The following is a 62,436-nucleotide window of genomic DNA, read 5'->3' on the forward strand; positions in this document are numbered from 1 at the left end:
ATTCATCACTGCAGCCTACGCAACCTATGGAAACCGGAAGGAATTTAGCGAAGAATTCAATAAACTCTTCGAACTCCTACAGCTCAACAAGCCAGAAAACTTCTATATAATAGCAGGCGACCTCAACGCAAAACACACCAGCTGGAAAAACGAAATAAACAACACGAGAGGCAACTTCATTAGAAACTGGCTAGACAACAGAAGCATTCACTTCAAAACAATCTTATACAGCTCCGAACTACCCTCTTACCCAAAAGGAGGCTCATACCTGGACATATGCTTAGCAGATGCGAGACTAAAGTTTCAAGACCTACGCCCAAACAACACCCTAAAAACCTTATCCTATGACAGTGACCATAGCGCCCTAGTATTCCACATAAAAAAGGATACATCGGACCTCCTAACACTCGAAATACAGACCGAGGCACCCAGGTACAATTACAAAAAGACCGATTGGAAAAAATTCCAAAACATACTCGAACAGAACTGCGACCTAAAGATCTACAACAACGCCAATCTAACTAACAGTCAAATCGACTCATTCCTAGAAGAAATAGAAAAACATACACAAATCGCTCTCCAAAAATCCGTGCCAATCGTAAAACAAGAAAATTCATGCAAGCCCTATATCAACAACAAAATAAAAGAACTACAACGAGACAAAAGCTACATACTCTCCAAAGTAAACAATATAAAATTCAACTATTCTTATGACAAAAGAGAAGAATTAGAATTTCTAAAGTACCTTCTATACGAAATAAAAACACAACTGAAACAAGAATTCGCAAGCTCCATAAACCATCACTGGACAAACAAAATAAAAAACATCTCCAAAAACGACACAGCCAACATGTTTCCACAAATAAATCAAATCTTCAGGCCAAAAGGACAAAACCCCATCCCACCTCTCAAATTGCCCCCAGAAAAAGCTTCCCTCATCCAAGAAGCAGGTTTATCGATACGCAACACCACCAGAGACACCGAGGGTAACTTCATAATAGCCAAATCAACAGAAAAACTAGACATTATCGGCACCCACTTTTCCAAAACACACACACAAAACGAACACATGGGCCGTGAACAACTAAACAGAATTATCACCGCCGAAACATACAAACTCAGAAACGAAATGGAACAAGACATAACGCTAAACAAAACAGTCAGCACATTCTCAAACGAAAACACCGCAGACAACCCCAAACAACCGGAACCAGAAATAAACTACTTCACAAACTACAATCAACTAAACAAAATATTCTCCAAACTAAACAACAAAAAATCCTCCGGCTTCGACGGCATCCCAAACATCCTACTCAAGCACCTACCGAACAAAATAAAATGGTACTACACAGTACTCTTCAACAATGCGCTAAACAACACATATTTCCCCAAAAAATGGAAAAAAGCCAAACTGATAGCGATAACAAAAAAAGATAAAGACGGCTCATCACCCGCAAACCTACGACCCATAAGTCTCCTCCCCAACATAAGCAAGGTATTTGAAATAACCATAAACAACCCCCTCACCTCCTTCTGCTCAAAAAATGACATAATCCCAGAAAATCAATTTGGCTTCCGACACAAACACTCCACAATTCACGCAATAAACAAACTTACGTCGGACATCTGCTGGGCGCTAAACGCAAAACAACGAGTAGCCGCCTGCCTAATAGACCTCGAAAAAGCCTTCGACACAGTCTGGATCCCAGGTCTCATATACAAATTAATCAAGAAAAATTTCCCCAAATACCTAATTAAAATAGTTTGGGACATGATCACAAGCAGAACTTTCGTAATGACTGAAGGATCACACACATCCAGCAAAGAATTCTCCATAAAAAACGGTCTGCAACAAGGCACAGTAAACTCCCCGCTACTTTTCAATATTTACAATAGTGACTTACTAAACCTCTTTAATCTCAATACATCCACCCATAAACGCTCCATAGCCTTCGCAGATGACCTAATCATCTACGTAACAGGCCACAAAACCACGAGAATAAAAACAGAATTACAAGAACTCTTTGAAAAAATTAACGATTATTACAACACATGGAAGCTAAAAATAAACACAAACAAATGTGAGACAATACTATTTAGACCCAAGTCAAGCAAAATCGGTCCAATAGAAAGGGAACACTGCAAAAAATTTCAGCTTAGGGAAAAAGCAAACGAAGGGGAACCCATACCGCATAAAAACTGCGTTAAATACCTAGGTATAAACATAGACGATAAACTAAGCTACAAGCAGCACATTCAAATCCAACTCTCCAAAGCCAGCAAAGCATTTTGGAGAGTAAAAAGATTATTTTACTCTAAACATCTCAACAGTCAAGTAAAAATACTGTGCTATCAAGCACTAATCAGACCTATTATAACATACGGCTGCCCAATCTGGTACAACATATCAGCCTCCCAAATGGAAAAAATTCGCAGATTCGAAAGGAAATGCATCAGAGCTTGCCTGAATACTTACAGATCCGAACACAGCGGATTCAAAAAATATGTTAAAAACAAAACAATATACGACCTAGCCAACATTCACCGCATAGACTGTCACATATTAAAAGTAACAAGAAACCACTTCGCACAAGCTGCAAAAATTCAAGAAAACAGCCTAATCTTCAGTTGCCTACTCCCAAATGACTCATACTACAAAAACACTCTGGCAACAGGCTACATCCCACCAGAAGCGTTCATCTACTTAGACGAAAAAAACTACCTCCAGGATCAAAATAACATCCCAGTAATATACCACATAAAAAGAAAAATAGGAACCAAAACCATACTCTACGAAGAAAACTTAAACGGACAAACCGCAGACACTAGGTGGAGATACAACATGGCCCTCCCTCTGAAAGACGCTAAAGACAAACACAGAAAAAACACAAAGAAATATTGGTGGATTTCAAATCCAAAATAAAACAAGAGAGAAAACCAGTAAACCGACAGAACACATCTCTGACACCGCATAACACAGGTGTAATTGTAAATAATATGTAAATATTGTAAATAAACCTATTTGACATCCCCCTCCCCCGCCCCCTCCCTATTATCCCCTCCAAAGGCATTCAGCGCCAAAATGTAAATTACCGATAAGTCCTGTTTTGCGACCAAGTTTCAGGACAAAAAAAAATCAAGCAAGAACAAAATTACATAAAAGCTCCGCCCCCCAGCGGCTTAAATCCAAAGAATAGACAAAAATCACAAAAAAATTGTAAAACACCGACACATAATATAGTATGGCTACGTCGTACCGTCGCGTATCGGTACTTTTGCCTAGCACACCATTACCAAAATTCACAGTTTATTTGAATATCAAAATGTAACGAAAATTGTATCCTTGGCTTAATAAACATTATAAAAAAAAAAAAAAAGTACTCGTTCTCGTCCGATCACGAAAGTCAAGCAGCGCTGGGCACGGTTAGTACTTAGATGGGTGACCGCTTGGGAACTCCGTGTGGTGTTGGCTTTTTTTACTTTTCTTAACTCTGAGTCAACCGAATTGGCAGGTCTTCTTTTTTTACATTTCCAATTCATTTTCTTTTTTGTTGTTGTTATTATGAGTTATTGTTTACCTGGAATTGACCCTAATTAATTGCGACTCTATTTCTGCTTTTATAAAGTACAATGTGTAATAAAATACACCAATTTAGTGGTTTTAAAATTAATTAAAAAGTTATACTATCAGTTATGACTAAATAAAGATATAGTCGAACGATATCACACTGTAAAAAAATATTAAAATGCATTATGAATTTTTAACTTCACGTTCGAGTCGTGTCATTTATCTTTAGTCATCTTTAATATTTTTAATTTTACCTATATCTTTTTATACTTTTAATATATAATTTTAATTTGATGTTTTGTATAAACGATATGTGAAATCGTTAAAAGAAATCATTATCGCAAAATATAATGGACTACTTAAATAATTTTTAATCTTTGTTTTTTAAGTATTTCTGAATATTAGTCCTTACTTAGAAAAATGCATGCTGGACAGCGTATAGGTTGGCCTGTGTGGGCACGGTGGACGGAGAAGCGTATAGCTCGCTCTGGCGCGCGCGGTTGGCTAAGTGTTAATAAGCTATGGTCGTATATATCAAGAAAATATTTTTTTAGTATTAAACGATTATCACCATACGTTGTATCATTCTCGCATACACGTTTACTTACATATTCCTTTGTTTATATTTTCCGATGATGTTACATTTATTCAATATTTGGAATTCGGAATATGTCGTTTGAAAGAATGCAAAAATACATGTGCCGAAAATTGTGACATAAACCGAAGGACGATGATTCCTTGCGCGTGGCGATAATGAAGTTCAAAATGTAAAATGACATTTTTCGCTTTGTATTCGCGAAAATCAATTATGAAATTGCCCCTACTTATCTTCACAGTCCATTTTCTTGAAAACGAAACCGGGCAAGATTTTACATATCTTTTTTATCCTCCTACATAATTGTACGTCGTAAATATTTTTTATTCAATAATATTAAATAAGAAAATTGATTACTTCAGATAACGCTCATACCGTTCTGAATGTATTCTTTCTCGTCAGAATGCTGTGAACACCCCAGCAGGTCAGACTTCACTGGCCAAAAATACCATGCGTAAGACTTGTTAGTGAGTTTGCCAATTTATACAGTGATATTCAATAACGAAAAGTGATAAATAATGCTCACTATAAAAAGAATCAAGAAAATAAGAGAAAGAAAGAAGATAGACAGAATGAAAGAAGCAACCAAAAAGAAAATGCTGCAAAAATGGATCTTTCCATTTGAATGAACTTTCGACCGTTCGCGGGGAGATGCGATCTCGAAGAAGCGCGCCAACGGGAGCCGTTACAATTTGAATAATCGACGCCACGAATCGTTCGATCCCTTATTTCGGTTCAGTAATAAGGGTGGTTGGAAGAATATAACGCTGATATTAACAGGTTAATATATATTTTCAACGATCCAACAACTTCAATGTGATACAAGGTTACGTATATGGAATGACAAACTACGAATGAGTACGACCTGAGACTCGTTTCGTGTTGGTGTCTGCGATGATGTATCTTCTGTCGATTGACTGTCTTCGACTTGGCGATTCTGCTGATTTGACTTCTGACGCTTGCTATTCCTTGAACTGTATTTTAATTCGAGCTGGTGTTAACTGTTACTGGTGGGATTTGACTGTTACATGAATGTTATTGTTTGTGACAAGTCTAGAGATTCAGTATAGAGATGAAGTCGAGAGCACAAGTTGACTGTTCTGTAGTCGTGAGAACAAGTATAGAGATGAAGTGACTGCTCTGTAGTTACGAGAATAAGTAAAGTTCGTTCTTGTGTGATTACGGAGGAAAGCTCGGAGTGGATGTCTTTGTTGTATGAAGAAAGTTTGCAAACAACTTTGCGAAAATATCAACAAATGCAAAGAATCAAAAACAAATAAGCCGCAAATTCATACTGTGGTTCTCAGACATCCTAAGACAAGGAATAAGCTGAAACCAAGTCTCCGAAAACCAACCACATCAAACAAATTTATTACCGCGCGTAATTCAAAATCCAAACCCAATTAAAACCATACCACAACTGAACGTAATAAACTTATCGAACCTTTAAAGAAAGCATATTCAAAGCACTAAATGAACAACAAACACAATTAAACGAACTAAAACAATCATTAAAAACGCACGAAGAAAGGATTGAGTCTTGACCAAAAGGAGGCTCATTTCTTAGTCATATGCCTTAAAGACACACAATTACAATTCCTTAATTTACGGGCAACTAAAACGCTCAAAACCATAGGCTACGATTGCGACCATAACGCTCTCGTGTTCCAGATAAACAAAAATACATCTGACTTCCTAACGCTAGAAACACGGAGTGACGGACCCAAGTACAAGTACAAAGACAACAAAGTAGGAAATATTACAAAATCAGCTCGAAAAGAACTGCAATCTAAATATCCACAACAATGTCAACCTAACAAAGAGGCAAATCGACTCGTTTGTAGACGAAATAGAAAAACATGTACAAACCGCCCTTCAAGTATCCGCACTAGAAATAAAACAAATGTCGGCTTTCGAGCCCTATATCTATAATGAACAAAAATTACGAAACAAAAGCTTCATATCATGCAAAATAAACAATATAAAATAAAACTATTCCTACGACAAAAGAGACGATTTAAAATTATTAAAGTACCTTTTGCACAAAATAAAGTTGTGTTTAAAACAAGAATTCGCAAACTCTATAAATCAACACTGGGCAAACAAAATAAAAAATATCTCTAAAAAGGACTCTGCTAGCATGACCACAGAGAAATCAAATTTTTACATGAAAAGAACCAAACTCTATTCTATCTCTCAAAATGCCTTCAGATGAGAATGAGACCATTCAGCGCGATATGAGAGTTAGCTGAAATAAGTGATTTTCTTATTTGCTTTTAATGTACAAAAAAGAATATTTGAAAAAATATAAATGTGTGCAAAAATGAGTGATATATGGTACTAGTCGCGTAATACTAAAACATTTCTATTTCTCTATGTTTAGATTATAGACTATTAAAAATAGATTATTAAGGAAAGTAAAAAAGATTGGAAAAATAAAAAGGTGAGCACTACGCGGAGTTCCCAAGCAGTCACTCATTTAAATACTTTCTTCATCTTAACTTTCGTTATCGGACGAGAACGAGTGCTTTTTTAATTTTTAATTATAACGTTTATTGCCCAAGAAAATACATATTACATATATTACATACTCAATAAACAAAGAATTTCAGTTGTGAAGTGGCTCTGGCAAAAGTATCGTTAAACGTGACGGCGTGACGTAGTTATAAAATATTTGGAATAGGATTTACATGTTTTTTACATTACAGTCATTGATTGTATTAACGCTGTTCATAAGCGGACTTTTATACAATACTGGAAACGATTCACCCAGATAACTTGATGTACCAGTTGCCGCTTCCACTACGTAGAGGTCGACTCGACGCTAGTTATTGAAGTTATCGATTCCTTTCGGTGTGCTGCTGTTATTGTTCCTTTTCCGCAATAACGGACAATTAGGCGCGACATGGCCCTCCTAATGACATTTGAAGCAAGATACCTTCGACGATGCGGCTGGTCGGTTTCCCTCTAGGTTTCGTATATTCTTCGCCTAGTCCAATTTTATTCTCTTGCGTCACTCCACCACTTTATATCCGTAGTGCTTACAGTGGTGACAAATAATCCGGGGGTCTGATGGCCTGCGTCATTTAGTTTCAGGGCCCGCCGATGGATTTTCTGACGAAAACGTCGGCTTCTCCTCGTAAGAAAAAACACATATATATATGTCGGAGATGAAACGACATCGGTTGTCGGAAAATCGATGTGATGAGTGCAATCCCTTTTGTGGGAAGTTCCGTGATTGCTTTATTACATATTTGGTCATGCCCCGCTGCTTTCTTGGGATTCAGGCGACTGATTGATTCTATAATCTCTGCAGAAGTGAAGGGGTTTAAGAGGAGGGGACATTTGGAGGGGAGAGTGCAGGTATTCAGTTATTTCCACGGCAGTTTTGGTGGAGTGAGGTTTAAATACGTTAGATAGGTGATTAGCAAACAGGTTGGCTTTATCTATAGGGCTACGCCCCATCCACTTTGCGGACGGCGGATTGGAGGGATTATTTGCGAAGGGTGCGTGAGTTTCCTGGAAGCCTTGCATAATGAGTAGTTGGAGTCAGCTGTGGGGGACAAATTGGAGAGATATTTATGAAAACAGTCATTTTTATAATTTTTAATGATTTTGGTTAACTTTCCAGTTGCGTTGTTTAGTTTGTGTTTTTCATCCGGTGTTCTATGGGTCTGCCATACTCTTCTTAGTCTACGTTTTTCTGCTATTTTTTTTAATATGTAATGGGGATATTCACGTTTGCTGATAGAAGTCTTAGTAGGTGTGGAGAAGCGGATAGCGTTTATTATCCTCATGTTTAAGTATTCCGTGGCTGCTTCAATATCTTCATTAGTTTTTAGTGAAGTTAAGGCTGAAGTTGAGTGATTAAAGACTTCTCTAAAGAGCTGCCAGTTGGTGAGTTGGTTATGAATAAAGCCATTAGGTGTATTCCCGATAATTGTTGAACTGATTGTTGCTATCACGGGGGAATGGTCAGAAGAAAGATCAGCCGAGGAGTTGGTTTGGACGTATCTTGGCGAGATATTTTTAGTTACGAAGAAGTCAAGTAGGTCGGGTATTTTGTTAGTGTCAGTGGGCCAGTGTGTGGGTTCGTATGTGGTGAGGTAGTTCAGATTATTGGTGATTATGCTATTTAAGAGATTTTTTATCTCTTACTGTGTCCAGTCTGCTACCCCATTGTGTATGTTTGGCGAACGTTAGTATTTTGCTGTTGACAGTTGTTGGTATGTCTGCCGTATATAGTGTGTATACTTGCGGTACTCCTTCCTTGATATCCTTAATTTCAGAATATGCATCATTTATTTTTACTACAAAAGTTCTATTGTTTAAGTAAGATTTGAATAGTTTGTAGATTTGTTCTGGAAATTGCTTTTTGAATGTTTGAAGAAGTTTTTCATGGTTAACTTTGTCAAATGCTTTTTCGATGTCCATAAGGAGTGCCATACAATATTGTTTTGTTTCCAGCGCCTGTAATATTTCATTGACGAGTCTGTGCATTTGTTCTATTGTGGAGTGTTTATTCCTGAATCCAAATTGATGGTCCGGTATTAGTTTTTCTTCTTCTATTGTTGGTTTTAGGCGGTTATATATTATCTTTTCTAGTAATTTGGAAAACGCAGGTAGTAATGATATTGCCCTGTAGGATGCAGTTAGATGTGGGTTTTTGTTTGGTTTGGGTAACATTACGATCTGTGCTATTTTCCATAGTGCAGGGAAGTTTCTTAGAATTCTTAGAAATTCTTAGAATATTATCGTTGTTAGTCTTATTGCCCTTGGAGGAAGGTTTTTTAAGATTTTTCCATTGATCAAATCAAATCCTGGTGCTTTACTTGTCTTTCTTGCCTTAATTAAGTGTGTAACTTCTTGCGCTGTTGTGCTGAGTATGGTGCAGCGTTTATCAGTTGTGTTGCTGGCATTTTCCACTTCTTCATTTGTTTGCCATCTTTTTCTTTTTTTTTTTTTGTACGTGGAGAAATCCTCATGGACACTCCGCTGTTGCAATAATCGCGCTACAGCAGAGTAGTGTCGGACTCCTACTGACTAAAACTCCACGATGACCATCCTACGCGTATGACAGGAGTGCTCCAGGAACCTCTTATGAATTAACATCTGTTGCACCCCCTTCCTGCGTCCTCTTCTTCGAGCCAGTCCTAATACTTCCTGACTATTGAATTGGCGTTAGGGGGGGGGGGGGCATTGCCCCTAGCGCTGTCGCTCCTTCTAGTCGTGGTCCGTTGGGACGACGATGGAGCGGCTCTAGGTCGCCTGACTGCCATCCTTCTCCATCGTCTTATCCTACAAGGGTGAGAGTTTTTCTTTCTCCCCTTTCTGCTCGCTCCTTCGCGAGCATAACTCTGATATCTGGAAGCAATTGTCATTGGTTTGTATTGTGACAGTGGTTGCGTGTAAGTGTTCTTGATTTGTGTGACTATGTAGATGATGCTTGATGTCATTTTTTATTATTACTGCAGTTCCTCCATGTGCTTTACCTGAGGGGTGTTTGGTGTCGTAGATGGTGTAGTATGGTATTTTCATGTAACTTTTTAGAGTGAAATGTGTTTCTGAGACAAGTAGTATATCAATATTATTTTTATACAAAAATGTTTTAGTTTTTTGGGTTGGCTGTTGCAAGCCATTGGAGTTCCAGGCTGCTATTTTCAACATGTCCATCTCTATTTTTTACTTAGCAAGTTTGTGAGTAGTTGTAACATGACTGTTGTTTGTTGTACTTGTTGCTTTAGTATTGTGTTTAGCTCACTTACCATTTTTCCTCATATCTCCGTACTTTTATTGGATTGTTTGAGCATTTCTTTGATTTCTGTAACGTCTTCGATGTTGTTGCTTTGATTCTGATTGTTTGTGAGCGTTGCTTGGCTAATGTTTTGGGTTACTTGCGCATAGCTTCGGTTACCTTGGGGATCTATGTTTATGTTTATAGCGTTTGGTTCATATTGTGCTTTCAATAATGTTTCATCATCCGTTATACTTTGTTGTGGTTGGTAGTTATCAACTGATCTATTGCGAACCGACTTCATATATTGCTTTATTGTTGGTTCCCGGTTCTAGTTCAATTAGGAATAATGTTAGTGGTTGTTTGGTGTCATACCTGATCATATTATTGATTGTTCTTGATTAGTGTCCTATTTTTTTTAGTTCCTCACTTAATTATTCTATGTTTGTTTTTGGATGTAGTCCTCTTATGATTACTTTGTAGCTCCTTTCTGTTTTGAGCTGGTACGTGTGGTATATAGCATTTTTCTCCTTAAGTTCGTTTATTACTTTTATATCTCTTTCTGGGGAGTTTGTTTGGATTTTTACCTGTTCCAATTTTACTTGTTTCATTGTGTAATTTTCCTTCCCAGCTATGTTGTTTAATCTATCAATAAGCGGGTCTATTATTTGCGCCTCGACAAATATTGGTGGTGGTTTTGTAATGTGTGTTGGTTGAGTTGTGATTTTGCTTGTTGGGTCATCGTCTATTTCTTCCGTTAGCGAGCTGAAGGAATTTCTTAATTGTAATTCTTGCAGCCATCGCTGCTTTTCTGTATCTAGATTTCCTGCGGCACTTGTGCCTGGAATTATTTTACGTTTTTTGCTAGTCTTTGCTAGCTTCCAGTTTTCGTCCTGGTAACATCTTTCGTTATCGTGGCTGCGCTCCTCCTGTCTCCACTGCTCTTCCATTTCTTCTGTAGCCATATCGTTTTGATTGTTATTACTCTGCTGCTGTTGCTTTATGCCTGGTAAATCTACCGACCCGTTTATATAATACTTTTCTCCTTTGGTTGCAATCTTGATTATTGGTATCTGTTGCTGCATTGTTGGACTTCCCCTCACTATCACTATTCGTAACACTTCTCTGAATCACTTCACTGTAGCGCACGATTGCTTACACACGTCTGTTCACCTCGGTTCCCCGAGCCGGTCTGTGGTTGTCTCTTTGGCTCTGAGTTTAGGATACTTATTTATATATAGGGCTTTGTAGGCTGAGCAACCTTTGCAGTTAGCAGGATGGTCACCTTGACAGTGGATTCACTTCGCTGGGGTTTCCGGTGATTTAGTGCACTGGTCAGTGGGGTGTGTACCTGCACATTTAACGCAGGTATTTTATTTTATGTCAATAAAAAATAAGGATAACAGGTCTTTCGAGATTCTATGCTTTATGTTACTAACGTTGATTACTTCGTGGCCGTGTTTTAAAAGTTCAAATTTCAATTCATCTAAGTTTGCTGAGTGGTGGATGTTGCGTAGAACCACTCGGAAAGGTCTTTCGTGTTTGAGCTGGTATGTATGGAAATTGCCGTTCATGGTCTTTAATAGTTTGGTGAGTCTTCTATATGCATCAGGGTTTGTCGGCAGGATTTTTACTTTGTTATTATTTGTTTTTAGGTTGTAGTTCTCTTTGGAGATATCTTTCTCAATGGACTTTACCATTGTGTGTATATCGATGACATCATCAACAAATATAGGTGGGGGAGGGGAATTTCTTTGGGTGTGTTGGTTTGTTGGTGGGTCTGCAATTTCCATGGCGTCGTTTCTGGATTCCAATATGACGTGTCGATTGCATGTGGTTAGTTGGTTTGTTGACTGTTCGTTCTGGGTGGCGTTTGTGTTTATTTTTGATGCTTCTATTTTTCGCTTTTTAGAGTTTTTGGCGTCATTAGTACGGGGGGATCTGTTGCACTTTTGCCACGGAGGAGGTAGCGCGAAGCAATTGCGGATTTGCTCAGGAGAGCCTTGTCGTCATTCCTGGGCCATCATCGAGCTAGTTAATTCGAGTTGAATAACTAGTCGAGAGGCTATGAGGCTATGATTCGGGTAGAGGTTAGGAGCGTAGGAATTTTTCTCTAAAAAGATAGGAAACACTTGGCTATGTTCACTTACGACGGATGGACGTCACGTGTTGTTTTACGAACTCCACAGAGCACTAGACACACGTCTGCACTCTTCGGCACTCAACAGCGAACTCTCACCAGGGAACTGAAGTTGTAACATGACTGTGATTTGTTGCGTTTGCTGTCTGAGGACCGCGTTTTGTTCGCTTATCATTTATGTTAGCATTTCGGTGTTTTTGATGGATTGCTTTAGTAGTTCTTTGATTTCTGTAGCGTCATTGATGTTGTTGTTCTGGTTTTGGTTGTTTAAGGGTGTTGATTGTTTAGTTACTTGCGCGTAGCTTCGGCTACCAAAGGTGTTGGTATTATTGTGGTTGATATCCATCACGTGCTGTACATTTGTTGATGTCACAGTATCAGTGCTATCCTCTTGCGCGTGAAGATTGTTGTGTGTCCTGTTTGGAAGCGGCGGAAACAGTTTACGTTGCAGTTGCTTTCTGACTACACAACCTTTGTAGCTGGCTGGGTGGTTTCTACCGTAGTTGCAGCACTTTACATCGTTTGTTTTTCCCGTGTATGGGCAGTTCGTTGTTAGATGCATTTCTGCGCATTTGACACACGCCGGGTTTCTGTTGCAGCAATTCTTTGTATGTCCATATTGTTGACAACACATATACATTGCGGTATGTCATTTTTATGTCTGGGTGGCTCAACTGTAATTATTGTGTTTAGAACTTTTTTAACTTCGAAAATTTCCTTGTTGTTGTTTTTGGGTTCGAGTTCAATTAGAAATAGCGCTAGTGGTTGTTTGGTATCATACCTGGTTATGTTGTTTATAGTTCTTACTTGATGCCCGATTTTGGCTAATTCCTGGCATATGATATTTGTGTTTGTTTTTGGGTGTAATCCTCTGATTACTGCTTTATAACTTTTATCAGTTTTCAGCTGGTAAGTGTGATACCCAGCGTTTTTTTCTTGAAGTGCTTTTGTCACTTTTCTGAAAATTTCGGGGGTGTTCGTTTGTACTTTCACCTGGTCTAGTTTTAATTGTTTTATGCTATAATTTTCTTTTCTCGCCGTGTTGTTAAGTAGTTCGATGAGGGGGTCTATTATTTGGGCTTCTATGTAGAGTGGCGGTGGTTTGGCGATGTGGATTATTGGTTTTCCCGCTGGGTCTATTTCCATTTCTTGTGGCAGTGCGCTGAATGAGTGTTGGAGAGGAATTTCTTGTAGCCATTGTTGCCTTCCCGTTCCTCCAGCCCTCCTAGCATTTGTATTTGATGTTGTTTTTCGTTTTTTACTGGGAGTTACAACCTTCCAGTTTTCATTCTGGTGTGATAGATCGTTGTTGATGTTATTCTTCTCGTCATTCTTTTGTGTAGTTTCCATTTCTGTTTCCTTTATAACTGAGCAATCATGATCGTTTGTTGATTGATTTGGGTTTGTTATATCTACAGCTCTGTTTATAAAATGTTTCGCCTTTGTTTAATATTTTTATTGGTGGTATTTGTTGCATATTTTCCATTATTTAGCGATTGGTTCTGTCTTGAGTCACTTTCTTTCCCCCACTTGTCGCACTTACGGAAGCACTGATTCACACGTCCGCATAGCCCGGCTGCACGGACAGAACTAAGATGGTCTCCTTGACAGAGGATGCACTTCGCAGGGGTTTCTGGAGATTTCGTGCACTGCTCAGTAGGGTGTATACCTGCACATTTAACGCAGCGGAAATTACGGTTGCAGTATTTCTGCGTGTGACCGTACCTTTGGCACCGTTTACATTGCACTATCTCTTTCTTTATTAAAGGAGGTTCGATTTTTACTACCGAGTTCATTAGTAGAGTTATGTTATAGATTTGTTTGTTATTTGGTTTTTGTTTTAAGTCGATGAAGAATAGAGATAGCGGGTCTTTCGAGACTCTATGCCTTATGTTGCTGACGTTGATAACTTCGTGGCTGTGTTTTAAGAGTTCGAATTTGAGTTCATCTATGTCTGCTGAGTGGTGGTTGTTGCGTAGAACCACTCGGAAAGGTCTTTCGTGTTTGAGCTGGTATGTATGAAAATTGACGTTCATGGTCTTAAGTAGTTTGGTGAGTCTTCTATATTCATCAGGGTTTGTCGGCAGAATTTTGACTTGGTTATTATTTATTTTTAGTTTATATTCCTCTTTGTTGATATCTTTCTCAATCGACTTTACCATTGTTTGTATATCGATGACATCATCAACAAATATAGGTGGGGGAGTGGAATTTTTTTGCGTTCTTCCCTGTTTGTATTTACGGTTTATTTGGGTGATGCGTTCGATTTTTGGTTTTTTCGCATTGTTTATCTTTTCGATGAGCTTTTTGTTGAGCTTTTTGCGCAGTTCTACTAGTTTGGGGCATTCATGTCCTCCTCCGTGGTGTGTCGGGTAGAGTCCCCGTTGCGTGTCTGGCCTCCCTGTGTCGTTGCCGTTAGGGGTGGGCCTTTTGGGTTGTTCGATAGGGTTTACCACGTTTGCCGCGTTGATTGCTTCGATGGCGTGGAGGGTGTGTGTCTTCCCTTTTTGCCTCGTAGTACCTCATTCTGTTTTTTTTATTAATTCCACAATTGCATTTGGCTTTGTGGCACTTTTGTTGGTCCAGTTTGTGCTTGCCTTTTCTTCTTGGGTGTAATGTTTTTCTTTGTCTGTGCTTTCCTGTTTGTCCTCTAACCCTTTAGCTCTGGTCACCAGATTTGGCTGCGTGTTGAGTTTCCACGTCTTCTGTGCGGAAAGTCTTATGATGCTGTTAGTGTCTTTGGTTGTCTTTTGTGTTATTATTTTTTGTTTAATACCTTTCTTTTATGAGTTATTTAGTGATAGAAAAGAAACAAAAAAAAAACAAAAAACAAAAAAGTGGAGAAAGTGACAAAAATTGAAAAATGGTGCACGTACTATCATCACTATAAATAAAAAGAATAGGAGACAACGATAATGAAGCCAAAAGCAAGGAAGCGGACCCCGCCATAAACGCAATAAAAAAAGCCACGAAAAGAAAAATTATATCGCAAAAGACGACCAAGAACACCAACAGCAGTGTAATACGTTAGCAATTCCAACAAAAAACAGATTCGAAGTCCTACAACCACAAGAATCCAGTTTATATCAACTACAGGATCACCCACAATCAATATCAACGAAAACATCAACAATGCAAAATACGATCCTGGAAAACATAAAGAAAAGGAAGGAAGAATTACGAAATAAAGCAAGCAGGCATGCTACGTCCCTGGTTGGAACATCACACGACCGAAACAAAACGAAAGACGTACAGATAAACGGCAACGACACAGGGAGGCCAGACACGCAACGGGGACTCTACCCGACACACCACGGAGGAGCACATGAATGCCCCAAACTAGTAGAGCTGCGCAAAAAGCTCAACGAAAAGCTCATCGAAAAGATAAACAATGCGAAAAAACCAAAAATCGAACGCATCGCCCAAATAAACCGTAAATACAAACAGGGAAGAACGCAAAAAAATTCCCCTCCCCCACCTATATTTGTTGATGATGTTATCGATATACAAACAATGGTAAAGTCGATTGAGAAAGATATCAACAAAGAGGAATATAAACTAAAAATAAATAATAACCAAGTTAAAATTCTGCCAACAAACCCTGATGAATATAGAAGACTCACCAAACTACTTAAGACCATGAACGTCAACTTTCATACATACCAGCTCAAACACGAAAGACCTTTCCGAGTGGTTCTACGCAACATCCACCACTCAGCAGACATAGATGAACTCAAACTCGAACTCTTAAAACACGGCCACGAAGTTATCAACGTCAGCAACATAACGCATAGAGTCTCGAAAGACCCGCTATCTCTATTCTTCATCGACTTAAAACAAAAACCAAATAACAAACAAATCTATAACATAACTCTACTAATGAACTCGGTAGTAAAAATCGAACCTCCTTTAATAAAGAAAGAGATAGTGCAATGTAAACGGTGCCAAAGGTACGGTCACACGCAGAAATACTGCAACCGTAATTTCCGCTGCGTTAAATGTGCAGGTATACACCCTACTGAGCAGTGCACGAAATCTCCAGAAACCCCTGCGAAGTGCATCCTCTGTCAAGGAGACCATCTTAGTTCTGTCCGTGCAGCCGGGCTATGCGGACGTGTGAATCAATGCTTCCGTAAGTGCGACAAGTGAGGGAAAGAAAGTGACTCAAGACAGAACCAGTCGCTAAATAATGGAAAATATGCAACAAATACCACCAATAAAAATATTAAACAAAGGCGAAACATTTTATAAACAGAGCTGTAGATATAACAAACCCAAATCAATCAACAAACGAAGATCATGATTGCTTAGTTATAAAGGAAACAGAAATGGAAACTACACAAAAGAATGACGAGAAGAATAACATCAACAACGATCTATCACACCAGAATGAAAACTGGAAGGTTGTAACTCCCAGTAAAAAACGAAAAATAACATCAAATACAAATGCTAGGTGGGCTGGAGAAACGGGAAGGCAACAATGGCTACAAGAAATTCCTCTCCAACACTCATTCAGCGCACTGCCACAAGAAATGGAAATAGACCCAGCGGAAAAACCAATAATCCACATCGCCAAACCACCGCCAATCTACATAGAAGCCCAAATAACAGATCCCCTCATCGAACTACTTAACAACACGGCGAGAAAAGAAAATTACAGCATAAAACAATTAAAACTAGACCAGGTGAAAGTACAAACGAACACCCCCGAAATTTTCAGAAAAGTGACAAAAGCACTTAAAGAAAAAAACGATGGGTATCACACTTACCAGCTGAAAACTGATAAAAGTTATAAAGCAGTAATCAGAGGATTACACCCAAAAACAAACACAAATAACATATGCCAGGAATTAGCCAAAATCGGGCATCAAGTAAGAACTATAAACAACATAACCAGGTATGATACCAAACAACCACTACCGCTATTTCTAATTGAACTCGAACCCAAAAACAACAACAAGGAAATTTTCGAAGTTAAAAAAGTTCTAAACACAATAATTACAGTTGAGCCACCCAGACATAAAAATGACATACCGCAATGTATATGTGGTGTCAACAATATGGACATACAAAGAATTGCTGCAACAGAAACCCGGCGTGTGTCAAATGCGCAGAAATGCATCTAACAACGAACTGCCCATACACGGGAAAAACAAACGATGTAAAGTGCTGCAACTACGGTAGAAACCACCCAGCCAGCTACAAAGGTTGTGTAGTCAGAAAGCAACTGCAACGTAAACTGTTTCCGCCGCTTCCAAACAGGACACACAACAATCTTCACGCGCAAGAGGATAGCACTGAAACTGTGACATCAACAAATGTACAGCACGTGATGGATATCAACCACAATAATACCAACACCTTTGGTAGCCGAAGCTACGCGCAAGTAACTAAACAATCAACACCCTTAGACAACCAAAACCAGAACAACAACATCAATGACGCTACAGAAATCAAAGAACTACTAAAGCAATCCATCAAAAACACCGAAATGCTAACAAAAATGATAAGCGAACACAACGCGGTCCTCAGACAGCAAACGCAACAAATCACAGTCATGTTACAACTTCAGTTCCCTGTTGAGAGTTCGCTGTTGAGTGCCGAAGCGTGCAGACGTGTCTAGTGCTCTGTGAAGTTCGTAAAACAACACGTGACGTCCATCCGTCGTAAGTGAACATAGCCAAGTGTTTCCTATCTTTTTAGTGAAAAATTCCTACGCTCCTAACCTCTACCCGAATCATAGCCTCATAGCCTCTCGACTAGTTATTCAACTCGAATTAACTAGCTCGATGATGGCCCAGGAATCACGACAAGGCTCTCCTGAGCAAATCCGCAATTGCTTCGCGCTACCTCCTCCGTGGCAAAAGTGCAACAGATCCCCCCGTACTAATGACGCCAAAAACTCTAAAAAGCGAAAAATAGAAGCATCAAAAATAAACACAAACGCCACCCAGAACGAACAGTCAACAAACCAACTAACCACATGCAATCGACACGTCATATTGGAATCCAGAAACGACGCCATGGAAATTGCAGACCCACCAACAAACCAACACACCCAAAGAAATTCCCCTCCCCCACCTATATTTGTTGATGATGTCATCGATATACACACAATGGTAAAGTCCATTGAGAAAGATATCTCCAAAGAGAACTACAACCTAAAAACAAATAATAACAAAGTAAAAATCCTGCCGACAAACCCTGATGCATATAGAAGACTCACCAAACTATTAAAGACCATGAACGGCAATTTCCATACATACCAGCTCAAACACGAAAGACCTTTCCGAGTGGTTCTACGCAACATCCACCACTCAGCAAACTTAGATGAATTGAAATTTGAACTTTTAAAACACGGCCACGAAGTAATCAACGTTAGTAACATAAAGCATAGAATCTCGAAAGACCTGTTATCCTTATTTTTTATTGACATAAAATAAAATACCTGCGTTAAATGTGCAGGTACACACCCCACTGACCAGTGCACTAAATCACTGGAAACCCCAGCGAAGTGAATCCACTGTCAAGGTGACCATCCTGCTAACTGCAAAGGTTGCTCAGCCTACAAAGCCCTATATATAAATAAGTATCCTAAACTCAGAGCCAAAGAGACAACCACAGACCGGCTCGGGGAACCGAGGTGAACAGACGTGTGTAAGCAATCGTGCGCTACAGTGAAGTGATTCAGAGAAGTGTTACGAATAGTGATAGTGAGGGGAAGTCCAACAATGCAGCAACAGATACCAATAATCAAGATTGCAACCAAAGGAGAAAAGTATTATATAAATGGGTCGGTAGATTTACCACAAACTTGCTAAGTAAAAAATAGAGATGGACATGTTGAAAATAGCAGTCTGGAACTCCAATGGCTTGCAACAGCCAACCCAAAAAACTAAAACATTTTTGTATAAAAATAATATTGATATACTACTTGTCTCAGAAACACATTTCACTCTAAAAAGTTACATGAAAATACCATACTACACCATCTACGACACCAAACACCCCTCAGGTAAAGCACATGGAGGAACTGCAGTAATAAAAAATAACATCAAGCATCACCTACATAGTCACACAAATCAATAACACTTACACGCAACCACTGTCACAATACAAACCAATGACAATTGCTTGCAGATATCAGAGTTATGCTCGCGAAGGAGCGAGCAGAAAGGGGAGAAAGAAAAACTCTCACCCTTGTAGGATAAGACGATGGAGAAGGATGGCAGTCAGGCGACCTAGAGCCGCTCCATCGTCGTCCCAACGGACCACGACTAGAAGGAACGACAGCGCTAGGGGCAATGCCCCCCCCCCCTAACGCCAATTCAATAGTCAGGAAGTATTAGGACTGGCTCGAAGAAGAGGACGCAGGAAGGGGGTGCAACAGATGTTAATTCATAAGAGGTTCCTGGAGCACTCCTGTAATACGCGTAGGATGGTCATCGTGGAGTTTTAGTCAGTAGGAGTCCGACACTACTCTGCTGTAGCGCGATTATTGCAACAGCGGAGTGTCCATGAGGATTTCTCCACGTACAAAAAAAAAAGAAAAAGATGGCAAACAAATGAAGAAGTGGAAAATGCCAGCAACACAACTGATAAACGCTGCACCATACTCAGCACAACAGCGCAAGAAGTTACACACTTAATTAAGGCAAGAAAGACAAGTAAAGCACCAGGATTTGACTTGATCCAAACTCTCATCCCTAAGCTTGGTAAACCAATACACGAAACTAGCCCCTATCGCCCAATTAGTCTTCTACCTACTTTGTCAAAACTATTTGAGAAAATGCTAACGAATCGACTCCTTCCACTCCTAGAGAGTAGATTTGAAAACACTCCCAGATCATCAATTCGGTTTTCGGAAGCAGCATTCGACAATACTTAATTAAAATAGACTGGGACGCGCTAACAAACAAAACATTCGTAATGACCGACGGTTCACACACATCGAGCAAATAATTCTCCATAGAAAACGGTCTACAACAAGGTAAATTCTCTGTTACTTTTCAGTATTTAGAATAATGGCATTTTTATGTGGAATTATATATTTTGTATTTTATTATTTGGCATTAATCGGTGCAGTCCTGAAAAGGCAAAAGAAATAATAGAATAAAATTCACACTTTGAAATGGCTGTTTTAGAGATATTTTGATTTTGATATGTGTGATATAACATCAACAATTTTGAAGATATTTGTGAACCGTATATTAATGCTTTATGAAATTGTACAAGTGTACAAATTACAAAAACGAAGATATAATGTTATAATAATTTAAAAAACGCAATTGATATGTACTTGTTCTAATTCAAGAATAATAACAGAATTCTTATCATTAATCTTTTCATTAGAGTTTATAAACTTCTATAAAGTGAAAGATTTACTTTTCAAAAAAAATATAAATTGAAATTGTATTATTACTTTGAAAAATCGCTTATGTTATAATAATCATCCAAAGTGATATGTAGCGGCATTCGATAGCAAAGAACTTTCCAACGGTTTCGTCGGTACATAGTATACTATTGTTGACAGACTGTTTACACGAGACCGTCAAAACGTAAGCAAGGTCGCGACGAAGCGTAAGCGTCGACAGGCCTAATGAGCCATCGATATCCCTACGGTCCTTTCGCCAAATACTCGAAAGAAGGCGTACGTGACCATGGTCGCGGACGTCTAACGAACGCGTGCGTAGTGGGGATATTGAGAGGTGACAAAAAGAAACGAAATGGATTGAGAGATGAGTGGTGACCGAGAAGCGTGATTGAACAGTCGAAATCGAGAAACGCGAGTAAATAATCGTCCGCTCAAGTCGCGAGTCGAGACTTGTAAGAAACCCGTTAAGTGAGAATAAATATACTGTTAAATAAAACGCCGAGTTTTTCTTTGGCACTCCACACGTATTACCAACACCTCAGATATATACAAAATAAGAAAAGAAAACAATTAGTAATCATTAAATAGCAAAGAATTATATGCATCTCTAAAGCAACTACATTGATATAAAGCATATTTCGTTTCAATATTGAAAAGTTTTGATTATTGTAAGAAGTGACCAATAAAGAATTTACAAACAAAGTTTTATAGAAAAAATTGTATTTAGAAATAGATTTAATAAATCGAATATATTGGAAATATAATTGTGAATTATCATATATACCTTCAACTAATTCCGTTTTCAAATATTCTACTAAATATGTCTTGCATAGTCTTCTATCCCAATCGTCGGTTATGTGTCCTCCATACATTATTTCTCCAAATAAGTAACGAAAATCCTCCCAAGGTACTTTGATACTATTTTCCAGGTAATTAAATAATACAGATACGCTGATTGTTAGATCACCGAAGTTGAATGGGTAGGACTGACACCAAAGAAAATAGTTTTTTGAACATACATATATGTGTAAATTTCGTATATAACTTATAAGCTTGTTATATCCATTTTTTTTAAACGTATTTTGAATGAGAATAAACCACATTTTACTAAACAGAAAATTATTCTACAGAAAGTGTTGTTTGAGAAAATTGTCGAAAATCATTGCTAATACCATATCTAATTATATTAATAATTACTTATCTCTGAACGTTATATATAAATTTCATATATATGTCGAAGATGAAAGGACATCGGAGCCTTCCCTTTGGAACTCCGGGAAAATTCCTTAACACCGTAATCTAGATTCTATCATAGGCGTAATTAAACAATTGTCGTCATTCGATCCGATTGTATTTGTTCGAGATTTGTGATAATGAGCTTGGGCTCGAGGCGCCACCGAGCCGCCGAACGTAGCCGCGGTCACGGGATGAACGCTTTGTCTGGCAGAGGCATGGAGTAATTCTATAGCTCTCCTTAAAAAGGAAATAGTTGTAACACTCGACAGTAAACTTTCCAACGGTCTCTGTCCCGTAGCTTGCCACTTGCAGACCCTATTCTTCAAGTAAGATGACTGCCAGATGTCGATGCGTTTCTACAGTACACGTGCAGCTTTCTACGAGAAGATAGAGGAGACCTATTTTTCAACGAACGACGTCTCCCACTAGCAACTTTCCCTGGAGTGCGGCTAGCATCTTTTTCTAACCACCGATATGGAGATTGACCAATTAGCAGCAACGCCAATTCCCATTACTTTCTGAACGAAGGCTATCCTCGACGAATCCGATGATCTCGTGTCCCTAGACACACCCCATTGTAGTTTTCCTCTGTGGCATCATCGAGACGGGAAAGTCATTCTCTCTGGCGATCTCATCGACTAAAGAATAACGTCTTTACGACTAGTGATTATTTCACATTTTACCAACAAAGAGTCAGACCTAGATTTTGTGAGCACGTTCATCTATCATCCCGTTGACCGCGAATTCGTTATTGAACCTAGGATCATTGTCATTAGCTTCTCGAGTATCTAATTACCACGGTTACTTGTCAAATTCTGTAATAATCGTATTTGCACTAGTCAATATCTTCTCTATCGCATAACGACAATGTGTAATCCAAACGAAGATTCGTTTCATGCCCCTAACCCTAATCGTAATGTGACCCGGACATATATATACAGGGTGGTTGGTATCTGGTAGTACAAGCGGAAAGGGGGTGATTCTACACGAAAAAAGAAGTCGAAAATATAGAATAACAATTTTCCATATCAATCCGTTATCGTAAAATTTCTGCATATCAAGAAACGTGACTTCCTTTAGTTTTAAAACATGTGCTAATTTATTGGTACGTCTATCAGACAACGATACAATGTGAGGTAATAGCCGTGCAATACCAAAACATTTCTTTTTCTCGATGCAACGATTATAGATTATTAAAAATAGATTGTCAAGAAAAGTAAAAAATATTGGAAAAATAAAAAAAGAGCCAACACCACACGGAGTTCCCAGGCGGTCACCCATCCAAGTACTATCCGTGCCCGGCGCTGCTTAACTTTCGTGATCGGACGAGAACGAGTGCACTCAGCGCGGTATGAGCGTTGGCTGAAATGAATAGTTTTCTTACTTCTTTTCCAGGGTCAAAAATAGAATATTTAAAGAAACATAAGCGTGTGCAAAAATAAGATTGATATAATGTGAGGTGATAGTTGTGTAATACCAAAAAATTCTTTTTTCTGGATAGTTAGGTTATAAATTATTAATAATCTATTCTTAAGGAAGCCGAAGCTTTTCGTTTTTAGAAGCCAAAGATTTTCTTTTTTACAAGCCGAATTGATTGTTTAGGATTACGTTATTTTTTATGCAAAAGGAGACTATAGGGGGTTATTTATGACTATTTCGAATACTTTGCTTATGTTGTGTAGGATACTTAGAGGTCGCAGGTTTGAGGGTGAGAAGCAGTCTATTTATTTTTTTGTAATGGCTGTTAATTTAGCTTTTTTTCATTTTCTAGGGAAGTACGGTTGATTGGTAATCTGCGACACTCACCTTCGCAGTCAAGAGGCTATGTTAGAAGACGATAATCGTACACGATCTGGACAATGGTTGGATACTAATGAAAATCTTAAACAAATGCTGAAACCGTCATTACGGCCGAAACAGGTTATGATGATTGTATGGTGTACATAGATAGCAGATGATGCACTCATTAACCTGGGTTTAAAGAATGTGTTTGATAATGATATAGCTTGTAATGGCTCAATAAAAAGGACATTAGAATAAAAAACGACGTCGCAGAAATTCTATAGGAATAACACGATTCAAGTAAGATATAATTGAAAAAATAAATTCCTAGAATTTGTAATGTAACGTGAAGTATCAAATGAGTTAATATGACAGGAACATACCTAATCGCGTAAGTCATACGATCCAGTCTAAGACACCTCATAATGCATAATCTTTGCAGAGCAGTTTTATTTTTTCAATCTTGCGGGAAACTTTCTCGTTCCGGCGTATCTGATTCTACAAACTTCTTCCATCGTTTCGCAGCACCTTCTATGTCTTTTTCTAAATTTTGAAAATCCTCCATTTGGCTCAAATATTTAATCCCTCCCCAACCGACGTCTGTTAAAAAGTCTACAGGGCTTGTTAACTCAGGAATATACGGAAATCGTAGTAGGAAGTCAAGTTCTGATTGTGATATTTCCTTTGCTTCCATAAAAATCTGAAACAAATAGAATTATTCCATGTGACGTTAGTCGCAATAAAAATGCGATATGTAGTGTTGCAAGCTACCCTCATATGATTTAGTTTATCCAAGATTTTTTTGGTAAACTTTGCACTTCTGTGCAAAATTTTTATAATCAATATACTACGTTATTTATCGCTATTTTAACGTTTTTTTCCTTTTCTTGTTAGAAGTATCTAACCGTTTGGTTTGTATTATTGAACTCGATTATAAAATTAATAATAAATTATGCAATTATATCAATTATAATTATCACATCTGATATAGTAGAGTAAAATAGTATATAGTATAGTACATGAGATTCCATACAATTGATAATGCAGTAAATAAAAAGATCATATTAACACCTATCCTATGGCACCAACTTGTTGTCAAGTGCAGGCTAACTGTTCAGAAGACACGATTTTTTGGCCGATTCGGTAATTAAAAAAAAAATATTTGGTGGAACAAAGACCCTATTGATGTGATAAAACAATAGATTCGTTGATAAAACGTAGATAAAATGATAAATACAATATGGAATTTTTAATATCCGCCAAAGTTTATTTAATTGAGATTCCATCAGGTATATATTTTTAACGTATATATATTTCATTATATATATCTATATTGGATGTTCAGTAGTTAGTATTAAGGATATGTTGCAATGTAGCTAATGGAAGATGGTTGTTTTATACAAATTACTAATAGGAAGCGTATAAATAATACAGTAATTACTAGGTATAAGATAGGAATAGTGACAAAACGAAACCAAGAAAAAGAAATCCCTTGGATCTGACAACACGGATGGGGGGTTCCACAGATTGAGAACCGCTGATCTAAATTATAAAATATTTACCTGAATAGTCATTTGACAAAGGAAGGTCAATTTATCGGCTTCAAATAATCCTCTGCTTGTATAAATGAAAACTAGATAAGTGATGCTATCCATTAAAAGAGCCACGCGCTTAGCCAAATCCTCCGAAGCTACTGCAAATCTAATTGCGTTTAGAAAGACAACGCTGAAAGCTTTCAAAGAAAACTGATAGAGCATATTGATCTTGTTCAAATCGTTTAAAACGAAATATAAGAGGCTGGCTCGAGCCGCAACAGGACGATAAATTTCTCGAGCCTCGTCTATCTTTACAGCAGTCACTCTAGCTTCCGCTACTTTTATTTCTATTTCCGCAGCAGTCTTTTTCGTGGTTTCGAGATTGATCACGAGATCGACGTCGCTTAAAATGTCTGGCCCAGCAGTCGATAACCTTTGAAAAGAAACACAATATTATGTCATGATATTTACATTTGTAAACACACACCATAACTGTCATAAGACAAATTTTAAAAGTTGAGATATAACAGTTAATATCTTTAATTAAAAGATATTGATTACGAGTAAAATATTATAAATATTAAATATTAGTTAATAGTTATTCGTAATCACAACAATTAAAAATTGATATTTTTTAATCACTTCATTTTTTGAGAGTCCAGGGACTTGAAGTCCCAGGGGCAGAGGGGAAGTTCCACTCAATGCCCAAACTAGACCTGATGCCTGAGAGTTAGGTTAGGGTTAGCAAACAAAATCAAACCCAAACTTAATGTTAGTCGTTAGACGAATATAAATGTTTACATTAACTTTAAAGATATAGATTGAGAGGTTTATTCAATATTTAATTATTCTAAATAGAACTTCGAACCCATAATTTCAAAAATCGCGTTTGTGCTAAGTTGTTTCTGTTTTATTTGCCTCAGTCATATCATTTTGTTTCGAAATTGTATGGGGTTAAGTATATAAAAATCTTCGTTTTCCGCCAGGACTACGATCGTCTCACGCCTCGAACAGAGTGCATGTTACTCGAGACCATCCCCTCCACAACATATCCGAAATTCAACAAAATTGGAGTTGAGATTCCCATTTGTGCATAGTTGCTGACATCGTTGACACAGTGATGGACAATGTCAAATTTTCTCACATTACAACGGGCCATGTTTGCTGTTTAACAACATATTTCTTTGGACTTTATCAGGAAATGTGTAATAATGAATAGTTAAATATGATTTATTTTAAATAAATTTTAGTATGATTATATTAATAACTTTTTAACGAATAACAAGCGACAGCTAAAATTTTTTAATGGTCACTCAGAACGGTGACCTTGATAGCATATATGTATGAAGGTCAGAATCATTAAAGGTGGATGTCCTAAACAGCAATTTTATCTAATACGAATTTATGTTACAATAATAATATATATAAGCAAGTACCTTCCTTTTTTTATTAGATCTCTCTTTATAACAGGATCTAAAATGGGGTCGATGGCTTCCATGATATTTTCAATTAAAACAATTCCTCCATTCGCAATGGAAATTTCAATTAAATATAAATAATTCGGTTGAGTAAGCCTCAGCACTTGCAAATCTTCACCACACCGATTTTTTATCCATTTTAATCCTTGTAATTGTGGATCTATCATTAGAGGCCATCTTGTTGAATTCATTAAAATTGTTGCATTTTCCGAGGACATTTTGTCTGTAGGTAAACCTTAACAAACGATCAGTATTTCGTTATAATGATTTATTATTAAAGTTAAATATAAAAGCACAATTAATTTTTAGATTTTTAACTTTTATGATGATTCGATCGTTATTATTAGTATATTGCGCTTTACGCGTTATAATTATCCAATCTTATCCGAAGGAAAGGTATTTTTAATAGTTTTTATCGCCGCTCTGATCGTGCTTATAGCTTCTATTGTAGCCCGAACGTAAACATACTTTTTTTTTTTATTTTTTTAATGACGTTTATTTACAACCAAGATACATATAAATACATTTGGGTATTCACAATAAACTATGAATTTGATAATATGTGTTAGGCAAAAGTACCGATACGCGACGGTACGACATAGCCATACTATATTATGTGTCGGCGCTTTACATTTTTTGTGTGAACGTAAACAGTATGTTTACCTCGGTTATCTCTCGTTTCTTTTGTCTCGTTTCTCTTGTTTTTCTTTCTCCTTTCCTCTTTAGTGCCAGAGCGGCGAAGTATATTCGCGTTTCTATGCTCTCGGATCGCTATTGTCACAGAGAGATGGGATGGCCACATCTACCGTGGCACCGTTACACTGCTGATTTTGTGTAATAAAGTTTACATAGGCTATTACTTTATCATTGTCACTTTACTTGCGAAACGTTTGAACTACGTGAAACAATTTGTAGCGGCACTCGACAATGAACCTCCCAACGGTTTCTGTCCCGTGGCTTGCTACACAAAGCAAACTCTATCCCTCGGACAAGATGATTGCATACCTTCAACTAGCTTAAGAGCCCACCATAAATCTTAGGATTACTTTAGTTAAGGTCCTTCAAACTGAACAAATATCTTTTAGTTTTAGTATTCCTTAATTTATTATCTACTCCGGAAAAATATGGGAAATCTGCTTTTCTCAGGTATGATGCTTCCCGCTAGCAACTCTCTTTCGAGGGCGGTTAGCATCCTTTCTCACCCATCAACCTGGTAGATTAACCAATTAACAGCAACGCCCATTTCCCTCACTTTCCTAACGAAAACTTTCCTTAACGAATCCGATCCTCTCGTACCCTTAGCCACACCCATCGCAGTTTTCCTCCGCAGCGCCATCGACACAGAAAGACAGTTCTTCTACGTTCCTTGAGCAGTCATCGTCTTAGTTTGTATCGCGCACTCTGCTAAGTCGCTATGTTCACTCTTCGTTTATAAGTCGAGTTGTAACCGAGAATTGCGAATCGTAAAGTGTAATCGCGAGTTCTACGTAAACTGTAAAAAGTGAGAACAAAATCAAGAGAACATGCTAGCCGCCAAAAGGATAAAAATTGAAAAGTTACAGGAAGTACCAAAGATGAAAAACAAAGGAAAACGAAACAGAGAGAAACGAGTGAAAAATTTAGAAAAGGAATATTCGAAGAAAATGTGTATTGAACAAACAAGAGAAGAAAAGATAAAATTGGAAGATACCAAATTAGCAACACCACTTATCAATGTTAATAATAAGGATAACGAGCAGAAGCCAAAGTTATCTGCGTGTGGGTTTTTCTGGGATGGCAGCCCTAATGTAACTCTCCTTCAGGATAAAGAGTCATCTAGCGATAGTGAAGATGAAATAGAGGAAAAACCAAAGCTCAGGAGTAAAAAATTAAGTGCCGCCGAACGTCGAGAACAAGAAAGAAGGAAGGAAGGTGAAATTCGCCAAAGAGAAGAGGCGCTCGCCAGTAACGAATTGCCAAATTCTATTGATCAGTTCGATAGATTAGTTTTAGCTAGTCCAGACAGTTCAATAGTATGGTTGCAGTATATGGCATACCATTTACTGGCAACAGAAATAGAAAAAGCGAGAGCAGTTGCGAGAAGAGCGGTGAAGACGATTAATTTCAGAGAAGAGAAGGAAAAATTAAATGTTTGGAAGGCCTGGTTAAATTTAGAATCCAGATATGGATTTCATGAGTCACTAAATGATGTGTTCAAAGAGGCAGTGAGGTCTAACGACTCACTGAAAATATACAGTCACATGTTGACTGTTCATGTCGAGGCTGGCAGGCAGATGGAGTTACAAAAAACAATTAATACTATGATTGCGAAGTTTAAACATATTCCCGAGACATGGTTTAATTGTGGAGAATGTTTGTTAAGAATGGGTTTGAAGGACAAATCCAGGCATATTATGCAGAGAGCATTGCAATCTTTGCCAACATCTGAACGTATGTATACAACAGAAATAAAATGTCATAAAGAATAAAATACTAATATAATATAAATTTACAGATGTAAATCTAATGGCAAGGTTTGCGATTATGGAGAACAAATTTGGGGATAAAGAGAGAGCACAAACTCTGTTTGAGCAAATTCTAAGTTCCTATCCGAAACGGGTGGATATATGGTCTTGTTATATTGATTCATTAGTTAAATCTAATGATATTGATATAGCAAGGTAAATATATTTTCAATTATATTTTGTCTTTTTAATTTCATAGAGAATTTACCTTATAATATTTTGTATTTACAGGAAAGTTCTAGAGAGAGCAGTTGTTCAGACATTACCACCTAGAAAGATGAAGATCCTGTTTAAAAAGTTTATCAATTTTGAAGAACAGCATGGTACTCAGGAAGACGTGATTCGTGTTCAACAAATGGCTGTAGAATATGTAGAGAAGCAGTGTACAAAATGATAAAAAATAATAAAACATTTTGATAAGTATTTCATTACATCATGTGAGCAGATACGTCGGACCAGATCCGCAGGCTGAAGAGACACTGCCCGCTAGACCTAAACACTAGATTTAATTAGATATTTATATTAAGTAATATTTATTTATCTACAACACTTATAAACTATATTAAGTAATATTTACTTATTTATAACAATTACTTATAAATTATACTTATCTATAACAAGTATTAACTTATTATAAATAATTAGCCATGTCACTGCGCCACGAGAAAAAATTACTAAAAATTCTCAATGCGAGAATTGATTGTAAATTTCAATAAATAAAAAAAAAATCATGTGAGCAAAACCTTAATTACACAATACCTAAAAAAGTCCAGTTATGTAAAGATTTCTGTCACGTATGCAAAATACTATTAATATTGATACATATAAAATTGAAAAAAGTAACATAAATTGACATATTTATATTTTCTCTGATCTCGAGTGCGTCCTTTTTATTGATTATTCTGTAATGACAAAATCAGGAATATGTCTAATCAAAAGGTTTTTAGCATGTTTGGGACGCAACTGCTGCACTGTACAGCAGTGATTTTACCTGACCGATCGTTACAACCACGTCCGCGCTATTGACTTCTTCAGGTCTCGGCAACATTTGAATTGTGCCTGAAATTGTACTAGTTGGTTTTGTAGGTACCCAGGTAGATACCCTTATACAAGAAGTCTTCGTTTTTGTGTTAGGTCGTTCGAAAAGTTTCTTTCGTTTTATAAGGAAATAGTGGATGCACATTTTCCGTTTTGTATTATTTTATCGACTTACATATGATCCACTCTGTTCTACCAAAATAAAGATCACAACGTTCGACAGATTAGATTGCATGTTTGTATAAAGGTGCATCGTTGTAAAAGACGGGTCTGTAAAAGAAAGGCACTTTTCGGACAACCTAATTCTTCCCGTTCGTGGTTATTACGTTTTGGGCAATCTTGTAATCGTCATATTGTTTCTACAAACGTTGTGTTAGCGAAGTCAGTAGTGATAATCTCTTAAGTGTTTAATAAGCCACGAGAGGGAAGCGTGGAAAAAAAGGAAAATAACTCGAGCAGCAAACTCGGTCGGCAGCGAAACCACACTCGTACCAAATCATGTCAAAGATTTTTCCAGTAAAAACGAGCATAGTGACGTGATCTACATATAAAACCGTGTTGTAAGTCGATCGTGTGTCTCGAGTCTTGTAGCGTGGAGCGACTATTACCTCAGTTCAGACACATTGAATCGGAAGATTCGAGTATTCGTCACGGTATGTGACGTTACCGACAATTCCGTGGGATGCCCCGTGCTTTTCAGCATCGCGACGCATCACCTCTCCCCCCCTTATTCCTTTCCTAAAATCTCCGTAAGAGCGTTAGCTAAAATTCATTGCTGCTCGATAAACGACGACATGATCGACGGGACGCGACTGTATTCGTCTAGGTAACACTGACGTTTTCTATTGAAATCGTGTACACATTTACTTTGGGCGAATTAATCAAGTGAAAACCCCTATCTACTTGTGTAAGAGGCATATAGCCCGTGAGTATTTTACATTTTATAATAAATGGCTCGTATGTGTGAAATATACGATTATATACAGTGAGCAGCAAAAGTGTAAACACTCCGCTGATTTTATGTAAAAAGCGATAATACGACTAATTTTTCAAGTGATCGGTAAAGATTAGGTAACAGTAACTACAAGCTGCTTCTGATTAACGAAATGTAATAGTTCATTTTCATTAACATTATTTCATTATACGCCCCTAACTCTAATGATAACCCGGCATATATATATATATATATATATATAAAATATATATAAAAAATAGAAAGAGAGAGAGAGAGAGAGATAATTGATAAGAGGAATAAAGAGAAAGAGATAAATGGATATTTAATTGAATATAATTATTTATATACCTTCTTACAACTATATATATAAATAATTAAAACAATATTATATTTATATTATATTTCATTCTTTGTAATTGTTTTTATATTATCATATTGTATTATTATGTATGTTATTATATATTCATTTTTGTACTGCACCTTGTGAAACATGGTGTACAATTCCAAGAGAAATCGTACAATCCACAGAAATAATAAAGAAAATTATGGTTAATATTGATATAAATATATATATCCATAATTCCAAAGCAAACATGATAGATGTTATACATGTTCATGGAAATTATGTACTTTTATAATATAAAAAATTTCGTTATATATACCTATACATCATGACAAGCAATGAAATGAACATTAATTTACCGCTAATCGTGTCCTCAAAGCATTCAAGTGATCCATAGCAGCTTTTAACTCGGCATTAGCTTGTACAAGTGCAGCTCTTAATGGTTTCACTGTTTCATTAATATAATGGAAAACCATTATATTTCTCACCCAACTGCAAAGACCCGCAGCGGCTTGTGATTTTGAATAAATAATCTCTGGGTCAAAATCTAAATGTATGATATAATTATTGTTTCGTTAACGTATATCTATATGCCGATTCATTATGCTACTACATATACATAATATGTGATGTGATATTAACTATCTTAATATACGAGGATCAGCCGAATATAAACCAGACTTTGTTTTTAACTTTATATTTTAGTAAAATATTCCAGAAAGAATATTCTTCCTATATACATTTCATTTTTGTGCATACACTTTTTCCATCAGATTGTTAATTTTTTCATTCTAGTTTTGTAAAAAGTGGAGGGCTGGATCAGAAGTCAATTAATCTACTTCTTCATTGATGTCGATACGTTGTCCTCCTAGCGCCTCTTCAAGTGATCCTGATTTTGTGAAACTTTAACTCCTTCCGAATGATGGAAACCACGCTTCCGCGATTAATAACTTTCGAGCTGACGTTGCCGATGTGATGTGTTTTAAACGCATTGATTAGAGATGGCGTGCAAAATTACTAACAGTGATTTATCACAGTGATCGCAAAATCATCAATCGTAATCTAACTTTATACACGATCGTGATCGTAACTTTTTTTATATGCAGTCAATTTATTCACTGTGATCGTAATTCTTGATCCTGATTGAATTATTTCTTATAAAATACTTCAGTACAGCTTGCACAAAAATATCTGCATATAGTATTAGTTTAAAGTTACGTTACCGTTTTCTCCATTTAACGTAAATTTACTTTATTTAATAATAAAAATATAAAATAATTCAATTTTTGTTTGTCTTTATCTCATATCAGTATCTTAAAGAGTAAAGTACTAATTCTTTCTCTCGATTTCAAAATCGTTTGATATCGTTAATATAAAATATACAGGTTATGTGATGCGTGTAAAAAACAGTTATGTTCTCCTCCATCGGCTTCATCAGCAGTGATTACAAAAGATCAAAAAGAATCTTTTGATGAAAAATCATCGTGATTGGGAACGAATGTGATTAAATCATTTATGGTTCACAAATAACAGCTCTTGCCATCTCTAATATTGGTGTTCACTAGAAAACGATTTATGCCACTCACTTGGTTTCTTGATAATGTTTTGTCCCCAAACTATAATCGCAATCTATGCAAAATTTCAGTGGGTTTTCTGCCCTTAACGGTTAAAAACTTGATAATTATGTGTCGTGCAACGGAAAATCGTACTGCTTTCTCGCATATTGTGCCATCTACTGAAGAAACAATAAATAGAGCACTACATGGAGTGGAAGGTCAGATATGCCACATGCAGTCCGGTATATATTTAACAGACCCTCGTATGCATCAAGTATATAAATTAATTCGATGTAGTCTTAAACAAAATATAAATTTTATTTATATATCGTATAAAGCAAGGACAATCACCAGACGAATTCCTACAATTTGCTTTAATTTAAAAATTTACTTTTCGATTGAATGCTGGATTCCGGAAAATTTTACAATTTTGGATGAAATAGGATAATCAAGTCACCTGTAATTTGCGAAATGTACTTCCAAAATTTTATTTGTTTTACCATCAAGTTTATGACTGTTGTGGAAGAAAGCTTATTAATATGAATTAATAACTTATAGATTGTGAAATATAGAATTTAATAATAATATTTGTTTAATTATGCAATAAGGCTCAGATGTGGCATGATTTTCTACATTGAATATTGCTTCGTTTATAACTTTTGCGACACGAGGTGGTTGTTGTCGAAGCTAAATCACCCCCTTTCGTTTCGTTTCGATTAAGATACCAGAGGCGGTTCAATGAATTTAACGCTGTATTAACAGGTTAATATAGCTTGTATATTTAACAATAATGAATGTAATAATAAAAACGTCACTAATTATTTAGCGATGAATACAGTTAATATGTTACAGAAATTCGACCCGACCTTACGATATCTCTCGATGTATAACGTTATACTCTTCAGAAGGGACTAATTGCCCTTCGATCCTTTTCGTTGCCTTCTCTGGGAGACGACCCCCACTACGCTCGGATCACTCCACCGCTCGCGCCAATGATCACGTATGCCACCTTTTTTATGTATGTGAAATAACGGACCGAAATCGACGTTTCTAGAACTCGCTGCTTGGTGACAACTATGCGCTCGTCGATCCATTGTATATTTTCCGTCGGGCAGATTAGACGATCTGTCTGCGACACTGTAGGACCGCGAGCGACGGTTAGAAATACAGCCTGTCGTAAGGTAACTTTTCTGTAGTAAACAATAAGCCTTTAGAAAACGATTTAGTAAAGAGATGTTTGTTCGGTTTAAAGGACCTTAGCTAGCAAATTTCTGTGATATATGATGGGTCCCTAAGACTATTGAGAGTACGCAATAAGGATGCGCGGACATCTGGTTCCCCTCTTACCCGCGGTGTGTGGCCTGTTCACGGTAGAGTGTCGCCCGACGTAATAGAGGTAGTTTCTTTCGTATTTTTGTAACATGAATTGTTTGGAAATCAGCAACGGAACATTAAACTATTTTCTTTTATCTTTGCAGCTTGCGCGAAGTGGTTCCTTGTTAGTTTTAAGATGTGACATTTGATACGGTGGATGTTGGCTAATTCGTAGATTCTTTTATTTTTTTATTTTCTTTTCTTTACAAGTACTTTACAATCAATTCTCGCATTGAGAATTTTGAGTAAGTTTCTCTGGCGTGGAGCAGTGACATCGCTAATTATTTATTATAAGTTAATAAACTTATTACCTCATTATAAGTAAGTATAATTTATAAATAAGTATAATTTATAAATAATAATATTATATAATTTATAAATAATAATATTATAAATACGTAAATATTAGTTGTTAGAAATATCTAGCTGAATCTAGTGCTTAGGTCTAACGGATAGTGTTTTCTTAGCCTGCGGATCTGGCCCGACGTATTAAGTAATTTAGTAATTAGGGGATTTCGATGTTTGTAAACTCTTGTAAACTCTCCATGCGATCATGGAAAATTTTGGGAACGCACTGATACAAAATTATATTATAAGACGGTAATATGACCCGCGTTGGAAAGCTGCAAAAGAAATAGCAGAGAGTGTTATAAATACTTTGGAACATTTCAAAGAGAAAATAAGAGTTCGTAAAAATTTCACTAATGGCAAAATTTTGTTTGCAATAGTAGAATGTACCGGTTCTTTGCAATGAAAGTTGTTATGAAGGATATAGTAACATACTATTACATTTATCCGACCCTTTAGTTAGAAGATAAAATATACAAAAACGAATCTTTTTATGCAAAGGTAATTTTCTTCTTCAAACTCTTACCTAATAATTTAGTTGAATGGAAGACCGCAGCAGGGTTAAGTATAGGTATTCGCAAGTAACAAGTGTTATTTAAAGTTTTCAGCACTTGGATTACTCTTTTGCGGGCAAATACGCAATCCGTTTTTTTTTTTATTTAATTTGTACTTTACAATTTGCCCAGCTGGACATTTGTTAAATTTTTCTAACTTTATTTGGGGATGGCTATCCCCAGCAGGATATCATCTTTCAGTTTGTTTATTTTATTTCTTTAGCAAGGTCAGTGGGATGTTTTCTTTTCAGTCTCCTTTTTATATGGGTTTTGCTCGATTCAGCAGCTAGCTGATTTGGATGTGTTGCCGTTTTTTCTTTATATTTTTCTGCGTATCTGCTAATTTCTTCATCTACCTTGTGGTGTTTTTAAGCTTTGTGTATATCCTCGTTTCTGACATACCTTGAGGCGTTAGCTATTGTTCTGAATCTTCTAGAAGCGACTCTGGTTTATTTACATAACTCATTGCTCCTGTCCCCCATAGTGGTATTCCAAATTCTATTTTCGTATTTTAAATGTAATGTGGTTAAATCGACTGGACTTCGCATTTATCATTTCATTTTTCGATTTTTCTGCTATGTTCTGGTAGTAATATGACTGTTGTTTCTGGATTAGAGTGCTTGTGTTACGTCGAAGGTGTCACGTAATAAATGACGAGGTAATATATATATAATATAAAAAAAAAGGGCGAATGAACAATAGCCCGTTCGTATACTTTATTCTCAAGGCGAAGTTACACTTCAATAGCAAAATACAGACTGACTTACTGACTAAAGGACTGGGATCTTTACCTTTTCACTATGATTCACATATCTCGCGGCTGGGAATCCGGCTACTGTCTATTCTCACTACTATCGCTTGACCAGGTGTTATATGCATATCCTGAGGTCGACAGATTCCTGGCTTCTGGGCGACGTACAAAGGCACGGGGAGCAGTGAAATTAAGAAATCACTGATCATTTAAACGTTTCACGAGCAAGGTAAGAAAAATTCAGACTTTGAACATGGTGGCAGAGTTTATTATGTGAATTCAACAGAGTGGTTAAGAATGTTTGGACAAGGCGTGATATTACGACTCTCGATTGACGACTCTTGACTCTTCGGTGGCTAACTGAGGATCAACGGCTGCGGTGCCGAAATATATTGATAACCATCAGCCCTGAGGTGATTTTGGTGTAGGACGTGTAGGGTGCCAAAGAAATACTCGGTAGTGTTTAATAATATATTTATTAACAATTCTTGCTTCCGACTCTGACGTACCATTCTCGATTTCGACTCTACGTACAACTCCCGATTCCAACTGACTATTCTCTCCCCTCTGTTACAACTCAACTGTTTTGTTGACCCGATTCGTTTCTTTTTGTTATCCATCAATATCCCTCCTACGCACGTGTTCGTTACGCGTCCACCATCGTTGCCACCTACGGCTTCTTCCAAATATTCGGCGGAGAGACCGTACTGATATCGATGGCTTATTAGGCCTGTCGGCACTTTTTCGGAAATTTTTGTTGTCGAGTGCCGCTACAGGCGTATTCAAGTTTTCCGACCCTTTCTGCTTGTCGGCATTTGCGCTTTATCCGCGTTACTATAATAAAGACCAAAGAAGCCGTTCTACAGTGTCACTTGATTATATAGCCGTGTCGTCGGTGAATGTTAGTATTTTGCTGTTGGTAGTTATACGCAATCCAGTGAAACTAAATAGTTTCAAAATTGAAGTACGCGAGAAAATTAGAGTATTATGAAGGTGCAAGACGAAAGGGCCTGGTTTCCTATACAAAAATGAGTCGAGTATGAAGTGACAAGTTTCGACAAAAGACTTGGTTTTCTAGAAAATCAATTATGAAGTTTCGTTCACTTGATTCGCTACTTGTTAAGTATACGCGTACCTACATGACGGAACTTCACAATCCATTGTGTGGGAAACGAAGCCAGGAAAAATTTTATATATCTGACTGCACGTCTCAAAATACCATTCTTCCTCATACATACATGTATGTTTTCTTAAATATGTTGTCTATTCGATAACATGAAATAACAAAACTGATTACTTCAGCCAAGGCTCATACCGCGTTGAAAGTACTCGTTCTCGTCAGTTGACCGTAAACCTCCGAACAAGACGGACCTCTCAGCCCAGAAAGGGACATCAGGCTTAGGTCCTGACAGTGCGCGCGTCAAAGCAAACTAACGCTCCCAAATACGAAAAAGAAGAAGTGACAAAAAGTGAAAAAAAAAGTGTCAAACAGTGAAAAACATTGCAGTGACATCATCGCCATAAAACAAAAATAAAAAAAAAACAACAAAATTAAGGTATATAAAAAAATAGGAGTCATCGAGAATGAAGCAGAAAGCAAGAAAACGGAATCCGCCTTAGACTTAACAAAAAAAAAAAAAAAAACAACAACAAAAAGAAAAATAAACGCACATAAAGCAGTTGTAGAAATCAACAATAGCGTAGGACTTTCCGCGCAAAAGACGCGGAAACTCAATCCACAACCAAACCTGATTGCCAGGACAAAAAGACCAGAAAACGCAAACGAGGAAATTCTCCGCACACAGGAAGAAAAAGCTGCGGAATTCACAATCATGAGGCCCATAAGAGCAACCCCACCTCCAGCAATTACAACCAGCAATACATTCGACATATTACAAACCGAACCAGAATCTCAACCCCAACAGGGACTAACAAACCTCTTAACGCCGTGCTCAACGTTAGAGCAAATAAAAAAAAAAACGACTCATTAAGAGGCAAAATGAGTAAACACAGTCCCACCACATCGCCAAAACACTCATCACCGGAGAGGCGACAGGCCTCATCGAACAACCCTGGAGGCCCAGCGCCAATATCATCGCCAAGGGGGGGGGGCGGACACCGAATGGACACCCCAGCAGACACACCGCGGATGAGCGTAAGAACGCCCCTACCACTACAAGGGAAATCAAACCTCCACCCATCGTTATCACAACTCAAGACTCAAAAGACACAATAACACTCATAGAAAAAGTGTCAAATATCAAAAATTTCCACATTAAAAGGATACACACAGGTAAACATGCGCTCTACGTCCGAAACATACCCGACTTTCACAAAGCCAAAGAAACACTCCTTGCAGCAAACACAACCTACTATACCTATACACCCAAAACAGAAAAACACCACACGTACTTACTAAAAGGACTAGACAACAGCTACACTGAAACAGAAATACATGCAGACCTACAATCATTACAAATAGACGACGTACAATTTACGAAAATCTCACGGTTCACGACAAAAAGATCAAGGGAGAACAATATATTGCTCCCAATTTATATAATTCAACTATCCCCTCACAGCAATATAAGCAATCTACTAAAAATAAACCATTTTAGCTATTGTAAGATAAAATGGGAAAAGATAATAAAAAGAAAGGATGACATAATTCAATGTCATAAATGCCAGCGACTAGGGCACATTGCACAAAACTGCAATCTAAACTATCGCTGTGTAAAATGCACAGAGCCCCATGGCACAGGCGACTGCAAAATAAAAAAAGACGTAGTCAATAAGGACAAAATATTCTGCGTAATCTGCAAAAACTACGGACACTCAGCGTCATACAAGGGGTGCCCCAAACTCGTAGAACTACGCAAAAACCTATCAGAAAAAATAAAAAAAGGCAAAGAAACAAAAGCAAAACGAATTGCCCAAATTAGCCGTAAATACGTCCCAGAAAATATCTTTAGTATTAAACGATTATCACCATACGTTGTATCATGCTCGCATACACGTTTACTTATATATTCCTTTGTTTATATTTTCCGATAATGTTACATTTATTCAATATTCGGAATTCGGAATATGTCGTTTGAAAGAATGCAAAAATACATGTGCCGAAAATTGTGACACAAGTCGAAGGACGATGATTCCTTGCGCGTAGCGAAAATGAAGTCGAAAATGTAAAATGACATTTTTCGCTTTGTTTTCGCGAAAATCAATTATGAGATTTTTTACATATATTTTTTATCCTCCTACATAATTGTACGTCGTAAATATTTTTTATTCAATAATATTAAATAAGAAAATTGATTACTTCAGATAACGCTCATACCGTGCTGAATGTATTCTTTCTCGTCAGAATGCTGTGAACCCCCAAGCAGGTCAGACTTCACTGGCCAAAAATACCAGGCGTAAGACTTGTTAGTGAGTTTGCCAATTTATACAGTGATATTCAATAACGAAAAGTGATAAATAATGCTCACTATAAAAAGAATCAAGAAAATAAGAGAAAGAAAGAAGATAGACAGAATGAAAGAAGCAACCAAAAAGAAAATGCTGCAAAAATGGATCTTTCCATTTGAATGAACTTTCGACCGTTCGCGGGGAGATGCGATCTCGAAGAAGCGCGCCAACGGGAGTCGTAAATTCCCGTTACAATTTGAATAATCGATGCCACGAATCGTTCGATCCCTTATTTCGGTTCAGATAATAAGGGTGGTTGGAAGAATATAACGCTGATATTAACAGGTTAATATATATTTTCAACGATCCAACAACTTCAATGTGATACAAGGTTACGTATATGGAATGACAAACTACGAATGAGTACGACCTGAGACTCGTTTCGTGTTGGCGTCTGTGATGATGTATCTTCTGTCGATTGACTATCTTCGACTTGGCGATTCTGCTGATTTGACTTCTGACACTTGCTATTCCTTGAACTGTATTTTAACTCGAGCTGGTGTTAACTGTTACTGGTGAGATTTGACTGTTACTTGAATGTTACTGTTTGTGACAAGTCTAGAGATCCAGTATAGAGATGAAGTCGAGAGCACAAGTTGACTGTTCTGTAGTCGTGAGAACAAGTATAGAGATGAAGTGACTGCTCTGTAGTTACGAGAACAAGTAAAGTTCGTTCTTGTGTGGTTACGGAGGAAAGCTCTGAGTGGGTGTCTTTGTTGTATGAAGAAAATTTGCAAAAAACTTTGCGAAAATATCAACAAATGCAAAGAATCAAAAACAAATAAGCCGCAAATTCATACTGTGGTTCTCAGACATCCTAAGACAAGGAATAAGCCGAAACCAAGTCTCCGAAAACCAACCACATCAAACAAATTTATTACCGCGCGTAATTCAAAATCCAAACCCAATTAAAACCATACCACAACTGAACGTAATAAACTTATCGAACCTTCAAAGAAAGCATATTCAAAACAATAAATGAACAACAAACACAATTAAACAAACTAAAACAATCATTAAAAACGCACGAAGAAAGGATTGAGTCTTGACCAAAAGGAGGCTCATTACTTAGTCATATGCCTTAAAGACACACAATTACAATTCCTTAATTTACGGGCAACTAAAACGCTCAAAACCATAGACTGCGATTGCGACCATAACGCTCTCGTATTCCAGATAAACAAAAATACATCTGACTTCCTAACGCTAGAAACACGGAGTGACGGACCCAGGTATAAGTACAAAGACAACAAAGTAGGAAATATTACAAAATCAGTTCGAAAAGAACTGCGATCTAAATATCCACACAACAATGTCAACCTAACAAAGAGGCAAATCGACGAAATAGAAAAACATGTACAAACCGCCCTTCAAGTATCCGCACTAGAAATAAAACAAATGTCGGCTTTCGAGCCCTATATCTATAATGAACAAAAATTACGAGACAAAAGCTTCATATCATGCAAAATAAACAATATAAAATAAAACTATTCCTACGATAAAAGAGACGATTTAAAATTATTAAAGTACCTTTTGCACAAAATAAAGTTGTGTTTAAAACAAGAATTCGCAAACTCTATAAATCAACACTGGGCAAACAAAATAAAAAATATGTCTAAAAAGGACTCTGCTAGCATGACCACAGAGAAATCAAATTTTTACATGAAAAGAACCAAACTCTATTCTATCTCTCAAAATGCCTTCAGACGAGAATGAGACCATTCAGCGCGATATGAGAGTTAGCTGAAATAAGTGATTTTCTTATTTGCTTTTAATGTACACAAAAAGAATATTTGAAAAAATATAAATGTGTGCAAAAATGAGTGATATATGGTACTAGTCGCGTAATACTAAAACATTTCTATTTCTCTATGTTTAGATTATATGCTTAGATTATTAGATTATTAGATTATTAAGGAAGGTAAAGAAGATTGGAAAAATAAAAAAGTGAGCACTACGCGGAGTTCCTAAGCGGTCACTCATTTAAATACTTTCTTCATCTTAACTTTCGTTATCGGACGAGAACGAGTGCTTTTTTAATTTTTAATTATAACGTTTATTGCCCAAGAAAATGCATATTACATATATTACATACTCAATAAACAAAGAATTTCAGTTGTGAAGTGGCTCTGGCAAAAGTATCGTTAAATGTGACGGCGTGACGTAGTTATAAAATATTTGGAATAGGATTTACATGTTTTTTACATTACAGTCATTGATTGTATTAACGCTGTTCATAAGCGGACTTTTATACAATACTGGAAACGATTCACCTAGATAACTTGATGTACCAGTTGCCGCTTCCACTACGTAGAGGTCGACTCGACGCTAGTTATTGAAGTTATCGATTCCTTTCGGTGTGCTGCTGTTATTGTTCCTTTTCCGCAATAACGGACAATTAGGCGCGACATGGCCCTCCTAATGACATTTGAAGCAAGATACCTTCGACGATGCGGCTGGTCGGTTTCCCTCTAGGTTTCGTATATTCTTCGCCTAGTCCAATTTTATTCTCTTGCGTCACTCCACCACTTTATATCCGTAGTGCTTACAGTGGTGACACCTAATCCGGGGGTCTGATGGCCTGCGTCATTTAGTTTCAGGGCCCGCCGATGGATTTTCTGACGAAAACGTCGACTTCTCCTCGTAAGAGAAAACTCATATATATATGTCGGAGATAAAACGACATCGGTCGTCGAAAAATCGATGTGATGAGTGCAATCCCTTTTGTGGGAAGTTCCGTGATTGCTTTATTACATATTTGGTCATGTCCCGCTGCTTTCTTGGGATTCAGGCGACTGATTGATTCTATAATCTCTGCAGAAGTGAAGGGGTTTAAGAGGAGGGGACATTTGGAAGGGAGAGTGCAGGTATTCAATTATTTCCGCGGCAGTTTTGGAGGAGTGAGGTTTAAATACGTTAGATAGGTGATTAGCAAACAGGTTGGCTTTATCTATAGGGCTACGCCCCATCCACCTTGCGGACGGCGGATTGGAGGGATTATTTGCGAGGGGTGCGTGAGTTTCCTGGAAGCCTTCCATAATGAGTAGTTGGAGTCAGCTGTGGGGGGCAAATTGGAGAGATATTTATGAAAACCCGGCTTACTCCCTTCATTACTTTCTCGAGTGTTATTTTTCGTGTCAACGGTTGCGGCTTCTCGTTGGTTATTGCGTATGTCAGTCTGTTAAGCACTTGTCGGAAACTAATGTTAAAAGATTGAACTGACTCGTCTCTTCCTTGCCTTAGTTCCCGGAGCTGTTCTGCGTATTCGTCGGACGTCACTTGTGCGGCTACGTTCTGTCGGAATGCGTCAAATAGATTGGTATAGTTCTCTATTCGTATATTCCGGATGCCTTGTGCTGCTTGGCCTATTATTTTCTCGATTTTAATGGCCTTTAGTAGTAATGCCTTTTGCGTACATACGTTTCTTATTGCTCTGACATCTGCTACGAAATCCTCTACACCTATGTCGTCATCACCGTTTAGTATCGGGATATATTTTATAGCTTTTCCTCCTGTCAGAGGAGGCTCACGTATGTTTCTTGGCTGCATTTGCACGTCATCGTCATCGCTTTCTGTCTCTGGTGCAGGCGGCCGGGTGCGCCGAGGCGCATTATCATGAACTCATTCAAAGTCTTCTGTCATTAATGTGGCTCGGCCGTCGTCCAGTCTTACCTTTAATTTAGCTACCGTGCGTCCCAATATTTCGACTTCTTTAACCCAGCTTCCAACGGTCCTTTGTCTCAACTCAGACCAGGACGCCCTCTCACGCTTACACACACATTCACATGTACAGTGTAAATGTATCATCTACCTAACACGCCTCCTTACATTTATACTGTACACTTAATTGGATTTACATGCTTGTCGAATTAATTAACAGAAAGTTTAACACTAATCATACTCTATATCTATTCCAAGATATTCTTTTACTTCTCCTAAATCTTTCATTTCAAATTTATCACTTAATTACTTCTTCATATTTTGTATCCTCCTTTTGTTTTTACTACAGATTAACAAATCATCTACATATATCAGCTAATAAACAACATTTTCTCCCTCTCCATGAGTATATAGGCACAATTCTACATTATTCTTCTTAAAACCTAATCTCGTCACATACCTATCAAAACACTCATACTAATCCCTCGGACTTTCTCTTAACCCATAAAGCGCTTTCGATAATTTACAAACTCTATTCGTTCCGTCTGCATATCCCTTTGGTTGATTTACATATACCTCCGAGTTCACTTCACCATTTAAAAAGGCAGTTTCTACATTCATTTGCTTAATGATTAATCCATTTTGGCAACAATATGATAGCAATATCTTAAGGGTCTGATTACTCGCTACTGGGGAATATATGTCATCGATTACGTTTCTTTGTTGAAATCCTCTTACCACTAATCTAGCCTCACACCTGTCATCTGATTTTCTTGTGTAAACCCATTTCACATCTAAGACTTCTTTGCCTTTTACCCTTTCTACCAATTTCCAAGTCTTATTCTTATATAGACATTCTATTTCTATATCCATAGCCTGTTTCCAATCTTCACTATTTTCACAACAAATCGCCTCCTCAAATGTACAAGGGATATCTACTCTACAATAATTTGCGTGAATCTTACTGCTGTTTTCCTTTTCTGGATACCTTATTGGAGTTCTCTTATTACATGTAGATCTCCTAGGGATCTTTAAGCTTTCAGAACTACTATCATTTTCATCTTCTCTATTTTCTAACTCTTCCTTATTTATGCTGTCCAATAAGTAATTACCCTTACTCTCATCGCTATCTGCATCGAATGAATTCTCCTCAAAACCGATACATTTTGTGTCTGTTTCTATGACCTCTACATGTCTAGCAACTGTTATTTTTCCACCTAATAGAACTCTGTAACCTACTTCACTATATCCTAACAGAATTCCCATATCTGCCTTTTTATCCCATTTAGAAACTCTTTTTTGTTCCGGCCTCCTTACAAAAACTTTACTTCCATACAGATTTTTTAAATTTTCTACACTTGGTTATTTCCCGAAAAATATTTCAAAAGGAGTCTTTCTCTCTACAGTGTTTGCTAATATTCGATTTTTCAAATATGCCGCTGAACATACTATTTCCGGCCAATATTTTTTATGTACTTTCGCTTCCATTAACTAACAACGCGCCATGTCCATCACATGTCCTTGGTTTGTGTAGTCTCGTCGACCTCCTGGGCACAATCGGTACACTCACAGCCTCTCCCGGATTATTCTCACTCGCTAAATTGTCCATGAAGTAGTCAGTCTCCCCTTCATCGGTTTCTCCATCGCTTTGTGTTTCGACGTCAGTCTGACCAACTCCCCTTCCAAGTTCAAAGTCTTCTACATCCCATATCCATTCTGAGGATCTCCTTTTTATATTGCTTGTTTCCATCTTAACACTCTTGTATGGAAACGTGTTCTCCTCGAACCTGATATGACAGGATATTATCACCTTCTTGGTCTTCGGCAGGTAAATCCTATAGCCTTTAACCTATCTGTCGTATCCTTCAAATATCCCCTCATCTGCCCTGCTATCGAATTTTCCTCCGCTTGGACTTCTCAGATACCAGACTCTGCACCCGAACACTCTCAGTCTGTTAATCTCCCCTTGGATGTCACATCCCTTACGTTTCCATAATTCCAGTGGGATCTTGTCTCCAATAGCAGCGGATGGGCATAGGTTCCTTGTGTGACATGCCGTATTCACAGCTTCCCCCCACAGATAGTCAGGGAGCCCTGATTGGATGAGTAAACATCTAGACATTTCAACCAGGGTTCTGTTTGCACGTTCGGAAACTCCATTTTGCTCAGGGTTCCTAGAGACGGTCTTCCTGTGTAAGATACCTTTCTCCTTCAGATAGTTTTCAAAGTTTTCCCCTGTGTACTCACCTCCGTTGTCAGTTTGGAGAGCACTTATTTTGGACTGGTGTAAATCCTCCACTTCCACCTGATATTCTTTGAAGCACTTAAGTACTTCATTCTTCCTACTGATGATCCTAACGTACATGAAACGAGAGAAATCATCAATGAAGGTCACAAAATAATTACCTCCACCCAGCGACTTGCATTGAGTTCTGCCACTAATTTCGTTGTGAACGATCTCTAAGGGGCGCTGACACATGTGGTGAGCTGTCCTCGGAAATGGTACTTTGGTCATCTTTCCCTGCACGCAGACTCCGCATGGTTCCCCATGTTTCCTCGAGTCCTCTTTCACACTGCTTACAGGGATCTTCCTCATAGCATTTCCATGCAGGTGGCCAAACCTCTCATGCCATGGTACGATGCTTTTGTAAGCCTTCGCTTCGATGTCCTCAATGTCTTCGTCCTCTTTCCCAGGTCTCTCCTGATCGTTCTCCACGGAAACGTTTGCTACATGCCCTTCAGATGGTATTGTCTCTAGGTAGTACACATTGTCTCCTACCTTCGAATTAAATATTACGTCCTCATCGTCATGTGTACCGATGGCCTCATCCATCGTACACACTGAGGTGACGCCCTTCACTACCAATTGCCTGATTGAGATTAGGTTCACATCTAGTTCAGGCATCCACAGGGCGTTCGACAAGGATAGGTTCCACCCGCCACAGGCCTTAGTCATTTTTACGACGATCGTCCCTTGACCTCCAGATATCTCTTACCAATTCTCATCTGTCCAGTTGCAGGCACGAAGTCCACGAACCGATGCCTGTCCGGAGTCATGTGGTTTGAGGCTCCCGAGTCAAGGTAGCTGATCCTGTCCCTTTCCATGTGGCTGATGGACGATAGAACTAGCGTGGACTTCTTCTAACTTCGGTTTGTCTTCTGATTCTCTCTCCCTTTTGTCTCCTTGGTTTTGCACCTCCTTATCTACCTTTTCCTCTTGACAGTGGTACGACATATGGCCTCGCCTTCCTCATTTGTAGCACTTCTTATCCTTTAGTTCTTTGTGCTTTGGCCTTGCGCCATCTTTGCTTTGTTGAGGCTTGGGCCTCCATTGTTTCCAGGCCGCCATTGCGCTGTCCTTTTCGGATGAGTCCATGGTCACTTCGATCCTTCTTTCTTCGAGTATGAGATCGGATTTCACGACTCTCGTGGTTACACCCTTATCGATCCTTGTTGATCTAAGATACGTCGCGTAATTTAGGTCCGCCACGAGGCCGGCCAAAAGGAAACATGCCATCACATGGCCCTCAATTTTTATTCCTACGCTGGACAACTTATCGCATAGGTCGTTGATCCTCCCGCAGTATGTGGAGATATCCATGTTGGGGGTCTTCTCCATAGTTCCCAGTTCCCGCATGTATAAAACAATGTCCATCGATGTGGATCTCCCATGGACGTCCTCTAATGCCTTTCAGCATTCCTTCGCTGTTTTCAAGGTCCTAATTTCTCCGAGATACTCGGGGCGAATATGCCGGAAAATGTACGCACGCGCCTTGTTGTCCATTCTCATGCATTCCGGGTTCAACATTTCTGCTGCCGTAAATCCTGGCACTATTGCATCCCAGCAGCCCAGGAAAATTAACGAGGCTTCCGTCATTGTCATCCAATATTCGTAATTCCCCTTTCTAAGGATCAGCCTCATATCCCTGAACACATCACCTATCTCCTCCTGGTCGAGCATGGCGTGGTTTCTTCTCGGGTAATCTCAGAAAAACACAAAAACTCAAAAATAATATTCTTTATTACCGCAGATTACTACCCTGGGCCCATAACCTGTTAATTGATGAGGGTTTGGGGTTGATAATCAATTGATTCACACAGATTCGATTTTCTCCAATATATTTCTCCGCCTCGTACAACACGTCTGAACTCACAGAATACACTTGGTCAATTAACACGTGGTCGACTTCTAAGACAAAAGAGCGTCGTTAGAAGTCGTACCAGCTTAGCGTGTAATAACTAGCGATCATACCAACCTAACTGATCTCGACACCTTTATCTCTAGCAAATTTATCAATTCGATTGTTTAGGTATTCTCTTCCATTATCGCATCTTAATATTTTTAACCTCTTGCCCGTTAAGTTCTCAACTTCATTTACAAACTGTACAAGAGAATCAAAATTCTCATCTTTTAATTTTATACAGTAGATCCTCGCTATTTTACTATAATCATCGATATATGAAGTAAAATATTTCTCTGCATTTAATCCGGTAGTCTTAAAGGGACCGCACACGTCCGTAAGAACAATTTCCACTATCTCCCTAGCCTTAGTTCGATTATTTTTGAAAGGTAAATTATGCATTCTACTTTCTATACACATCTTACATTTCAAAAATTCCTTTTCAAATTTATTCGGTATACCTGTCACTAGCTGCCCTTTACCTAAAATATTTAAGTATTTAAAATTTACGTGTCCTAGCATCCTATGCCATCTTTCCTTTTTACTCATACCACTACGTTCGGCACAGTTTACTAACTGCTCCTACCCTTCCAATATACTTTTCATTTTATATGTTCCATTGTCTTTGACCGCTACAGCTGTAAGTTTATTGTTTTCATCTATTATTTTTGCAATATTTCCTTTTGAAATAACCGTATTATTATTATCCGTTAACTTGCCTAAACTAATCAAGTTTGCGGACATTTCTTTCGCATTAAAAACTTTATTCATATTTATTTTATTTCGCTTTCCAAATGCTTCAAAATAGCTTATAACATTTCCTACTTTTGTTGCCTTTATCGATCTATTATCGCCCAAATATATATTTATCGATTTTTTAAGGTCGATAGATTTGTCGAAATAATTTATATCGTTAATTATGTGATCGGTACAACCGCCATCTAATAGCCACATAATTTCATTACAACTTATCTCGTTCATCTCGCTGCTGTGTGCTGCGTGCGCCGTTGCCATTGTCACGTAAAATCGATACTTGGGTTGTAAGAGAAAAGAAAGCTGAGTCGTAACCCAACTATTAATTTCCTTTTATCGAACTTTATTATAATTTTGGCACTTACAACAGTATAATAACGCTGAACCGAAAAAGGGGGCGTTGTACAAGAACAACAACTAGAACAAGAACTCCCCGAGCTGGGTGAAGTCTCGGTTTATATACCTTTCGGTTTTAGGATTTTGAGGGGCCTGGTGTAGGTTATGATGTGGAAAAGTGTCCGAAGGTCGGGGGTCGACATCCTATCTCTGTTGTGGACTAAGGTGCGTCACAGCTATGGTGTATGCTATGATGATGTGGTGGTGATATGTCCAAAGGAGTCCGGAGTTCGGCGGTCGATGTCTTATCCCTAATGTAGGTTGAGAGGTAAATGACGTCACACCATCCATGTGCCTGCCCCTGAGTTGCCATACTCGCTCGTGCCGGTTGCTGATTAACGATGGAAGTTTCCACGTCCCCTGCTCGTACTGCCTTTGTTTCCTCTTCCTCTGCTGCTACCACGTGTTGACCCACGCCGATAACTGTTACTGCTTCCCGCTTGGACGCCATTTTGACACTCTCTTGCAAAATGTCCCACTCTTCCACATTTGAAGCATCCTTCATTTTTTGCAGCAAAGGCATTAGTTTTCATTTCTCTTCGATTTGATTTATCTTTCTTTTCCGCTATTTCTATCTTATTCCTCACGTACGCTACCATTTGGTTCTCTTCTTTCACTGCATTTATTATATCCGCTTTGTAGCTATACTCTTCGGGTAACGCATTTAGCATGTAATTCAGCTTTTCCCTCTCTCGCCTCCTCTAACCTCTTCTTTCTTTTTCTTGCTCTTTCCCCTTCTTGACCCTTTCACCAATTCCTTTCTCCCTCCTTTATACACTCCTTTACTAATTCCTTCTTCGATTCTAAGGCTTTCTCCTCATACTTTACTGCTCTTTTCAGTGCCTTTCCTCTTATTTCCTCTATCCTGCACTCCTCTATCAAAATGTAATTTGACGTTGTTATGTTTAAGCCTAGAATCCATTTCACATATCTCCTTTTTATTCTGTATAATCTCTCTTCTACGTTCCATCCCCATACCTCCGCTCCAAACAGCGCCACACTCTCTACCAGTGCTCCAAACATCCTCATTCTCCTCTTGTAGTCCCACTTAAATATCCTTTCTCCTACGCTCCATGTTTTCTTCATCGCTATTGTTGCCCTCTTTTTTCTGCCTCGAATATGCTTCTCATCACTTCCATTTTCCTGCAGTAAGTACCCTAAATATCTTATCTCGTCCACTTCTTCTAGTTCTTGCTCACCCCATCTCCATTTTCTTTGTCTCCTATTGTTCCTTCTCTTTTCAAACACTACTATTTTTGTCTTTTCCGTGCTCAATTCCAGTTCCACTTCCTTTAGGAATGTCTTAAATCTCTTCATCGTATCCTTTAACTCCTCTTCTCTGTCCGCTATCAATACAATACCATCTGCGTATGATATTGACCATACCTTACTGTCTCCTACCACTATGCCTCCTACTTGACCTTTCTTTATTTCCTCTTCCAGCCCTGCCATATAGATGTTAAATAGTGTCGGGCTCAACGGGCTCCCTTGTCTTACTCCCCTCGCTGTCCAAAACACTTTTGTGTTATGGTCCCTGGTCCTCACTACGTTCCTTGTTCCCTCGTATATCTTCTCTATCCTTCTTGTTAACTTCTCATTAACCCTCATCCTCCTCATTATCTCCCCCAGCTTTTTCCTGCTAACCCTATCAAACGCTGCCTTTAAATCCGCGAAGCATGCATATAGCTTCCCTCTTTCTCCGCTCTATTGTTTGTCTATTATGCGGTTCAATACATACACAGCGTCTATCACTCCTCTTCCTTTCCTAAACTCGAATTGGCTCTCTCCCAGCTTGTCTTCGATCTCCACCTTCAGCCGCCCGTCCGGTGTTGCTGCATAATCTGCATATATGCTGTGTCCATTAACGTGACCCCTCTGTAGCTCTTTACCGCTCCCTTGTCTTCCCTCTTGTAAATCGGACATATTACGCCTTTTCTCCAGTCTTCAGGTATCCCCTCTCCATTCCATATTTTCCTTAACATCTCCCATAACGCCTCCCCCACTTCCTTCGGCGCATACTTCCGTACCTCGTTTTCCAAACCATCTCCACCCGTTCCTTTTTTCTCCTTCAAGTTTCTTATTTGGAATATCACCTCTTCCTTCTCTATATTATCTTCTCTCTCCTCCTTTAATTCCTCCTCCACTTTCCGCCCTTCTGTTCTTCTGCCCTCTTTGGTTTCTGTCCCTTCTAACATTTCCATAAAATAACTTTTCCACTCCTCTTCCCTTATATCTTCGTCTATAACCTCTCTTCTTCTAGTACATTTATTTATATATTTCCATGCTTCTCGCTCTGTTTTGATCTTGTTGATTTTCTCAGCTTCTTCCTCTTCCTGCTTCTCCTTTCTTTGTTTACACCACTGTTTAAATGCCTTCTTCTCCTCTATGAATTCTTCTCTGCTGCATTTTCCTTTCCTAAATTTTGTCATCTTCCTTCTTATCTCCCTTTTCCTCTGTTTCCACTCCTTGTCGTTCCACACCTTTTCTCCTATGCTCCATTTCCTTATCCTTACTCTCTTCTTTGGTATTGCCTCGTTTATCTTCTTCTTAATTTCTCTCCACATTTCCTTTACTGTTCTTCCCCTGCTTCTTCCTACACTTTCGTTTGTCCATTCCCTTCTCTCCTTCTCTTCCTCTTTTCTTTCCTCATCTCTTTGTATCTCCGGCCCGTCTATTTCTATTTCCAACGGCATGTGGTCTGATCCTACTCTTTTTCCTGCCTTCATGTCTATTATTTCTTCTATCGCCTCCTAATTGCTAATCACGTAGTCTATTACCGACTTTTCTTTCCCCCCTCATAGGTCCACTCATCTCCTTCTTTGTCTCGACCATTTATTATCGTTCAGCCTCTTTCGTCCAGATACTTTAATAGAATTCTTCCTTAAGTATTTATTGTCTTGTCTTTTGATCTCCTGCTTTTTTCTTTTCCTAGTTCCTCGTTTATCAGCCCTCCCTCTTCTCCCGTTCTTGCATTCCAATCTCCTCCAATGATCGTCACTTCCTCTACCCTTCCATCTACTCTTTCCTCTATTTCTTTCCATGTCCCTTTTGTGTCTCAATTATAAACCACCACTATTCTATAGGTCCTGTCCTTGTACCTTATTTTTCTTTCTACGATGTCGTCACTTATTTCCTTGTACTCTATTTCCCTCAGATTTTTATTTATGTCTGTTATTATACCCCCTTTAGCCCTTCCCTTTTTCCATTCTCTCCTCGCTGCCCTGCATTTCCAGTCGTATTACTTGGGTAGTCTATGTTTTACTCTTTCCCATTTGCCTTTCTCTATCCATGTTTCCGTGAGACCGATTACGTCAAATGTCCTCAAATATTCCCATACCTCTTTATCCTTGTTCATTATCCCTGCGACTTTCCAGAAGCACATTTTCATCCCCTTTATATACTCCGCCCCTTTCTTTCTCCTTATCAAAACCTCTCACCTCTCTCCTTCCATCTTCTTTTAGTTTCTCCTCGCTTTCATTCCACCTATACCATCTGTCTTCTATTTTCAGCTTCTTGTAACCTATTTTTACGTATTCCCCCTCTCCCTTCTTACTCTAGCAATTCTTCTTAACCTTTCTTGTATTTCTCTTTCTTTCTTCGTTAGGTCGTTATCTATGTAAATCCCCTTTTCCAATTTACCTTTCTCTCTTATTACCTTCGTTTTCTCCTCCCATGATTTCAATGTCGCAATTACTATCGTGTTCTTTTCTCCCACCCTTACCTTCCGTGTCTTTTCTACTTCTACTTCTACTTCTAACCTCAAATTTTCCTTTATGAAATCTGTCACCGTCCCATTGTTGCTTTCTTCCCCCCACTCTGCGCCTTTTATTACAATATTCCTCTTCCTTCTCTCCCTTTCTGCCCTGTCCTGCTCCTCCTCCTGATTCTGTTCTCTAATTCTTTTTTCTCTCTTTTCCATCTTTCCCACGCACTATCTCATCTATCCCTTTCTGTCTCCCTCTCCTTCTTCCACCTTTCCCTCTCCTCTTCTCATTCCTTTTCCAATCTCTCTCTCCTCTTTCTTATTCCTCCTCATCTCCTCTACTAGCTCTGCCATCACCTCCAACCCCTTCTCTATTTTCTCCATCTTCTCCGCCCATGCTCCTTTACCTCCCTCTCTCTTTGCTGCTTCTTTCTCTGTCACGCTATACCTTTCCAGCGTGTTTCTGTGTTCCGCTTTCTCTCCCGCCTTGTCCGTGTTCCTCGGCCTGCCTCTTGTCGTCATCTGTCTTCTTCCTATCCAACTACCTTCTATACTTTCGTCCACCTAACCCTCTTCTTTCCTAATTTTGTGTCCCACACTTTCTCCCATCTTCTTTATCACTTTTTTTTACCCTCTCTTTGTGCTTTCACCCTTTCCTTTCCTTTCTTCTTGTCCCTTTATCCTCCTCCTCCTCCTTTTTTCCTCCTCACCTTTCACTTTTTCACCAAACCAAACCCAAACCAAACCGGAAGTCGCAATTGTAGCATTTTACATCGTTTATTTTTCCCGTGTATGGGCAATTCATTGTTAGATGCTTTTCTGCGCATTTGACACACGTAGGGTTTCTGTTGCAGTAATTTTTTGTATGTCCATATTGTTGACACCGCATATACATTGCGATATGTCTTTTTTATGCCTGGGTGGCTCATCTGTAATTATTGTGTTTAGAACTTTTTTAATTTCGAAAATTTCCTTGTTGTTGTTTTTAGGTATAGCGGTAATGGTTGTTTGGTATCATATCTGGTTATGTTGTTTATTGCTCTTACCTGGTGTCCGATTTTAGCTAGTTCCTCGCATATGTTGTTTGTATTTGTTTTTGGCTGTAATCCCCTGATTACTGCTTTGTAACTTTTATCAGTTTTGAGCTGGTAAGTGTGATAACCGGCGTTTTTTTCTTTTAACACTTTTACCACTTTTCTATAAGTTTCTGGGGTGTTAGTTTGCACTTTTACCTGGTTCAGTTTTAATTGCTTCATGCTGTAATTTTCTTTACCTGCCGTGATGTTTAGCAGTTCAATGAGGGGATCTATTATTTGGGCATCTATGTAGATTGGTGGTGGTTTGACGATGTGGGTTATTGGTTTTCCGGTTGGGTCTGTTTCTTTCTCTTCTGGCAGTGCGCTGAAGGAGTTTCGGAGTGTGATCTCTTGTAGCCATTGTTGTTTTTCTGCTTCTATAGTTTTCCTAACGTTTGTGTTTGGTGTTATTTTTCGTTTTCTGTTGTAACTTGCCTCCTTCCAGCTTTCATCCTGGTTCCATTTCAATTTCGTTTGTAGCTGAGCACTCCTGTTCTTCGTTTATTGATTGGCTTGGTTTTGAAATGTTTGTTATTTTGTTTATGTAGTATGTTTCGCCTTTACTTGATATTTCCACCATTTAGCGATGGGCGTTGTCGTTCATCGCTTTCTTTTCCCCACTTGCCGCACTTTCACTGAAACACTGTTTCACACGTCCGTTCAGCACGGCTGCACGGGCAGACATGGGATGGTCTCTTTGACAGATGATGTTCTTCGCAGGGGTTTCTGGAAATTTCGTGCACTGCACAGTAGGATGTATACGCAGCGGAAATTACGGTTGCAGTATTTCTGTGTGTGACCGTACCTTTGGCACCGTTTACATTGCACTATCTCTTTCTTTATTAAAGGAGGTTCGATTTTTACTACCGAGTTCATTAGTAGAGTTATATTATAGATTTGTTTGTTATTTGGTTTTTGTTTTAAGTCGATGAAGAATAGAGATAGCGGGTCTTTCGAGACTCTATGCCTTATGTTGCTGACGTTGATAACTTCGTGGCTGTGTTTTAAGAGTTCGAATTTGAGTTCATCTATGTCTGCTGAGTGGTGGTTGTTGCGTAGAACCACTCGGAAAGGTCTTTCGTGTTTGAGCTGGTATGTATGAAAGTTGGCGTTCATGGCCTTGAGTAGTTTGGTGAGTCTTCTATATGCATCAGGGTTTGTCGGCAGAATTTTGACTTGGTTATTATTTATTTTTAGTTTATATTCCTCTTTGTTGATATCTTTCTCAATCGACTTTACCATTGTTTGTATATCGATGACATCATCAACAAGTATAGGTGGGGGAGGGGAATTTTTTTGCGTTCTTCCCTGTTTGTATTTACTGCTTATTTGGGCGATGCGTTCGATTTTTGGTTTTTTCGCAATTGTTTATCTTTTCGTTGAGCTTTTTGCGCAGCTCTACTAGTTGGGGGCACCCCTCGTATGACGCGGAATATCCGTAATTTTTCCAGTTAACGCAGAATATTTTGCCTTTTGTTACAGCGTCTTCTTTTTTTATTTTGCACTCGCGTGGACCATGCGGCTCAGTGCATTTTACACAGCGATAATTTAGGTTGCAGTTTTGCACTGTGTGTCCTATTCGTTGGCATTTGTGGCATTGAGTAATGTCGTTTTTTCTTATTTTTTCCCATGATACTTTAAAGTAATTGAGTCGATTTATTTTTAATAGGTTTCCAAAATTGCTATTGGGTGATACTTGTACTATGTAGATTGGGAGCAATATGTTGTCCTCCCTTGATTTTCTCGTCGAGAAACGCGACACTTTAGTGAACTGTATATCGTCTATTTGTAGGGCTTGTAGGTCCTCTAGTATTTGTGACTCTGTGAAGCTATTGCCTAGCCCTTTTAGCAAATATGTTTCTGAGATTTGTGTTGGCTGGGGCATTCGTGTGCTCCTCCGTGGTGTGTCTGGTAGAGTCCCCGTTGTGTGTCTGTTCTCCCTGTGTCGTTGCCGGTGGGGGTGGGCCTTTTAATTTGTCCGATTGAGTAGGCTGCGTTTGCGGCATTGCCGGCTTCCTCGGGGGGGGGGGGGGGATGTTTATCCCTACGTCTTTTGTTTTGTTTCGGTCGTGTGATGTTTCAACCAGGGACGTAGCATGCCTGCTTGCTTTGTTTCGTAATTCTTCGTTCTTTTTCTTTATGTTTTCCAAGATCGTATTGTGCATTATTGATGTTTTCGTTGATATTGATTGTGGGTGATCCTGCAGTTGAGATAAACTGGATTCTTGTGCTTGTAGGACTTCGAATCTGTTTTTTGTTGGAATTGCTGACGTATTACACTGCTATTGGTGTCCTTGGTCGTCTTTAGCGTTATAATTTTTCTTTTCGTGGCTTTTTTTGTTGCGTTTATGGCGGGGCCCGCTTCCTTGCTTTTGGCTTCATTCTCGTTATCTCCTATTTTTTTATTTATAGTGATGATGGTACGTGCACTATTTTTCAATTTTTGTCACTTTCTCCACTATTTCGTTTTTTGTTTTTTTTGTTTCTTTTCTATCACTAAATAACTCATAAAAGAAAGGTATTAAACAAAAAATAATAACACAAAAAACAACCAAAGACACTAACAGCATCACAAGACTTTCCGCACAGAAGACGCGGAAACTCAACCCACAGAAAAATCTGGTGACCAGAGCTAAAGGATTAGAGGAAAAACAGAAAAGCACAGACGAAGAAAAGCACTATACCCAAGAAGAAAAGGCAATCACAAACTGGACCAACAAAAGTGCCACAACGCCAAATGCAATTGTGGAATTAATAAAAAAAAAAAGAATGACATACTACGAGGCAAAACGGGAAGACACACACCCTCCTCGGCATCGAAGCAATCAACGCCGCAAACGTGGTAAACTACTACAGTAAACTAAACGCGGTAAACTAAAGTTCGCGGATGTAGTAAAACAGGGAAGAACGCAAAAAAATTCCCCTCCCCCACCTATACTTGTTGATGATGTCATCGATATACAAACAATGGTAAAGTCGATTGAGAAAGATATCAACAAAGAGGAATATAAACTAAAAATAAATAATAACCAAGTCAAAATTCTACCGACAAACCCTGATGCATGTAGAAGACTCACCAAACTACTCAAGACCGTGAACGCCAACTTTCATACATACCAGCTCAAACACGAAAGACCTTTCCGAGTGGTTCTGCGCAACAACCACCACTCAGCAGACATAGATGAACTCAAATTCGAACACGGCCACGAAGTTATCAACGTCAGCAACATAAGGCATAGAGTCTCGAAAGACCCGCTATCTCTATTCTTCATCGACTTAAAACAAAAACCAAATAACAAACAAATCTATAACATAACTCTACTAATGAACTCGGTAGTAAAAATCGAACCTCCTTTAATAAAGAAAGAGATAGTGCAATGTAAACGGTGCCAAAGGTACGGTCACACGCAGAAATACTGCAACCGTAATTTCCGCTGCGTATACATCCTACTGAGCAGTGCACGAAATTTCCAGAAACCCCTGCGAAGAACATCATCTGTCAAAGAGACCATCCCATGTCTGCCCGTGCAGCCGTGCTGAACGGACGTGTGAAACAGTGTTTCAGTGAAAGTGCGGCAAGTGGGGAAAATAAAGCGATGAACGACAACGCCCATCGCTAAATGGTGGAAATATCAAGTAAAGGCGAAACATACTACATAAACAAAACAACAAACATTTCAAAACCAAGCCAATCAATAAACGAAGAACAGGAGTGCTCAGCTACAAACGAAATTGAAATGGAACCAGGATGAAAGCTGGAAGGAGGAAAGTTACAACAGAAAACGAAAAATAACACCAAACACAAACGTTAGGAAAACTATAGAAGCAGAAAAACAACAATGGCTACAAGAGATCACACTCCGAAACTCTTTCAGCGCACTGCCAGAAGAGAAAGAAACAGACCCAACCGGAAAACCAATAACCCACATCGTCAAACCACCACCAATCTACATAGATGCCCAAATAATAGATCCCCTCATTGAACTGCTAAACATCACGGCAGGTAAAGAAAATTACAGCATGAAGCAATTAAAACTGAACCAGGTAAACGTGCAAACTAACACCCCAGAAACTTATAGAAAAGTGGTAAAAGTGTTAAAAGAAAAAAACGCCGGTTATCACACTTACCAGCTCAAAACTGATAAAAGTTACAAAGCAGTAATCAGGGGATTACAGCCAAAAACAAATACAAACAACATATGCGAGGAACTAGCTAAAATCGGACACCAGTTAAGAGCAATAAACAACATAACCAGATATGATACCAAACAACCATTACCGCTATACCTAAAAACAACAACAAGGAAATTTTCGAAATTAAAAAAGTTCTAAACACAATAACTACAGATGAGCCACCCAGGCATAAAAAAGACATATCGCAATGTATATGCGGTGTCAACAATATGGACATACAAAAAATTACTGCAACAGAAACCCTACGTGTGTCAAATGCGCAGAAAAGCATCTAACAATGAATTGCCCATACACGGGAAAAATAAACGATGTAAAATGCTACAATTGCGACTTCCGGTTTGGTTTGGGTTTGGTTTGGTGAAAAAGTGAAAGGTGAGGAGGAAAAAAGGAGGAGGAGGAGGATAAAGGGACAAGAAGAAAGGAAAGAAAAGGGTGAAAGCACGAAGAGAGGGTAAAAAAAAGTGATAAAGAAGATGGGAGAAAGTGTGGGACACAAAATTAGGAAAGAAGAGGGTTAGGTGGACGAAAGTATAGAAGGTAGTTGGATAGGAAGAAGACAGATGACGACAAGAGGCAGGCCGAGGATCACGGACAAGGCGGGAGAGAAAGCGGAACACAGACACACGCTGGAAAGGTATAGAGTGATAGAGAAAGAAGCAGCAAAGAGAGAGGGAGGTAAAGAAGCATGGGCGGAGAAGATGGAGAAAATAGAGAAGGGGTTGGAGGTGATGGCAGAGCTAGTAGAGGAGATGAGGAGGAATAAGAAAGAGGAGAGAGAGATTGGAAAAGGAATGAGAAGAGGAGAGGGAAAGGTGGAAGAAGGAGAGGGAGACAGAAAGGGATAGATGAGATAGTGCGTGGGAAAGATGGAAAAGAGAGAAGAAAGAATTAGAGAACAGAATCAGGAGGAGGAGCAGGACAGGGCAGAAAGGGAGAGAAGGAAGAGGAATATTGTAATAAAAGGCGCGGAGTGGGGGGAAGAAAGCAACAATAGGACGGTGACAGATTTCATAAAGGAAAATATGAGGTTAGAAGTAGAAGTAGAAGAAGAAAAGAGACGGAAGATAAGGGTGGGAGAAAAGAACACGATAGTAATTGCGACGTTGAAATCGTGGGAGGAGAAAACGAAGGTAATGAGAGAGAAAGGTAAATTGGAAAAGGGGATTTACATAGATAACGACCTAACGAAGAAAGAAAGAGAAATACAAGAAAGGTTAAGAAGAATTGCTAGAGTAAGAAGGGAGAGGGGGAATACGTAAAAATAGGTTACAAGAAGCTGAAAATAGAAGACAGATGGTATAGGTGGAATGAAAGCGAGGAGAAACTAAAAGAAGAAGGAAGGAGAGAGGTGAGAGGTTTTGATAAGGAGAAAGAAAGGGGGGGAGTATATAAAGGGGATGAAAATGTGCTTCTGGAACGTCGCAGGGATAATGAACAAGGATAAAGAGATATGGGGATATTTGAGGACATTTGACGTAATCGGTCTCACGGAAACATGGATAGAGAAAAGCAAATGGGAAAGAGTAAAACATAGAGTACGCAAGGAATACGACTGGAAATGCAGGGCAGCGAGGAGAGAATGGAAAAAAGGAAGGGCTAAAGGGGGTATAATAACAGACATAAATAAAAATCTGAGGGAAATAGAGTACAAGGAAATAAGTGACGACATCGTAGAAAGAAAAATAAGGTACGAGGAGAGGACCTATAGAATAGTGGTGGTTTATAATTGAGACACAAAAGGGACATGGAAAGAAATAGAGGAAAGAGTAGATGGAAGGGTAGATTAAGTGACGATCATTGGAGGAGATTGGAATGCAAGAACGGGAGAGGAGGGAGGACTGATAAACGAGGAACTAGGAAAAGAAAAAAGCAGGAGATCAAAAGACAAGACAATAAATACGGAAGGAAGAATTCTATTAAAGTATCTGGACGAAAGAGGCTGGACGATAATTAATGGTCGAGACAAAGAAGGAGATGAGTGGACCTATGAGGGGGGAAAGAAAAGTTGGTAATAGACTACGTGATTGGCAATTAGGAGGCGATAGAAGAAATAATAGACATGAAGGCAGGAAAAAGAGTAGGATCAGACCACATGCCGTTGGAAATAGAAATAGACGGGCCAGAGATACAAAGAGATGAGGAAAGAAAAGAAGAAGAGAAGGAGAGAAGGGAATGGACAAACGAAAGTGTAGGAAGAAGCAGGGGAAGAACAGTAAAGGAAATGTGGAGAGAAATTAAGAAGAAGATAAACGAGGCAATACCAAAGAAGAGAGTAAGGATAAGGAAATGGAGCATAGGAGAAAAGGTGTGGAACGACAAGGAGTGGAAACAGAGGAAAAGGGAGATAAGAAGGAAGATGACAAAATTTAGGAAAGGAAAATGCAGCAGAGAAGAGTTCATAGAGGAGAAGAAGGCATTTAAACAGTGGTGTAAACAAAGAAAGGAGAAGCAGGAAGAGGAAGAAACGAAGAAAATCAACAAGATCAAAACAGAGCAAGAAGCATGGAAATATATAAATAAATGTAGAAGAAGAAGAGAGGCTATAGACAAAGATATAAGGGAAGAGGAGTGGAAAAATTATTTTATGGAAATGTTAGAAGGGACAGAAAACAAAGAGGGTAGAAGAACAGAAGGGCGGAGAATGGAGGAGGAATTAAAGTAGGAGAGAGAAGATAATATAGAGAATGAAGAGGTAATATTCCAAATAAGAAACTTGAAGGAGAAAAAAGGATGTTAAGGAAAATATGGAATGGAGAGGGGATACCTGAAGACTGGAGAAAAGGCGTAATATGTCCGATTTATAAGAGGGGAGACAAGGGAGCGGTAAAGAGCTACAGAGGGGTCACGTTAATGGACACAGCATATATGCAGATTATGCAGCAATACCGGACGGGCGGCTGAAGGTGGAGATCAAAGACAAGCTGGGAGAGAGCCAATTCGGGTTTAGGAAAGGAAGAGGAGTGATAGACGCTGTGTATGTATTGAACCACATAATAGACAAACAATAGAGCGGAGAAAGAGGGAAGCTATATGCATGCTTCGCGGATTTAAAAGCAGCGTTTGATAGGGTTAGCAGGAAAAAGCTGGGGGAGATAATGAGGAGGATGAGGGTTAATGAGAAGTTAACGAGAAGGATAGAGGAGATATACGAGGGAACAAGGAACGTAGTGAGGACCAGGGACCATAACACAAAAGAGTTTTGGACAGTGAGGGGAGTAAGACAAGGGTGTCCGTTGAGCCCGACGCTATTTAACATCTATGTGGCAGGGCTGGAAGAGGAAATAAAGAAAGGTCAAGTAGGAGGCTTAGTGGTAGGAGACAGTAAGGTATAGTCAATATGATACGCAGATGGTATTTTATTGATAGCGAACAGAGAAGAGGAGTTAAAGGATACGATGAAGAGATTTAAGACATTCCTAAAGGAAGTGGAACTGGAATTGAGCACGGAAAAGACAAAAATAGTAGTGTTTGAAAAGAGAAGGAACAATAGGAGACAAAGAAAATGGAGATGGGGTGAGCAAGAGCTAGAAGAAGTGGACGAGATAAGATATTTAGGGTACATACTGTAGGAAAATGGAAGTGATGAGAAGCATATTCGAGACAGAAAAAAGAGGGCAACAATAGCGATGAAGAAGACATGGAGCGTAGGAGAAAGGATATTTAAGTGGGACTACAAGAGGAGAATGAGGATGTTTGGAGCACTGGTAGAGAGTGTGGCGCTGTTTGGAGCGGAGGTATGGGGATGGAACGTAGAAGAGAGATTAGACAGAATAAAAAGGGGATATGTGAAATGGATTCTAGGCTTAAACATAACAACGCCAAATTACATTTTGATAGAGGAGTGCAGGATAGAGGAAATAAGAGGAAAGGCACTGAAAAGAGCAGTAAAGTATGAGGAGAAAGCCTAAGAAACGAAGAAGGAATCAAAGGAAAGGAGTGTATAAAGGAGAGAGAATGGAATTGGTGAAAGGATCAAGAAGGGAAAAGAGCAAGAAAAAGGGAGAAGAGGGTAGAGGAGGCGAGAGAGGGAAAAGCTGAATTACATGCTAAATACGTTACCCGAAGAGTATAGCTACATAGCGGATATAATAAATGCAGTGAAAGAAGAGAATCAAACGGTAGCGTACGTGAGGAATAAGATAGAAATAGCGGAAAAGAAAGATAAATCAAGTCGAAGAGAAATGCAAACTAATGCCTTTGCTGCAAAAAATGAAGGATGCTTCAAATGTGGAAGAGTGGGACATTTTGCAAGAGAGTGTCAAAATGGCGTCCAAGCGGGAAGCAGTAACAGTTATCGGCGTGGGTCAACACGTGGTAGCAGCAGAGGAAGAGGAAACAAAGGCAGTACGAGCAGGGGACGTGGAAACTTCCATCGTTAATCAGCAACCGGCACGAGCGAGTATGGCAACTCAGGGGCAGGCACATGGATGGTGTGACGTCATTTACCTCTCAACCTACATCAGGGATAAGACATCGACCGCCGAACTCCGGACTCCTTTGGACATATCACCACCACATCATCATAGCATACACCAAAGCTGTGACGCACCTTAGTCCACAACAGAGATAGGATGTCGACCCCCGACCTTCGGACACTTTTCCACATCATAACCTACACCAGGCCCCTCAAAATCCTAAAACCGAAAGGTATATAAACCGAGACTTCACCCAGCTCGGGGAGTTCTTGTTCTAGTTGTTGTTCTTGTACAACACCCCCTTTTTCGGTTCAGCGTTATTCTACTGTTGTAAGTGCCAAAATTATAATAAAGTTCGATAAAAGGAAATTAATAGTTGGGTTACGACTCAGCTTTCTTTTCTCTTACAACCCAAGTATCGATTTTACGTGACAATGGCAACGGCGCACGCAGCACACAGCAGCGAGATGAACGAGATAAGTTGTAATGAAATTATGTGGCTATTAGATGGTGGTTGTACCGACCACATAATTAACGATATAAATTATTTCGACAAATCTATCGACCTTAAAGAACCGGTAAATATATATTTGGGCGATAATAGATCGATAAAGGCAACAAAAGTAGGAAATGTTATAAGCTATTTTGATGCATTTGGAAAGCGAAATAAAATAAATATGAATAAAGTTTTTTATGCGAAAGAAATGTCCGCAAACTTGATTAGT

The 62,436-nt window shown here is 38.6% G+C and overlaps 1 protein-coding gene, 2 long non-coding RNA genes and 1 other non-coding gene across 4 annotated transcripts; 1 reads left to right on the plus strand and 3 right to left on the minus strand.

Annotated features, from left to right (window-relative positions):
- Positions 1-10,920: 10,920 nt before the first annotated feature.
- LOC138188661 (uncharacterized) lies at positions 10,921-14,059 on the minus strand. The gene is made up of 2 exons (XR_011175604.1): positions 13,707-14,059; positions 10,921-11,248 (listed from the first exon to the last, which is right to left on the minus strand). It is a non-coding gene; the product is annotated as an uncharacterized LOC138188661 (long non-coding RNA).
- Positions 14,060-22,891: 8,832 nt separating this feature from the next.
- LOC138188911 (5S ribosomal RNA) lies at positions 22,892-23,010 on the minus strand. Its single transcript, XR_011175750.1, has one exon. It is a non-coding gene; the product is annotated as a 5S ribosomal RNA (ribosomal RNA).
- Positions 23,011-23,499: 489 nt separating this feature from the next.
- Positions 23,500-25,582, minus strand: LOC138188755 (uncharacterized). Its single transcript, XR_011175648.1, has 3 exons — positions 24,992-25,582; positions 23,813-24,129; positions 23,500-23,707 (listed from the first exon to the last, which is right to left on the minus strand). It is a non-coding gene; the product is annotated as an uncharacterized LOC138188755 (long non-coding RNA).
- A 2,383-nt stretch (positions 25,583-27,965) lies between these two features.
- On the plus strand, positions 27,966-29,369 carry LOC138188848 (protein RRP5 homolog). Its single transcript, XM_069130991.1, has 3 exons — positions 27,966-28,872; positions 28,937-29,102; positions 29,178-29,369. Exons 1-3 carry the CDS (start codon positions 27,966-27,968, stop codon positions 29,338-29,340), a joined length of 1,236 nt encoding a protein of 411 aa, XP_068987092.1. The 3' UTR covers positions 29,341-29,369.
- Positions 29,370-62,436: the final 33,067 nt, after the last annotated feature.

This window comes from Bombus flavifrons, chromosome 17, assembly GCF_040668555.2.
Source record: "Bombus flavifrons isolate JBK064 chromosome 17, iyBomFlav1_principal, whole genome shotgun sequence".
Classification (NCBI taxonomy): domain Eukaryota; kingdom Metazoa; phylum Arthropoda; class Insecta; order Hymenoptera; family Apidae; genus Bombus; species Bombus flavifrons.

Coding starts and splice junctions, on each gene's coding strand:
- LOC138188848 (XM_069130991.1), top strand. CDS start 27,966: ATGCTAGCCGCCAAAAGGATAAAAATTGAAAAGTTACAGGAAGTACCA. Junction 28,873..28,936: donor ATCTTTGCCAACATCTGAAC/GTATGTATACAA, acceptor ATAAATTTACAG/ATGTAAATCTAATGGCAAGG. Junction 29,103..29,177: donor AATGATATTGATATAGCAAG/GTAAATATATTT, acceptor TTGTATTTACAG/GAAAGTTCTAGAGAGAGCAG.